The sequence below is a fragment of the Eriocheir sinensis genome, chromosome 60, assembly GCF_024679095.1.
Source record: "Eriocheir sinensis breed Jianghai 21 chromosome 60, ASM2467909v1, whole genome shotgun sequence".
NCBI lineage: Eukaryota > Metazoa > Arthropoda > Malacostraca > Decapoda > Varunidae > Eriocheir > Eriocheir sinensis.
Genome location: NC_066568.1, coordinates 26,145 through 98,233, shown reverse-complemented (window position 1 = coordinate 98,233; position 72,089 = coordinate 26,145). Strand labels below are relative to the sequence as shown.

The window sequence follows — 72,089 nt, the reverse complement described above, 5'->3', positions numbered from 1 at the left end:
TTCATCTTATTATATTAAAGGTTACTCCCTTGTTCGTTATAGCCTTCATCTTATTATATCAAAGGTTACTCCCTGTTTTGTTCTTCGCTCATTTTCCATTTTTTCTACTGCAAGTGTGCATATTTATTTATTTATATATTATTAATTTATTTATTTAATGTTGTTTGTAGTAGTTAACTGAGGAGGGTACCTACCCTGGCCTCCTCTTCCTCTGATTCTCCTACTTCACACATTTCTCTTAGTACTTCACACTTTTGTCCATATGCTTCATTTTTTTTCTTCTCATACTTCACTTTTTATCCATACCTCACACTTTTCCTAGTATTTCACATTTTATTCTACATCATACGCTACACTTCCTACCTGGGGGATCGCGGCACAGGTGTAGTGACCCTATGTAGTGACCCTCTAAATCTCTCCGTTTTCTCTACATTCATCTCTTTAGTCTGCCCTTTAACTCACCACGTTCTCTTTCTCTTCCGCCTTCTACTACACACACACCTATCTCATCCTCCATATTTCATCAAGTCGTGGGTCACTACATCATACACATATATCAAATCATCACGTATATTATAATAAACTCACCGACATGCATAATAACACCAAATCACCAACCGTGTACATAATAGTGTATATCAACCTATGTAAATATTATTTACCAGTTATAAAAACATTGATATGCCCATAAATAAATTTCCTCTCCAATGGAGTCATCACTGTTTATTAGTTGTGTCTTTTAACCTACAAGGCGGCTTTAACGGACCCAAACGGCGTTGTACCAGCTATAACGTATGCTGCCTCGAAAACACACAAACAGAAATGTTTGGTTTTCGCTGTAGCGGCCTAGGCTGCCGCTACACAGGCCAGTGTAGTGACCCATTAAACACACCATTTTCTTTCTCGTTTCCTCCACCTTCATTTCTTCAGTCTGCCCTGTAAATCACCTTGTCCTCTTTCTCTTCTTCCACTCTCATCAGGCTGCAAGTCACTACATGTAAATATATGTATACAATCACTCCTAATATTACAAACATTAACATACTGAAACTGCATCACCATAAAGCCATTGCTGTAAATATTAGCGCATACGAACCTTTGTAAATAACCAATCGCCGTTCGTAAAAACATGTATATTCCAGAAAATAAATTTGCTTGTGAATGGAGTCACCACTAGTTAATAGTTGTATCTATTAACCTACAAAGGCTTGCCCTAGCGGACTTACAACGGCGAAGCTCACAGCTTCGTTCGGCGGCCGAAAGCACACAAGCAGCAATGCTTGGCTTTCACGTAGCGGTCTAGGCTACCGCTACAATTGGTGACCTCCGGACCTGATTTACGAGGTACACCTCGGGTATTTGCTGCTGTCGCTGCTGGCCATGCTCCGTCCGTCCCGTCGCGGCCCACGCTACCGCCCCCGGAGGATCCACCGGCCCGCAGCAGGTCGCGCTCCGCCTCCGGCCCTCCCAACGTGACCCGAGGCTCTCCTGCCGCCGACCAGTTCCTGCCCTCGCCCGCGCCATCTCGCCTCGGCCCATCCCAAGGACTCAGCCAGCAGCCCAGGCCCCCACGTAGGTGTCGCCTTACTCGCACCTGTACCTCGCCACTCCTACCTCCGCCCAGCCCAGCCAGCCATTCCGACGCCGCCCCTACGGCTCCCTCACCCCGCCGTACCTCGCCCCACCCAGCCCAGCCACCCGCTCCTACGGGTAACTCACCTCCGCGCATCAGCCTCTACCTGCTCCACGGACATCGAGTACAGCGTCACCCCTACACCCAGCAGTGCTCAGTGACGTGCCATGTGTGCATGCATGTGCAGTGACGCCCCGACAACAACACTAGTGCCGTTTCCCATCACTCTGTTTCAAACAGCGAGCGAGTGCGTGAATGTGCCGTAACACCCATGGCATGTAACAAGCCATAAGTGAGTGAGTGTGTGTGTAGTGACGCCCCTCCCGGCAGTGCTCCCCGTCGGTAGTTAGTGCTTCCCCGACGTAGTTTACCGCTTAGTGCTGAGCTCATTTACACCTCCGGGATGCCTGACGCGACTCTCGGCCTCCAGCCGCCGCGGCCCCTGGCTACACTGCCAGCGCCTCTACACGCGGTCATGGCCTCCACAACCGACACCAACCCTGCCCTAACGTGCCCCTCCACGATGTCTGACGACGACGCTGCGCAGGGCGTGGCCAGCCTCCATGCCCCCACCGTCACCAGCGACAGTCTGATCCACCAGCTCACGGCTCTTATCACTAAGCTACGAACAGAGGTCAACACGCTCAGGGGGGACATCAGGAGCCAACGCAGCCCCTCCTCGTCACCACACAGCCACTCCTCGTCACCGCACAGCCACTCCTCGTCACCCCGCCGCCACTCCACCTCCAGTAGTAACCCCTCACATAGCTCCGGCGTCTGCTACTACCACAGGAGGTTCGGCAAGGATGCCAGGCAGTGCACATCTCCCTGCGGCTTCCAGGGTTCGTCGCAACAGCCCCGGCGTGGACTAACAGCTCACAGCGTCCGCCAACACACCTCGAAGCTGTTCCACATCTTCGACCCACTCTCCCGCACTAACTTCCTCATCGACACTGGAGCCGAAGTCAGCGTCCTCCCCGCCACACCAAGCCAGAGGTCCTTACCAACCATCGCTCGCCTCTACGCTGCTAACGGCACGGGGATCCCTGTTTTCAAGAAACAGACGCTCCAGCTCAACCTCAACCTTCGCAGGTCGTTCGAGTGGACCTTCTACGTGGCAACAGTTTCGCAACCAATCCTGGGCGCCGATTTCTTGACACCCTACAATCTCCTGATCGACCTCAAAAGTCGCAAGCTCCTGGATCCACTGACATCCATCTCAACCAGGACCAGAGCAGCAGCAGGCGAAAGCACCCACATCTCCACCATCAGCGCAGGCAACCGGTTCGCGTCTCTCCTCAAGTCCTTCCCGACGCTGACACAGCCACACACAGCGAACAAACCTGTGAAGCACCACGTCACGCACCACATCGAGACGACCGGACCACCAACATACGCCAAGGCTGGCCGCTTAGCTCCAGAACGCTACCAACAAGCCAAGGCCGAGTTCGAGTCGCTGATGCGCCAAGGTGTTATCCGCCCCAGCTCAAGCAACTGGTCGTCTGCCCTCCACGTCGTGCCCAAGAAGAACGGTGACATACGCCCATGCGGCGACTACAGAGCCCTCAACTCGCGCACCGTCATGGATCGCTATCCGGTGCCGAATATTCAGGAGTTCTCCTCACAGCTTGCTGGCTCCACCATCTTCTCCAGGATCGACCTCATCAAAGCCTTCCACCAGATCCCAGTCAACCCAGCAGACATCCCGAAGACAGCCATCGTTACACCTTTCGGCTTGTACGAGTACATACGGATGCCCTTTGGACTCAGGAACTCTGCCCAAACCTTCCAGAGGTTTATGGACGAAGTGCTGCGAGGACTGACTTTCTGCTTCGCCTACATCGACGACGTCCTCATCGCCAGTCCTGACGCCGACACACACCGCCAACACCTAGAGCAAGTTTTCGCCCGTCTCCAGGACTACGGCATCCAGATAAGCGTTGACAAGTCAGAGTTTGGTGTTACCTCCGTCGACTTCCTCGGCCACACCGTCTCTCCTTCAGGCATCACTCCCATCTCTTCCCGCTGCGACGCCATTCAACAGTTCCCGAAGCCGACAACTCAGCGCCAGCTCAAGCAGTTTCTCGGGATGATCAACTACTACAACCGCTTCATTCCACACTGCGCGCTCATCTTCCAACCACTCTACTCCATGATCAAGCCCTGCAAGAGAGGCCAGTCCGTCACACTCGCCTTGACTCCCGAAGCTGACGTCGCCTTTCTCAAAGCCAAGGAGGCGCTGAAGGCTGTTACCACACTCAGCTTCCCTACTCCAGACGCCACTACTTCAATCTCCACGGATGCCTCAGACACCGGCGTTGGTGGAGTCTTGCAGCAGCACGTAAACGGAGCCTGGAGACCCATTGCATTCTTCTCACAGAAACTCAACAACGCCGAGAAGAAGTACAGCGCCTTCGACAGAGAACTTCTCGCCATCTACAAGGCTGTCAAGCGCTTCAGATACTTCGTCGAAGGCCGGGAATTTCACATATACACCGACCACAAGCCTCTTGCCACAACCTTCATCAACAACAAGTCCACCTACTCTCCCAGGCAGCTGCGCCACATCGACTTCATCTCTCAGTTCACGACAGACATCCGGTACGTCAAAGGCGAAGACAACATCCCCGCCGACGCTCTCTCCCGTAACATCTCTGCAACATCCTCCTCCCTCATAGATTATGCCGCCACTGCTGCAGACCAAGTCGACGACGCCGAGCTGCAGCAATTGAGGGATAACCCCGCTTTGTCGATGAGGCGAGTCGAGTTCCCCGGGACCAACGTGCACCTCTACGCTGACTCATCTACCGGCACCATCCGGCCCTACCTGCCGAAGAATCACCGGTATCCTCTCTTCCGCCAGCTGCACGACCTCTCCCACCCCGGGATCCGAGCGTCACAACGCATGATGTCCTCGCGCTTCATATGGACGGGGATCAACAAGGACGTCAGAGACTGGACCCGCACGTGCGTCCAGTGCCAGGCTTCAAAGGTAACGCGCCATACCGTCTCGCCTCCACCAGCGTTCACGCCCCGTTCCTCCAGACTCGAACACGTCCACGTCGACCTCGTTGGCCCACTTCCACACTCCAACGGCTACAAGTACCTCCTCACCTGCGTTGACAGATTCACACGCTGGCCCGAAGCTGTCCCGGTCGAAGACATAACAACGGACACCATCGCCAGAGCCTTTGTCAACGCCTGGGTGTCGCGCTTCGGTACACCTCTCAGCCTCACATCCGACCGTGGAAGCCAGTTCGAGTCGAGCCTGTGGGACAAGGTCATGTCCATACTGGGAATCAAGCGGATCAGAACCACCAGCTACCATCCTCAGTCAAATGGCCTTGTCGAACGCTTCCACCGCCAACTCAAGGCCTCGCTGGCAGCAACAGTACAAGACCGCAGCGATTGGACTACGACTCTGCCCCTAGCCCTCCTCGGCATACGGACGTCCCTCAAGGAAGACTTAGGCCACTCCTCTGCAGAGCTTCTGTACGGCACAACCCTCCGCCTTCCAGGAGAGGTTCTCTCGCCAACTCCTGGCCCTCCCTGCGACATCCAGGACTACACCAGGAACCTCAAGGACGCCATGCAGAGACTCCAACCAGTGCCGCCACGTACATCGCCCTCGAAGACGTTCGTGAGCCAGGACCTCGACACCTGCACACACGTGTTCGTGCGAGTAGACGCCGCAAAGAAGCCCCTGCAGCAACCATACGATGGCCCCTTCACCGTCATCAAGAGGACGCGGAAGAACGTCACCATTGACCGCCACGGCAAGTCAGACGTCATCGCTATTGACCGGGTGAAGCCCGCGTACCTCCTGCGGCCGGATTCTACAGCAACCAACACCGTGTCAGTGTCCCATCGTCCTGCGCCTAAAGAGAATACCCAGAGCTGCAAGACAAAGCACATAACGTTCCTCCTCCCTCGTCACTAGGGGGGGAGTTATGTAGTGACCCATTAAACACACCATTTTCTTTCTCGTTTCCTCCACCTTCATTTCTTCAGTCTGCCCTGTAAATCACCTTGTCCTCTTTCTCTTCTTCCACTCTCATCAGGCTGCAAGTCACTACATGTAAATATATGTATACAATCACTCCTAATATTACAAACATTAACATACTGAAACTGCATCACCATAAAGCCATTGCTGTAAATATTAGCGCATACGAACCTTTGTAAATAACCAATCGCCGTTCGTAAAAACATGTATATTCCAGAAAATAAATTTGCTTGTGAATGGAGTCACCACTAGTTAATAGTTGTATCTATTAACCTCCAAAGGCTTGCCCTAGCGGACTTACAACGGCGAAGCTCACAGCTTCGTTCGGCGGCCGAAAGCACACAAGCAGCAATGCTTGGCTTTCACGTAGCGGTCTAGGCTACCGCTACACCAGATCACCACCCTGGGAGGCGGGACAGCCGCTGCCCGACGCCTGACACTCTCTCACTGTTGAGTAGCTCGCGGCGCGGGTGGGAAGAGACTGTCCATCCCTCTCCACTCCGCCCGGGGAAGGAACTCATGAATATTATTCTCGGTTGTGAGTCGTGTGTGTTACCCATTGCACTACAGAGCACCACTTGTTGGCCAGAATTTCCAACACCATATCGTTAAATTCCACGTTTTCCGGAAGAACCAATAATTATATGATTAAATCGTCACTATTATTTCTGCCACTTAAAACGAGCAAAGCTTAATAAAAAAAAGAGGCGTTTTCTCGTCAGAGTAAATTAAACAAAAGCACTGTAAGCACATGTCCCTATTTATCCCTATCCCGCTGCCGCCAGTTTTGGACCCTCCTTTTCTTAGTTTAATACTTTGTCCCACTTTATCATTACTCAAATTATTTCACCGTCTCGTATCCCTGGTAGCGTGACCCGGCTTTAAGTTGTTATTCTAGACTGGAGTTCGGGGATAAACAAGGGAAAAAGAAAATATACATTTATTTAAAATTAGATGAAAGTAATTGCCTTACGCAATATTCTATGCTCAGACGATCATAACACTCTGGCATATTCAGCAATGGATACAACATATGACAAACGACATGTCTTAAACATAATACTACAATATGTGCTCAATTGTTGCCAATAATAATAACACTCGTCATTCCACAAGCAGTGGTTTGTATCTCTCTGCTTACATCACAATAATTAAGTACTCTCCTCACACATCCTAATAACACACTCCTATAGTATAATCTACTACAATTCACGGAAGCACTAAATTAGACCACACCCAGTGGTTTCTACCTTTGCTTTACATCGCAATAAAATAATCACAATCCTGTCCCACTCACAATCCTACTACACATCTCCTACATTATAGCCTCCAGGACAATACAGTCGGTTTCCCTTAGATTCTCGAATTTCTACTCACGATTAAGATCACAACAGCCATTATCAACTGAGTGAGTAAGGGCAGCTTCTGCTCGAAGCGAGTGCAAGGCTCGGTCTGCCCATACCACCGATATCTAGGTCACATTTTTCTGTGCTTGAGGCGGAACTACATCCTTGAAACGCCTTAATTTTCTACATAACCAGTAGCTAACACTTCCTGTCAACAACCATTGGCTCGCTCATTATGTTATATTGTTTACTTCTCCTGCTATTCGTGATTCACTCTTTAAGACACTCCCACAGTGACTTCTCTGTTCAGTTATTCCCTTATAGCATGTCGTTACACCGCACGTGACATGTTAGAGTTTTCTGAATGGTCATCCACACTTTCTGACTCCGCCTACTGGGTATCTATTTTCTGTATCTGGGTCTGGGTATTTTCCGTAGCCCTTCTTGTTAGTGTCTGTCTTATCAGATGTCTACGACTTTTTATATCTGACTAATTGCTTTCCTTCCCTTTCCTATCATATTTACAATTCTTGTCTCCATATCTCCCTCCGGTATTTGCCTCTGATTGGGGTCACTATTACCTTTGCTGTTATGGTCTTCTGGGTCCCGACAGAGTGCCAACATTCACCTGCACTTGTACTAACTACCACACAAACTAACCCACTTTTAGGGGGCTGGTCATTCACAAAGCGAGTGTATACTTATCTAACAGTAACTAATACATGAACAATGATGCTGGCAACATATCTATTAATAACTAATGTATCAAAGTGCCAACCAACATCCATCATCACTCATACCTACCACACATTGATAACTTTTGGGGCAGGCCACTACTAAATTTAGTCATGGGGAATGAACTCTTAATAAAGGCTAAATAACTTGACAAACAAGTGAAAATTCACTTCACTGTCGTGCAGTGTCACTAATCTTTGCTTGACACCACTGGAATAAACTATCTGAATCTGCAGGTGTATTATATTGACACTGGAAACACTCACTAGGACTGAGGAAACACTGTCTCTGCTCGTTATTGTGTATGACAGAGACATCAGTCTTACCTGTCATGAAGTGCTTTCCACAGTGTTTAGGGTTTGAAGTCTGATTTCAGGAGATTCTCGCTAACCAGAGACTTCTTCTTTCAGCGATCAACTCCCTCCGCTCACCTTGCCGCGTTGGTATTTTAGGCAGGCGGTAAAACGATAAACTTGTGTGTTTATCTGCATTATTTCCGCACCCAATAACACACCAAAGATGTGGCATTTCTCTCCTCGGACGGGCCACCAGTACGTGATGTGAACACCACAAAATGAGGTTAGAAACTCGCGTCCCGTCAATCCAGTGGCCGTGAAACCTCCCGGCAAGGTCCCCCAAACACGAATCGGCTGATCCCGCCAATCCATAATGCACCGCGGCCGTGACGTCATGGATTGGCGTGACGTCACGCGAAACTTCTCTATTGGTGACCTCTGGAGTTGAGTTCGAGGTACAGCCCGCTGAGTGCTGAACCTGCTGCCGCCGCCGCCGACCACGCCGCCCGCGCCGCCGTCGCTACTGCTGGCCATGGTCTGCGCCCCACCTCGCGGTCCAAGCCACCACCCTGCCCGAAGGATCCGCCGGCTCACCGTAGGCCTCGCCCAGCCTCCGGCCCTCACTACGTGATCCGTGGCTACCTCGCCGCCGGCAGGATCCAGCACCTTGCCGCGCCCAGTCTCGTGACCTTCACACGTGACTCGAGGCTCCTCCGCCGCCAGCAGGCTCCTGCATCTCGCCGCGCCCTCCCCAGCGCCAGCCACCGGAAACTCGCTTGGAGGTTCCTGCCCTCGCCCCGCGCCACCTCGCCTCGGGCCGCCCCAAGGACTCCGATAAGCAGTCCCGCACCCACCCAGGTGTCCCCCTGATCACTGCAGTACTTCACCACTCCTAGTCCAACCCAGCCCAGCCCGGCCCCAGCCAGCCATTCCAATATCATCCCTACGGCTGTCACCTTCGCCGCTGTACCTCACCAGCCCAGCCCAGCCCAGCGAAGCCCAGTCCAGAATTCAAGCTAGAAATCGAGCAAATAGGGTACTGGGATTTATTTCAAGGAGCGTAAGCAACAGAAGCCCTGAAGTCTTCCTCAAACTATATTTAGCATTAGTTAGACCTCATCTTGACTATGCGGTTCAGTTCTGGTCACCTTACTATAGAATGGATATCAAAATGTTAGAATCGGTGCAGAGGAGGATGACTAAGATGATTCAGGGGTTGAGAAACTTGCCATACGAGGAAAGACTCAAACAGTTAAACTTGCATTCTCTAGAAAGGCGAAGGGTGCGTGGAGACATGATCGAGGTTTATAAATGGATGAAGGGCTTTAATAAGGGAGACATTCATAAGGTTTTGTTGGTAAGAGAACCGGGTAGGACACGAAGTAATGGGTTTAAACTGGATAAATTCAGATTCAACAGGGACACAGGCAAAAATTAGTTTACAAACAGGGTGGTGGATGAGTGGAATAGGCTTAGTAGTCACGTGGTGAGTGCCAATACAATTGTCACATTCAAAAATAGACTAGATAAATTCATGGACAGCGATATTATGTGGGGTTAGATACACGGGAACTTAGGGTCAAATGAGCTGCCTCTACAGAATGGACATCAACTTGCTAGAATCAGTTCAGAGGAGGATGACCAAGATGATTCAGGGGCCGAGGAACCTCCCATATCAAAATAGGCTGAAACATCTAAACTTACATTCGCTAGAGAGACGAAGAGTGCGGGGAGATCTGATAGAAGTATTCAAATGGGTCAAGGGTTACAACAAAGGCGATATAAGTAAAGTACTGAGAATTAGCCAGCAGGATAGAACTCGCAGTAATGGATTTAAATTAGAAAAGTATAGATTTAGGAGAGATATAGGCAAGCATTGGTTTAGTAATAGGGTGGTGGGGGAATGGAATAGATTCAGCAATCACATAGTTAGTGCAGGGACGATAGCTTGTTTTAAGAGTAGACTGGATAGCTACATGGACGAGGACGACAGGTGGCAGTGAGGTGTGGGTGCAGTAAGGTGACGGGGTACTGGATGCGTGCCTAGTACCGCCGGTATAACGAGGATCAAGCCTCTACCTGTAACCCCTGTAACTACACCTCACCCATCGTGAGTAGTGGGGGGGATTCTGGAGCTGCCCTGTGTAGGCCACCCGGCCTCTTGCAGTTTCCCTATGTTCTTATGTTCTTATGTTCTTAGAAAAGCCCAGCCACCAGTCAGTCACCAACCTCCTGCCGGTGTGGCTCCAGGCTTCCCTGCCGGCGCCTTCCTACTCCCGCGGCATCGACACTACCGCTGGTTTTCCTGAAGCGGCACTCCCGCCGCAGTGGCCCCCGACTATCGTCAGCGCCTCTTCTCGCCCCGCGGCCATCAAATGCAGTGTCGCCCCCTTCACCCAGCAGTGCTATGTGACGTGTCATGTGTGCGTGCGTTTGTGGGCAGTAGCACCCATACCTTACCACCTATACGAATGTGCATGCGTGTACAGTGACGCCCCGACACCAACGCGAGTGCATTACCGCCCCTACCCACCACCACAGGCACTAGTGTGCTTCTTGACGTGATGTGCATGAACCGTGACGCCGAAGACAGTGAGTGTGCTCGTGAAGTGACGCCCATGATATGACACAAGCCAGCACCGGTACAGGGACGACCACGATTTAACCGCCTACGCGAGTGAGTGTGTTAGTGACGCCCCCTCCCGTCAGTGCCTCCCCGACGTAGTTCAGTTCCCAGTGCTTTACTCCGTACACCTCTGGGATGCCTGACGTGACTCTCGGCCTCCAGCCGCCGCGGCCCCTGGCTTCCACAACCATCACTGACCTTGCCCTAATGTGCCCCTCCAAGGTGTCGGACGACGACGCTGCGCAGGGCATGGCCAGACTCCGTGCCCCCACCGTCACCAGCGACAGTCTGACTCACCAGCTCAAGGCTCTCATCACCAAGGTACAAACGGAGGTCAGTACGCTCGAGGAGGAAATAAAGAGCCAACGACGCCACTCGTCACCCCACCACCACTCCTCGTCACAACACCACCACCACTCCTCGTCATCACACCACCACTCCTCGTCATCACATCACTCCTCTTCACCCCGCCACCACTGCCATCGCACCTCCTCCAGTAGTAGCCCCACACACACCTCCGGCGTCTGCTACTACAACAGGAGGTTCGGCAAGGATGCCAGGAAGTGCACGTCACCCTGCAGCTTCCAGGATTCGTCGAAACAGCCCCGGCGGGCACTGACAGCGCACAGCGTCCGCCACCACAACTCAAAACTGTTCTACATCTTCGATCCACTCTCCCGCACCAACTTCCTCAGCGACACGAGTCGAAGTCAGCTTTCTCCCCGCCACACCAAGCCAGAGGTCACTGTCAACCATCGCTCGTCTCTACGCAGTCAACGGCACGGGGATCCCTGTCTTTAAGAAACAGATGCTCCAGCTAGCTGAACCTCAACCTGCGCCACCTTCTACGTGGCGATAGTTTCACAACCAATCCGGGCGCCGATTTCCTGACACATTACAATCTCCTGATTGACCTCAGAAGTCGCAAGCTCCTGGATGCACTAACATCCATCTCAATCAGAACCCGATCAGCAGCAGAAGAAAGCACCCACATCTCCATCATCAGTGCAGACAACAGATTCGTGTCTCTCCTCAAGTCCTTCCCTACGATGACGCAGCCACACACATCCAACAAGCCTGTGTAGCACCACGTGACGCACCACATCGAGACAACCGGCCAACCAATATACGCCAAGGCTCGCCGCTTAGCTCCAGAACGCTATACCATCAAGCCATGGCCGAGTTCGAGTCTCTTATGCGCCAAGGTGTCATTCGCCCCAGCTCGAGCAACTGGTCGTCTGTCCTCCACGTCGTTTCCAAAAAGAACGGCGACATACGACCATGCGGAGACTACAGAGCCCTCAACTCACGGACCGTTATGGATTGTTACCCTGTACCAAATATTCAAGAGTTCTCCTCACAGCTTGCTGGCTCCACCATCTTCTCCAAAATCGACCTCATTAAAGCCTTCCACCAGATTCCAGTCAACCCAGCGGACATCCCAAAGACAGCCATTATTACCCCTTTCGGCCTGTACGAGTACGTCCGGATGCCCTTTGGCCTCAAGAACTCCGCCCAAGCCTTCCAGAGGTTCATGGACGAAGTGCTACGAGGACTGCCCTTCTGCTTCGCCTACATCGACGACGTCCTCATTGCCAGTCCTGACATTGATACACACCGCCAACATCTAGAACAAGTTTTCACTCGTCTCCAGGACTACGACATTCAAATCAGCGTCGACAAGTCAGAGTTCGGTGCTACCTCCGTAGACTTCCTCGGCCACACCGTCTCTCCTTCAGGCATCACTATCATATCGAAGCCGACAACTCAGCGCCAGCTCAAGCAATTCTTGGGGATGATCAACTACTACAACCGCTTCATTCCACGCTGCACACTCATCTTTCAGCCACTCTACTCCATGTCAAGCCCTGCAAGAGAGGCCAATCCGTCACACTCGCCTGGACTCCCGAAGCAGACGATGTCTTCCTCAAAGCCAAGGAGGCACAGAAGGCTGTTACCACACTTCAGCTTCCATACTCCAGACGCCACTACTTCGATTTCAACGGATGCTTCAGACACCGACGTCGGTGGAGTCTTGCAGCAGCACGTAAACGGGGCCTGGAGACCCATTGCATTCTTCTCACAGAAACTCAACAACGCTGAGAAGGACAGTGCCTTCGACAGAGAACTTCTCGCCATCTACAAGGCTGTCAAGCGCTTCAGATACTTCGTCGAAGGCCGGGAATTTCACATTTACACCGATCACAAGCCTCTTGCCACAACCTTCATTAACTACAAGTCTACCTACACTCCCAGGCAGCTGCGCCACATCGACTTCATCCTGCAGTTCACAACAGACATCCGGTACGTCAGAGGCGAAGACAACATCCCGCCGACGCTCTTTCCCGTAACATCTCTGCAACATCCTCCTCCCTCATCGATAATGCTGCTATTGCTGCAGACCAAGTCGACGACGCCGAGCTGCAGCAATTGAAAAAACACCCCGCACTGTCGATGAGGCGAGTCGAGTTCCCCGGGACCAACGTGCACCTGTACGCTGACGCATCCACCGGCACCATCCGGCCTTACCTGCCGAAGAACCACCGGTATGCTCTCTTCCGCCAGCTGCACGACCTCTCTCACCCCGGGATACGAACGTCGCAACGGATGATGTCCTCGCGCTTTGTATGGACGGGTATCAACAAGGACGTCAGAGACTGGACCCGAACCTGCGTCCAGTGCCAGGCTTCCAAGGTGACGCGCCACACCATCTCACCTCCAGCAACGTTCACGGCCAGGTCCTCCATACTCGAACACGTCCCCGCCGACCTCGTTGGACCACTTCCACATTCCAACGGCTACAAGTACCTCCTCACCTGCGTTGACAGGTTCACACGCAAGAGCCTTCGTCATCACCTGGGTATCACGTTTCGGTACATCTCTCAGCCTCACATCCGAATGTGGCAGTCAGTTCGAGTCGAACCTGTGGGACAAGGTCATGTCCATACTGGGGATCAAGCGCATCAGGACTGCCAGCTACCTTCCTCAGTCCAATGGCCTTGTCGAACGCTTCCACCGCCAACTCAAGGTCTCGCTGATAGCAACAGTACAAGACAGCAGCGACTGAACCACGACTCTGCCCCTAGCCCTCTTCGGCATACGGACGTCCCTCAAGGAAAACTTCGGCCACTCCTCTACAGAGCTCCTGTCCGGCACCACTCTCCGCCCACCAGGAGACGTTCTCTCACCCACTCCTGGTCCTCCCTGCGACATCCAGGACTACGCCAGGAACCTCAAGGACGCCATGCAGAGACTCCAACCAGTGCCGTCACGTGCATTACCCTCAAAGACGTTCGTGAGTCAGGACCTCGACACCTGCACACACTTGTTCCACGACCTTGACTCTTCAGAATTTTCCACCATCTGGCTAAGACTTCATTGTCATTCTATTACTAAAAGCATCTGTGCTGTTTATCTCTCTCCTAACTCTACCAACTATGTAAAATTCTTTGACTACTTGAACTCTGAAGAGGAGCACATCTTGACTCATTCTCCCTTCGCTGAAATCTTCATCTTGGGAGATTTCAATGTTCACCACTAGCTTTGGCTTTCATCCTCTTTCACTGACCAGCCTGGTGAACAAGTATACAACTTTGCTCTCCTCAACGACCTAGAGCAGTTGGTTCAGCACCCTACACGTATTCCCGACCGCCTTGGAGACCGGCCCAACATACTAGATCTCTTCCTTACCTCTAACCCTTCTGCTTACTCTGTCAAACTGTTCTCTCCGTTGGGCTCCTCCGATCAGAACCTTAGTTATGTATCCTGTCCAATTGCTCCGGTATATCGTCTGAACCCACCGAAGAGGTGATGCTTTTGGCATTTTGCTTCGGCTCGGTGGGACGACCTGAGGATGTACTTTTCCGATTTCTCGTTGAATGATTACCGCTTCCAGAAGAGAGACCCCTCTGTGTGTGCCCAGCGCATTACAGAGGTGATTGTGTCTGGAATGGAGGCATACATTCCACATACTTTATCTACTCCTCATGATAAAAAGCCTTGGTTTAATCATGCTTGTTCTCGTGCTGTCAAAGATAGAGAGGCAGCTCACAAAAGGTACCAGTGTCTTCGCATTCCTGCTAACCATAATATTTATATTTCAGCCAGGAATCGTGCCAGATCTATTCTTCGACTTACCAAATTTTTTTTCATAAATAGAAAATGTCAAAACCTTGCTTTTTCTATTTTTTTCCGTGACTTCTGGCACCTAGCCAAAAATATCTCCTCCAATTTCATTTCTTCATCTTTCCCTCCTCTCCTTAACCCTGACCGTAGCACCGCCGTCTCCTCTATCTCTAAGGCTGAATTCTTCTCTCAAACTTTCTGGAACAACTCCACTCTGGACGATTCTGGGCATATTCCTCCTACTCATCCCCCTTCTCACTCCTTTATGCCTGTTATTAACCCGGCAGCTTCGACGGACCCCGTTTGGGGCTCCCGCGAGTCGGTCCGCTGAAACGGCGGACCCCGTTTAGGGCTCGGCTCAAAACCCATAATTCAAGCTAATTGCAGGCTGTGACGGCAAAGAGCAACCCACCATGCATGCCCTGGATCATTGTGGTCGGTGAATGATCTTGAAGTGTGCTTATTTGTCATAGGTGGTGCTGTAAGGTCATGGCAGACTGAACTAGCTATCCATAGAGTAATCACTTGTCAAATTCTCTAAAGTAGACAACAAGGCCTTCTTTAGAAGGCCATCCCAACAGGAAGTACACGACTCCAGACTGGAAGCTGCAGAACGCTTAACCTCAGACCTTGCTATCATTTCCGACTGGGGCAAAAGGAACCTTGTGTCCTTCAATGCCTCAAAAACTCAATTTCTCCACCTATCAACTTGACACAATCTTCCAAACACCTATCCCCTGTTCTTCGACAACACTCAGCTGTCACCTTCTTCAACACAAAATATCCTCGGTCTATCCTCAACTCAAAATCTCAACTGGAAACTTTATATCTCCCCTCTCGCTAAATCAGCTTCCTCTAGGTTGGGCGTTCCGCCAGTTCTTCTTCCCCGCACAGTGGCTATCCATATACAGGGGCCTTGTCCGCCCTCGTATAGAGTATGCATCTCAAGTGTGGGGGGGCTCCACTCACACAGCTCTTCTGGACAGAGTGGAGTCTAATCTCGTAGTCTCATCAGCTTTCCTCCTCTTACTGACAGTCTTCTACCTCTTAAATTCCGCCGCCATGTTGCTTCTCTTTCTATCTTCTATCGATATTTTCATGCTGACTGCTCTTCTAAATTTGCTAACTCCATGCCTCATCCCCTCCCGCGGCCCCGCTGCACACGAATTTCTACTCATGCTCATCCCTATTCTGTCCAAACCCCTTATGCAAGAGTTAACTAGTATCTCCATCCTTTCATCCTCTTCAATGATAAACTTTGGAACAGTCTTCCTTCGGCTGTATTTCCTCTTGCCTATGACTTGAGCTCTTTCAAGAAGAGTGTATCAAAACACCTTTCCACCCGAAATTTACCTCTCTTTTGGGTATTCTTTACGAGTACCCAAAAGTAGCGAGTAGCGGGCTTTTTTCTGTACTATTTTTGTTGCTCTTCAGCCGCATTTTCTGACGTGAAAAAAAAAAAAAATCACACACACACACACACACACACACACACACACACACACACACACACACACACACACACACACACACACACGCTATTTAAAATATAAGTCATTTATATTGAGGCAAAAATCAAAGTAGGCTCTCCATTACCAAAATTCCCATATATTAATCCAGACATTTTCAAACGAACGTCACAACAAGAATTATTGTAATATATATATATATATATATATATATATATATATATATATATATATATATATATATATATATATATATATATATATATATATATATATATATATATATATATATATATATATATATATATATATATATATATATATATATATATATATATATATATATATATATATATATATATATATTTTTTTTATTTATTTTTATTTTTTATTTTTTTACGTTGTTGCCTATTGCTGTAGGCATCTTCCCAGTGGGGCCTGATGGTCGGCCCAAGGCTTCTTCCAGGTGGGGCCTGATGGTCGGCCCAGCCCGTTCTGGCGCAGGCGAGTGTTTATAGTGGCGCCATCTTGCATTGGCTCATACTGCCCCCCGGAACTCGTACTTGATTCGCTTGGACGGCTTCCTCTACAGTCCGGGTTGATGGGTGGTCTTCAGGACAGCATGTGGGTAGATTTAAGCAACTCGGCAGTGACCGAAAAATCCAGTGGTAGCCTGAGGATTCGAACCGCGTCGTCCATCACGCGGCGAATGTGGGTCCAGTACGCTATCACTTCTGCCACTGCCTAATATATATATATATATATATATATATATATATATATATATATATATATATATATATATATATATATATATATATATATATATATATATATATATATATATATATATATATATATATATATATATATATATATATATATATATATATATATATATATATATATATATATATATATATATATATATATATATATATATATATATATATATATATATCGTGTATTTTTTATTACTATATCTGTCAAGACTCCATGGATGTCTCACATTTACCGTATTATGTTGGGGAGGCGGTGGCTGAACAGATAGCGAGACGGCCCCGCGTTCAGGAGGACGTGATTTCAATCCCCGACCGGTGCCACCAAGTTGGGATTTTTCAGCCACCGCCGAGTGGCTTAAAAATACCCACATGCTGACCAGAAGACCACCTATCAACCCTGACTCTAGATTCTAGGATTAAAGATGAGCTCCGGGAGGGCAGCATGAGCCAATGCAAGATGGCGCCACTATAAACACTCTCCTGCGTCAGAACGGGCTGGGCCGACCATCAGGCCCCACCGGGAAGTAGTCTTGGACCGACCATCAGGATCCACCGGGAAGAAGCCTACCGGAGCAATAGGCCAGGACGTAATGTAATGTAATGCTATTACCGAGCACAACATGTTTTTGATCGTTGCTATTTTTTTGTGTGTGTCTTTAACTTGTTCAATTTGAGGGCTAATTATCCGCGTAGCTGAGCGATGTTATGCACGGAACTTTCCATATCACTCAAGAATCACGTGACAATGCAGTTTTCTAAAGATTGCATTTCTCTCTGCCTGCAGTGGCCAGTAAGAGGCTGGCAGCCGCGACACCCACACGTTTGTCACTCGTCTCGTTCTCCGCCTGTATACCGCTCTTGTTGTGCTTCGCAGGTAAATATATTTTGGAATACAAAACAAGAACCTTTTCATAAACTAAACCAAAGGTAATATTATTATTATTATTATTATTATTATTATTATTATTATTATTATTATTATTATTATTATTATTAATATTAATAATAATAATAATAATAATAATAATAATAATAATAATAATAATAATAATAATGATAATAATAATAATAATAATAATAAAAATAATAATAGTAATAATAATCCTCAGCCTTCTCCTACTCTTCTTCCTCGTCCTCGCCCTTGTCTTTCTCTTCATGGTGGTAGTACGTAATAGTAGTTTTAGTAGAAGTAGTAATAGTAGCAGTAATAGTGGTAGTGTTACTAGTAGTAGTAGTAGTAGTAGTAGTAGTAATAGTAGCAGTAATAGTGGAAGTGTTACTAGTAGTAGTAGTAGTAGTAGTAGTAGTAGTAGTAGTAGTAGTAGTAGTAGTAGTAGTAGTAATAGTAGTAGTAGTAGTAATAGTAGTAGTAGTAGTAGTAGTAGTAGTAGTAGTAGTAGTAGTAGTAGTAGTAGTAGTAGTAGTAGTAGTAGTAGTAGTAGTAGTAGTAGTAGTAGTAGTAGTAGTAGTAGTAGTAGTAGTAGTAGTAGTAGTAGTAGTAGTAGTAGTAGTAGTAGTAGTAGTAGTAGTAGTAGTAGTAGTAGTAGTAGTAGTAGTAGTAGTAGTAGTAGTAATTATTATTATTATTATTATTATTATTATTATTATTATTATTAGTAGTAGTAGTAGTAGTAGTAGTAGTAGTAGTAGTAATAGTAGTAGTAGTAGACTGGGTGAGATGGGGATCACCAACCCTGAGAAGCTGGCTGATAAGGAGAACCAAAACTCCATCAGCCTTACCAGGTCACTCATCAACAGGATCATCGGTCAGGAGGCAGAGGGCGAGATAGACCAAACAGAAATAAGAGATATTAAAAGAAAAATCTCAGAAGAAAGGCAACAGGCCCAAAAAGACGAGCTGGACCGTCTTACACACCACTTGTCCACAGAAATGGGTAGAAAAATACACACAGCACAGGAGGCAGGCGCCTCTAACTGGTAACGTCATTACCAATCAGAGCAAAGGGCTTCAGCCTTAACAAACAAGAATTTGTCGACGCCATTGCTCTGAGATATGGCTGGCCGATTGAGGGACTGCCTGATCTCTGTGCATGTGGATCACCAAATGATGTCACCCACACCATGACATGTAAAAAAGGAGGCTTCGTCTGTATTCGACACGATGAAGTGAGGGATCTGACAGCCAGCATGCTCGGGGAGGTATGCCAAGACGTCACTACCGAGCCGGCACTGCTTCCCCTGGACGGCGAACACCTTCGGTACAGGACAGCCAATACCTCACAGGAGGCACGGGTTGATGTAAGTGCCCGCGGATTCTGGGTGCGCGGACAGCGGGCGTTCATGGACATCCGCATATTTGACCGATGGCTGCCTGTCACCGTGAGCTGCCCCTGCAAGCCGCCCACCACAGGAACGAGCAGGAGAAGACAAGGGCATACGGTGAAAGAATCCAATATGTGGATCAGGGCAGCTTCATCCCCCTCGTCTTCACCACATCCGGCGGGATGGGTCCCAGGGCCCAGTGCTTCTACGCACGCCTCGCGGAACTAATCTCAGAAAACAAGCATCAGCCAAGGAGTCGCGTTGTCGCCTGGATGAGGTGTCGCCTCTCGTTCTCCCTGCTCAGGTCGGCCATCCTATGTTTCAGGGGCACCAGACACTGGCCCAAAAGCCACCAACATCTCCAATATGGACTATGAAGCCACAGTGGTGGAGAGTGACATTAGGGTGGGTCGGGAGTGACTTGAGTAGGGAAGGAAAGGGGGATCTAGACGTAATAGATGGTAGGTGATTTAGTGTCAGGTAGTATTAGCGATATGGTTGAATGCCACAGTCATTAGCGAACAGAGTTGGGGCTAATGACCTCCAAACTATGAAGCCCTTCATGATTATGTGTCGGGAAAATAAACATGGGTGGAGGTATCATTTATGTAGTAGTAGTAGTAGTAGCAGTAATAGTAGTAGTAGTATCTTCTCTTCCTCACCGAAACACAGGTTTCTGAGGCTACTGACAGCAACCTCTAGTCTGTTCCCTCCAACTATCTCTATCCTAAATTTCAATCTAAAGCTGGAAGTTGCGCCTACGTGCGCAACGACATCACTTGCTTTCGTGCCCACGACCTTGACTTTTCTGAATTTTCCACCATCTGGCTAAGACTTCATTGCTCTTCTGAACTTGCTAAGTGCATGCCTCCCCCCCTCCCGCGGCCCCGCTGCACTCGACTTTCTACTCATGCTCATCCCTATACTGTCCAAACCCCTTATGCAAGAGTTAACCAGCATCTTCACTCTTTCATCCCTCACGCTGGTAAACTCTGGAACAATCTTCCTTCATCTGTATTTCCTCCTGCCTACGACTTGAACTCTTTCAAGAGGAGGGTATCAGGACACCTCTCCTCCCGTATTTGATCTTCCTTTCGGCCACCTCTTTTGTATCTTTTTTAGGAGCAGCGAGTAGCGGGCTTTTTTTTTATTATTGTTTTCTTTTTTTGTGTGCCCTTGAGCTGCCTCCTTTGTTGTAAAAAAAAAAAAAATTACTAAATATATCTGTGCTGTTTATCTCTCACCTAACTCTACTAACTATGTAAAATTCTTCGACAATTTGAATTCTAAAGTGGAGCACATCTTGACTCACTCTCCCTTCGCTGAAATCTCCATCTTGTGATTTTTCAATGTTCACCACCAGCTTTGGCTTTCATCCTCTTTCACTGACCAGCCTGGTGAAAACGCCTATAACGTTATTCTCCTCAACGACCTAGAGCAGTTGGTTCAGCACTCAACACGTATTCCCGACCGTGTTGGAGACAGGCCCAACATTCTAGACCTCTTCCATACCTCTAATCCTTCTGCTTACTCTGTCAAACTGTTCTCACCGTTGGGCTCCTCCGATCATAACCTTATTTCTGTTTCCTGTCCTATCGCTCCTGTACATCCTCTGGACCCACCGAAGAGGCGATGCTTCTGGCATTTTGCTTCGGGACGACCTGAGAATGTACTTTTCCGATTTCCCACGGAATGATAACTGCTTCCCGGAGAGAGACCCCTCTGTTTGTGCTCAGCGCATCTCAGAGGTGATTGTCTCTGGAATGGAGGCATACATTCCACGTTCTTTCTCTACTCCTTATGCTAAAAAGCCTTGGTTTAATCATACTTGTTCTCGTGCTATTAAAGATAGAGAGGCAGCTCACAAAAGGTTCCAGAGCCTTCGAACTCCCGCTAACTTTGACCTTTACATTTCAGCCCGGAATCGTGCCAAATCTATTCTCCGACTTACCAAAACTTCATTTAGCAATAGAAAATATCAACACCTTGCTTATTCTAATTCTTCCCGTGACTTCTGGCATCTAGCCAAAAATATCTCCTCCTATTTCACTTCTTCCTCTTTCCCTCCTCTCCTTAACCCTGACGGCAACAGTGCCGTCTCATCTGTCTCTAAGGCTGAACTCTTCGCTCAAACTTTCTGTAAGAACTCCACCCTGGACGATTCTGGGCCTATTCCTCCTACTCATCCCCCCTCTGACTCCTTTATGCCTGTTATTAAAATTCTTCTAAATGATGTTTGCTATGCACTCTCTGGCCTCAACTCCCAGAAGGCTTATAGACCTGATGGAGTGCCTCCCATTGTCCTTAAAAACTGTGCTTCCGTGCTGACACCCTGCCTGGTTAAACTCTTTCGTCTCTGCCTATCTACATCTACCTTTCCTTCCTGCTGGAAGTATGCCTTTGTACAGCCTGTGCCTAAGAAGGGTGACCGTTCCAATCCGTCAAACTACCGCCCTATAGCTTTACTTCTATGTCTATCTAAACCTTTTGAATCAAACCTTAACCGGAAGATTCAAAAGCACCTTTCCACTTCTAACCTTCTATCTGATCGCCAGTATGGGTTCCGCAATGGGCGTTCTACTGGCGATGTTCTTGCTCTCTTAACTGACTCTTAGTCATCCTCTCTTAGCCGTTTCGATGAAACTTTCTCTGTTGCGCTAGACATATCGAAAGCCTTCGATAGAGTCTGGCACAAGTATTTGCTTTCTAAACTGCCCTGTTTCGGATTCTATCTCTCTCTCTCTGTTCCTTTATCTCCAGTTTAATTTCCGGCCATTCTATCTTTGCGGTGGTAGACGGTCACTGTTCTTCCCCTAAACCTATCAACAGTGGTGTTCCACAGGGCTCTGTCCTATCACCCACTCTCTTCCTGTTATTCATCTGTGATCTTCTTTCCATAACAAACTGTCCTGTCCACTCATACGCCGACGACTCCACTCTGCATTATTTAACTTCTTTCAATAGAACACCATCACAACAGGAAGTACACGACTCCAAACTGGAGTCTGCCGAACGCCTAACCTCAGATCTTGCTATCATTTCCGATTGGGGCAGAAGGAACCTTGTGTCCTTCAATGTCTCAAAACCTCAATTTCTCCACCTAGCAACCTCTACAAAATCTTCCAAACACCTATCCCCTATTCTTCGACAACACTCAGTTATCACCATCTTCAACACTAAACATCCTCGGTCTATCCTTAACTCAAAATCTCAACTGGAAACTTCACATCTCCTCTTTCGCTAAATCAGCTTCCTCGAGGTTGGGCGTTCTGTATCGTCTCCGACAGTTCTTCTCCCCTGCTATTCATATACAGGGGTCTTGTCCGCCCTCGTATGGAGTATGCATCTCACGTGTTGGGGGGCTCCACTCACACAGCTCTTCTGGGCAGAGTGGAGTGTAAGGCTCTTCGTCTCATCAGCTCTCCTCCTCCTACTGATAGTCTTCTACCTCTTAAATTCCGTCGCGATGTTGCCTCTCTTTCTATCTTCTATCGATATTTCCACGCTGACTGCTCTTCTGAACTTGCTAACTGCATGCCTCCCCCTTCTCCCGCGGCCCCGCTGCACACAACTTTCTACTAATGCTCATCCCTATACTGTTCAAACCCCTTATGCAAGAGTTAACCAGCATCTTCACTCTTTCATCCCTCACGCTGGTAAACTCTGGAACAATCTTCTTTCCTCTGTATTTCCTCCTGCCTACGACTTGAACTCTTTCAAGAGAAGGGTATCAGGACACCTCTCCTCCCGAAATTGACCTCTCTTTCGGCCACCTCGTTTTTTTCTTTTTTAGGAGCAGCGAGTAGCGGGCAATTTTTTTTTATTATTGTTTCCTTTTATTGTGCCCTTGAGCTGTCTCCTTTGTTGTAAAAAAAAAAAATAGTAGTAGTAGTAGTAGTAGTAGTAGTAGTAGTAGTAGTAGTAGTAGTAGCAGTAGTAGTAATGGTAGTAATAGTAGTAGTAATTGTTGTAGTAATAGTAGTAGTAGTAGTAGTAGTAATAGTAGTAATATTAGTCGTTAAGTAATGGTGGTAGTAGTAATAACAGTTGTATTATTATTATTATTATTATTATTATTATTATTATTATTATTATTATTATTATTATTATTATTATTATTATTATTATTATTATTATTATTATTAGTAGTAGTAGTAGTAGTAGTAGGGGGAGTGGTAGTAGTAGTGGTAGTAGTAGTAATAGTAGTAGTAGTATAACACAGGGTGACCCAGTGGTCGTGGCTATGTGCGCCCTGGGCCTGTCACTCTTCCAAAATGAAATCGCGTACGCAGAAACACAAGTGCAACAGGTGGCTTGTGCGGATGGCCTCTCGGGTGCTGGTAAAGTCTCGGATTTGAAAGGGTAGTGGGACACTTTGAACGCCGCCGGCCCTGAGATAGGATGTATCCATGGCGCCACCAAGTCTGTCCTTTTTGTCGAACCTGAACATTGTGACCGTGCAGCGAAAAATTTAGAGGAAGTGGAGTCATTGTGACAAAGGACGGACAACGACACTTGGGTGCAGTGATCGGGACAGAGGTGTATAAGGGGGAGTACGTGGGAGACAAGGTAGCTGAATGGGTGAAGGAAATGGAGCCTTTGTCTGCCATTGGGGAGGCGGTGGCTGAACGGATAGCGAGACGGCCCTGCGTTCAGGAGGACGCGAGTTCAATCCCCTACCGGTGCCACCAAGTTAGGATTTTTCAGCCGCCGCCGAGTGGTATAAAACTACCCACATGCTGTCCAGAAGACCACCTATCAACCCGGACTCTAGATTCTAGGATTAAAGATGAGCTCTGGGAGGGCAGAATGAGCCAATGCAAGATGGCGCCACAATAAACACTCGCCTGCGCAAGAACGGGCTGGGCCGACCATCAGGCCCCATCGGGAAGAAGCCTTGGACAGACCATCAGGCTCCACCGGGAAGAAGCCTACCGGCGCAATAGGCCAAGACGTAAAAAAAATAAATAAATAAATAAATTGACAAGACTCAGCAACACGCTGCCTATGCATCGTACACCCACGGCATCCAACATCGGTGGACGTTCCTGATGCGCACCATCCCCGGCATCAGTCGACTCCTCCGACCACTGGAAAATGCCGTCAAGAATGTATTCATGCCGGCGCTGGTGAAATCTCATGCTTTGTGGAAGGAGGAGAGGGATATGCTAGCACTTCCTCCAAGACTGGGCGGAATGGAGATCACCAACCCTGAGAAGCTGGCTGATAAGGAGAACCAAAACTCCATCAGCCTTACCAGGTCATTCATCAACAGGATCATCGCTCAGGAGGCAGAGGGCGAGATAGACCAAACAGAAATAAGAGAAATTAAAAGAAAAATCTCAGAAGGAAGGCAACAGGCCCAAAAAGACGAGCTGGACCGTCTTACACACCACCTGTCCACAGAAATGGGTAGAAAAATACACACAGCACAGGAGGCAAGCGCCTCTAACTGGTTAATGTCATTACCAATCAGAGCAAAAGGCTTCAGCCTCAAAAAAACAAGAATTTGTCGACGCCGTTGCTCTGAGATATGGCTGGCCGATTGAGGGACTGCCTGATCTCTGTGCATATGGACCATCAAATGATGTCACCTACACCATGACATGTAAAAAGCGAGGCTTCGTCTGTATTCGACACGATGAAGTGAGGGATCTGACAGCCAGCATGCTCGGGGAGGTATGCCAAGACGTCACTACCGAGCCGGCACTGCTCCCCTTGGACGGCGAACACCTTCGGTACAGGACGGCCAATACCTCACAGGAGGCACGGGTTGATCTAAGTGCCCGCGGATTCTTGGTGCGCGGACAGCGGGCATTCATGGACATCCGCATATTCGACCCGATGGCTGCCTCCCACCGTGAGCTGCCTCTGGAAGCCGCCAACCACAGGAGAAGACAAGGGCATGCGGGGAAAGAATCCAACAATGTGGATCAGGGCAGCTTCACCCCCCTCGTCTTCACCACATCCGGAGGGATGGGACCCAGGGCCCGATGCTTCTACGCACGACTCGCGGAACTAATCTCAGAAAAGAAGCATCAACGTTGTCGCCTGGATGAGGTGTCGCCTCTCGTTCTCTCTGCTCAGGTCGGCCGTCCTATGTCTCAGGGGCACCACACACTCTGGCCCAAAAGTCAGCAACATCTCCAATATGGGCTATGAAGCCACAGTGGTGGAGAGTGACATTAAGGTGGGTCGGGAGTGACCTGAGTATAAGAATAAGAATAAGAACTTTATTTCCATTGTTACAATGGTTAATCTTTTACATGAGACTTACGCTTACGAGAACATTAAAATGAAGTTAATACACAAAAGAAAACACCTATATTAAAATTGAGTTAAACAACATTCGTGAGTTATAAGGTAAAAAGTATTAAACATAAAAAGTTAAAACGTTATCATCATAAGAGGTTAAAGTATACTTTAAAGTGTTATGATCAGAGTATGAGTAAGATGTAGTCAGACAATATCACATAAAATGGTGAGGCAGTCGGAGTGAAAGTGTAAAAAAAGTCGATTGATCTAAAACAGTGGAACATGTCATGTAATATTCACAATTCTAATTGTTTGTTGAGAAGATGTATCTTCAGACGTGTTTTAAAAGTGTTAAGGCAGGAAGTATTTTTTACGTTGTTAGGAAAGCTGTTCCATAGTGTGGATCCGGCAACTTGGAGGGACTTGGTGCCCAAGTTAGTGCTGCACATGGGGACGTAGAGCTGTTCAGATTGCCTCGTGCTGACATTGTGGTTGTGCCTCTCGCCCACTGTTGGCAGTGGGAACTTTTTTATTAATGAGTTTGTAGATAATTACTCCGATTTCAAAAGTATGTTTCTGTTTTATTTTGAGCCAGCCAAGTTCTTTGATAAATGGAGTAGCGTGTTCACTCCTGGGAGCTCCTCCAAGTGCTACCTTTGCTGCAAAATTTTGTAGTTTTTGCACGCGATGTATTTGAGAAGCATTAGTAGCTCCCCAGATACTGATCCCATAATTAATTATACTCATGACTAATGATTGAATGACAGAAATTCTTGTTGTTTGATTAAAGTGTTCCCTTATTCTATTAACGTGCATAATTGTTGCGTATACTTTTTTGCTCATCTCGGAGATATGTGCATCAAACAATAAGTGGCTGTCAAAGTAAACGCCCAGGTTCTTAAGAGATGAACTGGGAGTGATAACGTTCCCGTCCACCTGCATGTGAGTGTCGGGAGGAATCTGTGAGAGGAGCCGCCTTGTTCCAATGAACATGCACTGCGTCTTTTGTGCATTTAACAGTAGACCAATCTTATTAAAGTATTGTTTTGCAAGTTTAACAGTTTCTTCTCCTTTACGTATCATGTTGTTAAGATCATCTATGTAACCACTGTGAATAAACTGGGTGTCGTCAGCATACTGGATTATTTGGCAGTTCGAGAAATAGCGCCAAAGGTCGTTTACATACATAATAAATAAAATTGGACCAAGTACTGATCCTTGAGGCACACCGTAGGACATGCTGGAGCTGTCAGACATACTGTTATTTATCCGCACCGATTGTGTTCTATCATTTAAGTAATTCTGGAACCAGAAGGAATCTATGTTCATGTTGAGGCACTTGTTTAGCAATATTTCGTGACTGACACTGTCGAAAGCTTTAGATAAATCGCAAAGGGAGATTAAAGAAATTTTCTTGTTGTCCATATTTGCGTAAAGTTCGTTAGTTAGTTTTAATAAAGCAATATTAGTGGACAGATTGGGTCTGAAACCATGTTGTGTTTTACTGAGCAGATTATTTGTTTCTACGTATAAGGTAAGCTGAGATGCAACTATTTTTTCAGTTACTTTAGAAAGAATGGGTAGGAGAACTATGGGACGGTAGTTACTAGGTTCGTTTTCATTGCCAGACTTAAAAATAGGTATAACAATGGAGTGCTTCCACGGTGTGGGGAAAACTCCAGTCACAATTGAGGCGTTTATGATGCAAGTAATATGTGCAATGATGACGGGAAGGGCGTCTTTTAAAAATTTGAAAGGGATACCGTCTGATCCGTAAGAGCCACTATTATTCATGTGTTTGATAGCTAGTTCCGAGTAGGGAAGGAAAGGGGGATCTGGACGTAATAGATGATAGGTGATTTAGTGATAGGTAATATTAGTGATATGGTTAGATGCCACAGTCATTAGCGAACAGAATTGGGGCTAATGACCTCCAAGCTATGGAGCCCTCCATGATTATGTGTCGGGAAAAAAAACACGGATGGAGGTATCATTCATGTAGTAGAAAAAAAGTAATAGTAGTAGTAGTAGTAGTAGTAGTAATAGTAGTGCGTAGGTAAGTAGTGGTGGTAGTAGTAGTCGTTGTACTAGCAGCAGTAGTAGTAGTAGTAGTAGTAGTAGTAGTAGCCGCCTTGTTCCAATGAACATGCACTGCGTCTTTTGTGCATTTAACAGTAGACCAATCTTATTAAAGTATTGTTTTGCAAGTTTAACAGTTTCTTCTCCTTTACGTATCATGTTGTTAAGATCATCTATGGCAAGATGGCGCCACTATAAACACTCGCCTGCGCCAGAACGGGCTGGGCCGACCATCAGGCCCCACTTGGAAGAAGCCTTGGGCCGACCATCAGGCCCCACCGGGAAGATGCCTACCGGCGCAATAGGCAACAACGTAAAAAAAAAAAAAAAAAAAAAAAAAAAAGGAAATAATACAGATCATGGACCAGGGCTCCTTCACCTCGTTAATATTCACGACGTTGGGGGGGATGGGGCCAATGGCGAAGAGCCTCTACATGTTTTCTATCCCCTCTCTGGTTTCGACCCTCAGAAGGCTTATGGGCATGACGGAGTGCCTCCTATTGTCCTCAAAAACTGTGCTTCCGTGCCGACATCCTGCCTCATCAAACTCCTACGCCTCTGTCAGTCAAGATCTACCTTTCCTTCCTACTAGAAGCACGCCTACATACAGCCTGTGCCTAAGAAGGGTGACCGTTCCAATCACTCAAACTACCGCCCTATACTTTCTTGCCTATCTAAAGCTTTTGAATCAATCATTAACCGGAAGATTCAAAAGCACTGTTCCACTTCTTACCTTCTATGTGATCGTCCGTATGGGTTCCGCAAGTGGCGTTCTACTGACGATCTTCTTGCTCTCTTAACTGACTCTTGGTCATCCTCTTTTTGCCGTTACGGTGAAACTTTCTCAGTTGCGCTGAACATATCGAAAACTTTCCATTGCGTGTGCCACATATCTTTGCTTTTTAAACTGCCCTCTTTCGGATTCTATCCCTCTCTCTGTTCCTTTATCTGCAGTTTCCTTTCCGGCCGTTCTATATCTGCGGTGGTAAACGGTCACTGTTCTCCCATAAACCAATCAACAGTGGTTATCCACAGGGCTCTGTCCTATCACCCACTCTCTTCCTGTTATTCATCAATGATCTTCTTGCCATAACAAACTGTCCTATCCACTCATACGCTGACGACTCCACTTTGCATTATTCAACTTCCTTCAACAAAAGACCCTCTCAACATGAATTACAAGACTCCAGACTGGAGGCTGCAGAACGCTTAACCTCAGATCTTAATATGATTCCCGATTGGGGTAAAATGAGCCTCGTGTCCTTCAATCCCTCAAAAACTTAATTTATCCATCTATCAACTCGACACAATCTTCCAAACACCTATCCCTTATTCTTCGACAACACTCAGCTGTCACCTTCTTCAACACTAAATATCCTCGGTCTATCCTAAGTTCAAAATCTCAACTGGAAACTTCACATCTCCTCTCTCACTAAATCAGCTTCATCGACGTTGGGCGTTCTGTATCGTCTCCACCAGTTCTTCTCCCCCGCAAAGATGCTTTCCATTTATAAGGCCCTTGTCGCCCTCGAATGAAGTATGCATCTCACGTGTGGAGGGGGTCCACTCACACAGCTCTTCTGGACAGAGTGGAGTCTAAGGCTCTTCGTCTCATCAGCTATCCTCCTCTTACTGATAGTCTTCTACCTCGTAAATTCCACCACCATGTTGCTTCTCTTTCTATTTTCTATCGATATTTTCATGCTGACTTCTCTTCTGAACTTGCTAACTGCATACCTTCCCCCCTCCCGCGGCCTCGCTGCACACAACTTTCTACTTATGCTCATCCCTATACTGTCCAAACCCCTTATGCAAGAGATAACCAGCATCTCCATTCTTTCATCCCCTTCACTGGTAAACTCTGGAACAGCCTTCCTTCGTCTGTATTTCTTCCTGCCTAGTTGACCTCTCTTTTGGCCACTCTTTAATTTTGTCTACTATGGGAGCGGCCCGTAGCGGGCTTTTTTTTTTTTTGCACTCTTTTTGTTGCCCTTGAGCCGTCTCCTTTGTTGTAAAAAAAAAGACTCGTCGTAACACTGGTGGATAAGAAAACAGCAGCCGAGAAACAGTGTGGTCGCCTGGATGAGATGCAGGCTGTCCTTTTCCCTTCTGAGGTCAGCCTTGATCTGCCTGAGGGGAATCAGGTCACCTGCACACAAAACCACCCACATTGCCGACCTGGACTTTGAGGCGACGGTGGTTGATAACCGTATCAACCTCAGGCTCTGTCAACCTAGGAACAATATGTTTATTAATGTTTGTAATTTTAAATAAAGATGGTTGTCGGCCACAGCATTGGCGGGTTGGGGCCAACGAATTGCTTTGTGAAAGGATATGAGCCGTATCCATGCTGACACTAACAAATTTCTCCACATCGCACTGATAATGTCTCCATCCCAACTCTCTCTCTCTCTCTCTCTCTCTCTCTCTCTCTCTCTCTCTCTCTCTCTCTCTCTCTCTCTCTCTCTCTCTCTCTCTCTCTCTCTCACCCTTTGAAAACAATGTGTCAGCCTATTATATTGATTATAATCCTATCTATATATCTGTCAATGTCGCTAAACTAATAGGAATATTAATATTAGTGTCATTCCACAGTAGATATCACTACTACTTTCAATCATAATCAATAATCAGTCATTATTACTACATGTACTACCAATATTCCTGTTGTCATTAATATCAATATCTATAATTTTATAAATGCTTGACCCTTCAAGCCAAAGAAGATGCTGCGTTTGTACAAAAGAAGATCACAGATGTATAAATTGTGCATGTGTTAAGGAGAAAAGACGCTGTACGAACTGTAAGAAGAGCGACAGGTGCCAAAATCCCCTGGGCAGGGATCAGAGCAGGGAGGATAACGATGAAGCGCGACACCGCGGGGACAATGAGGGCCGCCGGGGGAGGAGTGAGCAGGGGTATGGTTTGTCGGAGTGAGCTGCTGCACAACCGCCACCTCTATCTCCCCTCAACCGGTACCACCCTTCCATTGGCACCTCCAATGTTGCCACTACCAACACCACTACCACCACCCCCTCATCACTCTTCCTCTTCGACTGGACAGGGCGCGGAGGTCGGGGGAAGCTTTGCTTGGAAGGGGCTAGCGGAGGGGGAAGCAACGAGGTGGGTGGATGACACATACCTTGAAGTTGTTGGGTGGTCTGCAAGAAATCTTTTTGAACCACCCAGATGTGGAGCCACGACATTTATCATCAAAGAAATTGTCACCCTGTTAAATAACTACATCCAGAACACACCACTGGCGCCCCTATCCCTGAAAATTGTATTCACTCTCCCCCATCTCTTCCTCCAAAGAGCACACCCAAAGACCAAACAAGCCGAAAATATCGAGGCATTAAGAAGGCGAGTTGCCTTGTGGCAAACTAACGAGTTAGATGCCCTCCTTGGAGAAGCCAGAGCCATACAGGAGAGGCTCCCGGACCCCAACAAAACAACACCTCCACAGAAGACAGGGCCCGGAAGTTTGCAGACAAAATGCGACAAGGCAACGTTGCGTCTGCAACACGAGCCTTGTCAGAAAATTCCACACGGGGTGTGCTTCCACTCACCAGGGACACGATCAATCAACTCAAGGAAAAACATCCTCCACCGAGTGACCTGAAGGGACTGAGACTGGCAGGATGTCACTAACCACCGAATCCAGTTATATACGAAAGGATAACAGGAGAGATGGTGTGGAAGAAGGCCCTCCAGACTCGTGGCAGCGCGGGGCCCTCAGGACTTGATGCACGGGGATGGCGAAGCTTGCTGAGCAGCGCCAACTTTGGCAATGCAGCTGGTGACTTGCGCAACACCATTGCAGCACTGGCAAGAAAACTCGCCTCCTCCAGCTGCCACTATGTGGACGCCCTGACGGCATGCCGCCTCATTCCCCTGGACAAGAGGCCGGGATGCAGGCCTATAGGAGTCGGAGAAGTCCTGCGGCGCATCGTAGGCAAATGCATCATGGCTGTCGTCAAAGAAGATGTGAGAATGGCAGCAGGGAACCTCCAAGTTTGTGCGGGGCAGCAGGCAGGAGGAGAAGCAGCATGCCATGCCATGCGGGAGATATTTGACCACGTGGAGTGCGAAGCAGTGCTTTTTGTTGACGCCAAAAATGCCTTCAACACAATAAATAGAAAGACTATGATACACAACATTAAAACCAAGTGCCCTAGCTTAGCTATGTATGTCGAAAATACCTATACATACCCGACCGACTTATACATAAATAGCCACAGTGGAAAAGTGAAAGTGTTAAAATCATCCGAGGGAACAACACAAGGTGACCCAATAGCCATGGTTATGTACGCCCTGGGCCTATCAGTCCTCCAAAATGAAATCGCGTTCGCAGAAACACGGGTGAAACAGGTGGCTTATGCGGATGACCTCTCAGGTGCTGGTAAAATCTCAGACTTAAAAGGGTGGTGGGACACTGTGATAGATAGGATACATCCCTAACGCCACCAAGTCTGTCCTTATTGTCAAACCTGAACATTATGACCATGCCGCAGAAACTTTTAGAGGAAGTGGCGTCATTGTGACAAAAGACGGACAACGACACTTAGGTACAGTGATCGGGACAGAGGTATATAAGAAGGAGTACGTGGGAGACAAAGTAGCTGAATGGGTGAAGGAAATAGAAGCTTTGTGTGCCATTGCCAAGACTGAGCCACACGCTGCCTATTCAGCGTACACCCACGGCATCCAACATCGGTGGACGTTCCTGATGTGCACCATCCCCGGCATCAGTCCACTCCTCCGACCACTGGAAAATGCCGTCAAGAATGTATTCTTGCCGGCGCTGGTGAAATATCATGCTTTGGGGGAGGAGGATAGGGATATGCTAGCACTTCCCCCAAGACTGGGTGGGATGGGGATCACCAACCCTGAGAAGCTGGCTGATAAGGAGAACCAAAACTCCATCAGCCTTACCAGGTCACTCATCAACAGGATCATCGGTCAGGAGGCAGAGGGCGAGATAGACCAAACAGAAATAAGAGATATTAAAAGAAAAATCTCAGAAGAAAGGCAACAGGCCCAAAAAGACGAGCTGGACCGTCTTACACACCACCTGTCCACAGAAATGGGTAGAAAAATACACACAGCACAGGAGGCAGGCGCTTCTAACTGGCTAACGTCAATACCATTCCGAGCAAAAGGCTTCAGCCTCAACAAACAAGAATTTGTCGACGCCGCTGCTCTGAGATATGGCTGGCCGATTGAGGGACTGCCTGATCTCTGTGCATGTGGATCACCAAATGATGTCACCCACACCATGACATGTAAAAAGGGAGGCTTCGTCTGTATTCGACACGATGAAGTGAGGGATCTGACAGCCAGCATGCTCGGGGATTATATGTCGAGAAAATAACCATGGGTGGAGGTATCATTTATGTAGTAGTAATAGTAGTAGTAGAATTATTATTATTATTATTATTATTATTATTATTATTATTATTATTATTATTATTAGTAGTAGTAGTAGTAGTAGTAGTAGTAGTAGTAGTAGTAGGATTATTATTATTATTATTATTATTATTATTATTATTATTATTATTATTATTATTATTATTGTTTTTATTATTATTATTACCAGTAGCAGTAGTAGTAGTAGTAGTAGTAGTAGTAGTAGTAGTAATAGTAATAGTAGCTGTAATAGTAGTAGTAGTAGTAGTAGTAGTAGTAGTTGTAATGTCAGTATATATTTGTAGTAGTAGCAGTAGTGGTAATAGTTTAAGTTGTAATAAATGTTATGGAATGGTTGGGTCGGTTGTAGTAGAAGCATCCGCAGTAGATGTTGCTACTGCAGCTTCTAAACTAGACTAATGTTATCATTACTATGATTAAGGTTTCTTGTACTTCTACTATTACCAATAATTGCTCAATTAGACGCAGTGCATGCCTACATTTTGCTACAATGTCACACAAACTAATGACATACGAGCATATACAGTTAATGCTGCTGGCGGCCACTGGCACTTGTGATAAGGCATGAGGGTATGAAGGGTTGCATTGTGTATAAAAGACTTCTGCAAGTCACGCAGTTAAGGTCTCATTCGCCTGGCCAGTACTTTTCCTACACCCACTCGAGTACCACGGCTTTGTTCCCCCAGAAATCGTAAAGTAACCTTGGCTTGCAAATATTTTGACCGACCTTCCTCCCACAGGTGCAGTCAAAACTATCATCACGTATTGATCAGCGGCACCATCTCGTGTTGATAAGCGGACAGATAGAGGTAAGTATCCCAAGGGCCAAATGACTTGCAGAATTAGTGGACCGTGTTACAACCAGACAATGTACTACATAAGAGTATTAATAACTTTTCTACAACAACTACTGCTATTATTTTTAGTATAAATATTATTAGTATTGGTAGTAGTAGTAGTAGTAGTAGTAGAAAAAATCGTAGCAGTAGTAGTAGTAGTAGTAGTAGTAGTAGTAGTAGGAATGGTTGTAGTAGTAATAGTAAGTAATACATAGTAATTGTAGTAGTAGCAGTGGTAGTAATGATTTCAGTAGTAGTAATGGTTGTGGGAATGGTAGAGTTGGTGGTAGTTGAAGTAACTATATAGACGCCTCCGCCTTGCAGAGGTTAGCGTCACTGACTACGAGTCATCAGCCCACCCAGTTCATCATCCTTCCCTACGAGATAGCCGATAAATGGATGCCTGGTGAAACCTGGCTAAGGTACATACAATCGTGGGACACAAGTGATGACACACTGTCCACTGAGTTTCGTTCACCGGCCCCGACTTTAAAATCTATACACCGCATGGAAAGAGGCTAATGTTCAGATATGTCACTACATATACAATGTATATGAATTTGTCAGTTGTGCACACTGATAACAAGATTTTAATTCGCGGACGAAAATGTGTCTTTAAATTTCGTTCAAATTTCGTCATTGGCAGCTAAAGTTGTTTACAACGCTATTATGCATTTGAATAAATGTTGTATCCATTCCTGCAGCGTCCTCGCTAAGAAAATACAAAGAAAACATTGATAACGTGCACAAACATTCTGATATGGTCTAAAAATATATAATGATACAACCATTTAACTCTCGCTTGACAATGTTATGCAATGACGTCATCGACCATGTCAGCCGGCGCATTTAGGAAACTAGTAGGCTATTATGCATTGAATTGAATCACAAGGCTATTATTTAGCATTTTAGAATACTAAGGAATTCGTTTTCATTTATGAAACTAGGCTATTACTTTACATTTACGAATACTAAGTTATTATTATGCATATAAGAAAACTAGGCTATTTTTGGGCAGTAACTTTTTTTTTTCTTAAGAGAAATTAATCTCTCTCTCTCTCTCTCTCTCTCTCTCTCTCTCTCTCTCTCTCTCTCTCTCTCTCTCCAGCATGCTCACTGACGACCAAAGCCAAGCAAGTATAAAGCGTATGGAATGCAGAAAATCTTATTACAGTGCATGCACTAGTAGAAACATGAGCATTCATAACAATTTTTTTTTAATGAAACATAATCGTCGTGCAGTTGATGCTCACAGTTTCGTTAAAAAAATCCTTAAATAATATATCTCCTACACCCACACACTATTTGATCCTTACACACACACACACACACACACACACACACAAATCATATAATTATAACACTCGAATGTAGCTCTGCTGGATAGTTGCCGTCATTCGCTACCGGCGTCTGAAACATTTTGGAAACTGTATCATCACTTGTGTCCCACGACTGTACAACGTGATAACCCGGTTGTTACACTGGTCCCGTATCGGGTTAAGGTGTGTCGACTCAGATTTGATGGTCGGTTAGTAACGAACACCCAGTGCTTCAAGTAAGTAGTAGCCTGTGCTACCCTCCCTTGCTGTCGCTGATATTGCTTTATTGTTTCTTCCAATTCAGCAGTTCTTACCCTGGGGGTCGTGATCTCCTGGGAACGAAGTTAATTGTTTTGAGGAATATTGGATTTTATTCTTATGTTTTTTTTTGTTTTTTTTACAACAAAGGAGACAGCTCAAGGACACACAAAAAAGAAAACAACAATAAAAAAAAGCCCGCTACTCGCTGCTCCCCCCAAAAAAATCAAAAGAGATGGCCGTGTCCTGATACCCTCCTCTTGAAAGAGTTCAAGTCGTAGGCAGGAGGAAATACAGATGAAGGAAAATTGTTCAAAAGTTTACCAGCGTGAGGGATGAAAAAGTGAAGATGCTGGTTAACTCTTGCATAAGGGGTTTGGACAGTATAGGGATGAGCATGAGTAGAAAGTCGTGTGCAGCGGGGCCGCGGGAGGGGGGGAGGCATGCAGTTAGCAAGTTCAGAAGAGCAGTCAGCGTGGAAATATCGATAGAAGATAGAAAGAGAGGCAACATTGCGGCGGAATTTAAGAGGTAGAAGACTATCAGTATGAGGAGGAGAGCTGATGAGACGAAGAGCCTTTGCCTCCACTCTGTCCAGAAGAGCTGTGTGAGTGGAGCCCCCCCACACATGAGATGCATACTCCATACGAGGGCGGACAAGGTCCCTGTATATGGATAGCAACTGCGCGGGGTAGAAGAACTGGCGGAGACGATACAGAACGCCCAACCTCGAGGAAGCTGATTAAGCGAGAGAGGAGATATGAAGTTTCCAGTTGAGATTTTGAGTTAAGAATAGCCCGAGGATGTTTAGTGTTGAGGATGGTGACAGCTGAGTGTTGTCGGAGAATAGGGGATAGGTGTTTGGAAGATTGTTTCGAGTTGATAGGTGGAGAAATTGAGGTTTTGAGTCATTGAAGGACACAAGGTTCCTTCTGCCCCAATCGGAAATGATAGCAAGGTCTGAGGTTAAGCGTTCTGCAGCCTCCAGTCTGGAGTCGTGTACTTCCTGTTGTGATGGTCTTCTAGTGAAAGAAGTTAAATAATGCAGAGTGGAGTCGTCGGCGTATGAGTGGACAGGACAGTTTGTAATGGAAAGAAGATCATTGATGAATAACAGGAAGAGAGTGGGTGATAGGACAGAGCCCTGTGAAACGCCACTGTTGATAGGTTTAGGGAAGAACAGTGACCGTCTACCACCGCAGAGATAGAACGGCCGGAAAGGAAAATGGAGATAAAGGAACAGAGAGAGGGATAGAATCCGAAAGAGGGCAGTTTAGAAAGCAAAGACTGGTGCCAGACTCTATCGAAGGCTTTCGATATGTCTAGCGCAACAGAGAAAGTTTCACCGAAACGGCTCAGAGAGGATGATCGAGAGTCAGTTAAGAGAACAAGAAGATCGCCAGTAGAACGCCCCTTGCGGAATCCATACTGGCGATCACATAGAAGGTTAGAAGTGGAAAGATGCTTTTGAATCTTCCGGTTAAGGATTGATTCAAAAGCTTTAGATAGACATGCGCCCAGACTTGTTTTGGGATGACGGACTCCACCTGAACGAGGTTGGTTCGGCTCGGCTTGGAAGGCTCTTGAACGAGGCAGTTGGAAGCTTTTCGAAAAGCTATTAAAAAAAACTGCAGGCGAGGGCGGGGCAAAGGCAACACTTGATCAACCAAACCGTAGCGTCAGTGTGGCTTACAAGAAACTGCGTAACCAACGACGCCTCCGATAAGCAAACTAACACAACACGTCGCGGCCAAACCAGGAGTCACATTTCCATTTTGTACACAAACGCACGAAGCAATAATAAACCCAAAAAGGACGAAATTAGGGCGTATATTGCAACATAGAAACCAAACGTGGTAGCCATCACAGAGACAAAAATCGAAAGCACAAGAAAGGAGGAGTAATTTGGTACGTAAAAAAGTACGCTCCCTGCCATAAAAACAGACAAACAGGACGCAGATAATTACGATTCCGTCTGTGTGGAAATAACCGCGAATAATAAGAAACTAACACTTGTGACCGTCTACAGACCCCCAAAACAACAGGCTACCGACGACATTCCCCTGTACCAAGAGCTTCACTCCCTAACACAAAGCAAAGAAGCAATAATAATTGGGGACTTTAATTTCCCTAACATTGACTGGGGACAATTGACTGGAGATCAAGAGGGTAACAGGCTTATAGAAATGGTGGAGGATCTGTTCTTCATTCGAGTTGTAACTCAACCGACAAGAGAAAACATCTGCTGGATCTGGTACTAGTAAGTGACCCCGACCTCATTCGCGACTGTGAAGTTGGTGAAAAAAACTAATGGTTGCGATCACCACTTAATCCGTTTTAATGTCAACATAAGTCATAAACTCGTAGACAATCCGTCAGTGATACAAAACTATAAAAAAGCAAATTTCAACCTAGCCCGTGAGCTGCTTCCCCTGCGACCTAGGACCAACTTAACCTCACCGACAATACAATCGACAACGTGTGGAACGACTTCAAATATAAGCTTTTGGGAGTAGAGAAGGCTACAGTGCCTACGAAACCCAGGCGAATAAATAGTGCCGTAGATCCACCGTGGATGACCAGATAAATAAAAGGGCAGTAAACTTATAAAAAAGGAATTATAACCTAATGAAAGAGAATGACACGGCCGAAGAACGTACACAGTACCACACCAGCCTCAGAGCTTGTCGTACCCTTATTCGGAGTAGTAAACGCAACTATGATAAACATCAAGACCAACTCCAAAAAAAATCTTCACATACATCAGATCGAAAAAGGAAGTATAATCCAATATTGGTCCCCTGACAGACGAGACTGGATCTGTAACTCGGACAGTAAACAGATGGCCAGAATCCTCAACAGTAACTTCGCATCCGTATTCACAGTCGAGGACATCGAAACCATTCCTTAGGGCGCTGACCTGCCGAGAGGGATCACGCCCTTGGAAATTGACTCAATATGCGACCAAGAAGTGAAAAAGTATTTGGACAAACTCGACACGAACAAGTCAACAGGACCTGACAGTTTGTCCCCGCGGTTATTAAAAGAGCTTAAACAACAAATTATTCAGCCACTCACTAACATATTCAACCAGTCTGTTCAATTGAACAAGGTCCCGGAAGACTGGGAGATGGCTAACGTAACACCGATTTTCAAAAAAGGAGAAAAAAGCGTTGCATTAAACTACAGGCCCATAGGTTTGACATCAGTGGCAGGAAAAATACTCGAAAAGATTATTAGAGACAAACTTGTTAAGTTTCTAGAAGACAATAATGTAATCTCCGACACCCAGCATGGCTTCAGAAACAAGTGCTCCTGCCTAACGAATTTATTAGACTTCTTCCAAGGTATATAGAAGAACTGGGATGCCCACATCCCCAGTGATGTTATATACCTAGACTTTCAGAAAGCCTTCAACAGGGTATCGCACGAGCGACTCCTTAAGAAACTGCACTCGGCGGTCATTGGAGCCAATCTGATCGCGTGGATAAGAGATTGACTCACCGTCAGAAAACAACAAGTACTACTCAACGGATAGCCTTCCGATTGGCTTCCAGTCACTAGTGGAGTGCCTCAAAAGTCAGTGCTGGGACTCATTCTCTTTATTATATATATATATATATATATATATATATATATATATATATATATATATATATATATATATATATATATATATATATATATATATATATATATATATATATCAATGACCTCGAATCAGGACTGAAATCCACAATATCGAAATTTGCTGATGACACATAGGTGGGAGGAAAGGCCCTTACAAAGACCGACTGCGAAATCATTCAGAAAGACCTCAATCACATTATCGAATGGTCGGAAAAATGGCAAATGTCCTTTAATGTTGACAAATGCAAAGTTATGCGCATTGGGTCCAGAAATAATAACCACACATACATCACGAATGGGAAACCTCTGCAGGCAATGCAGGAGGAAAAGGATCTTGGAGTCATTATCAAAAGTGACCTGAAACACGCGAATCACTTAAAAAGCATATAACAAAGCCCACACTGTGCTCGGGTTCATAACAAGGAACTTCGAGCGTTAAACGCCAGACGTGATACTATCCTTTCTTAATTCCATGGTAAGACCGCACCTCGAGCATGCAGTACAGTTCTGGTCTCCTAATTACAGAAAGGACATTGATTTACTGGAAAGGATTCAACGACGCGCCACGAAAATGATTCCAACCTTACGGGCCCAACCGTACGAGGAACGACTCAAGCTACTCAATCTCTTTAAACTGGAGAAAAGACGCCTACGAGGGGATATGATTCAAGTCTTCAAGTACCTGAAAAAATTCAATAACGTCGATTACTTCAAATTCTTTGAACTGCAAATCAACTCAAGAACTAGAAATAACGGTTTACCCATTCAGTCGAGTCGATGTAACACAGACATTGGAAGGAGTTTCTTTTCAATTTAGTCATCTGCCACTGGAACAACCTTCCCTCAGAAGTAGTTAATGCGAATACCATCAACTCCTTCATATATAGAATCGACCGTCGGGAGCGTCGAGAGTAAACTGAATATCGAGGTGCTTTCATCTGCTCATTAAGCCCCAAGTGGCTGCCGAGCAGATTAACTCACCAAAGCGGGCGACTTCGTAATGAGCCAATCGGGTTTCTGTCGCCTGCATTTCCATGTTTCCATGTTTCCTTATTTTCCTCCTCGTCCACTACCTCCTCCTTCTCCTCCTCCTCTTTTTCCTCTTCCTTCTCTTTCTACTTCTCTTCGTTCCCCTTCTCCTTCTCGAAGTGTACCGAAAATAATTGTACAGTATCATAGAGGGCTCAGCCGTATGAAGAACGACTGAGGCGACTCAACCTCTTTACGCTTGAGAAGAGACACTTACGAGGAGATATGATTCAGGCCTTCAAGTACCTGAATATGTTCAGTAACGTCGACCACTTCTTTTTTTAACTACAAACCAAACCTCCCTCTTTTTGCTGTCCTTCACATTCCACCTTTGATTAGATAGTTAGTGTAGCTTGTCACAAACAACCTCGTAAGGACCAGCAGGTCTGTTGTTGTTTGTTCTTTCTTTGTGTTTCTTTGTGTAGAAGTAGTAAATTGGGAAACAATAAACTCCTTTTACAATCGCATAGACCGTTAGTTCCCTACAACAGAAGTGAACTGGGTGTACCTACCGAGGTGTTTTGAACTGCTCTGAAGTCACCGAGTGAGTCAAGTAGATTATGCAACTAGAGTGGGCACTACCCTGACTCAGCCTCACTCTAAAAGGAAACCACTCACTCACACTATTCCCCACTCTAACCCAAGCTCTGCTGTTTTCATATAAACTGTTTAACCCTTCTAGCAATCTTCCCCAAAGCTAACACAATTGTTAAACCTCTTACAGTCCATTTCTTTCAGTTCTGTTTGACGCTTTTTCTAAATTCATAGAAGCCCAAAATACATCTTATCCCTCCGCCAAGTAGTTTTCACACACCTAATCTTAATCTAATCTAATCTTAGTGTCCTTCAATACCTTACAATCTCACATTCTCCACCTGTCAACTTGAAACAATTTTCCAAACATCTACTACACTTTCCTGTCTCTTTCTTCTATTTAAATATTCTTGGCCCAACCTCAACTCAAGAACCTTAACTTCAAGAACATATTTGTTAACTTATGATTTATATTTTCCTAAAAAAAAATCATGAATGCAGTTTTTTCTTAGAAGATTATTTTTACCATGACAATATATTTTTCTCGTATGGATTATGCATCCCGTGTGAGGGGTGGGGGGTCATTCACATAGCCCTATTGCACAATAGTTAAAAGCTCTTTGTCTGATCATTTCTACTCTTTCTAACGTTTTCTACTTCTCAAATTTCGCAGTGCTGAATTTCGTTATTCCATCGTTGTTTTCATGCAGACTGCTGTTCTGAACTTGGTAACTGTATGCCTCCACCCCTCTTGCTGCCCCGCTGTATACACGATTTTCAACTCTAGCTCACTTCTATGCAATCCGAATCCCTTATGAAAGAGTTAAACATCATCTTCATCTATACATCTCTCACGCTGGTAATCTCTGGAACAGTCTTCTTTCCTTGTATTTCCTCTTGCCTACAACTTGAACTTTTTCGAAAGGGGATTCTCAAGACACTTCTCCTACGGAATTGATTTTTCTTTCGGTCGCTCTTTTTTAATTGCTTTTATGACGAGATCGACGCAGCTTCAAACAAATATGATCGAACATGACTAAGTTTCTTGTATTTATTGTAGTAGCTTAATACTCATCTCTTGAAAAAGTCTGGGATATGATACATTACATACAGAAAAAGGATGGATGTTATAGACTTTGCCAGTAAGAGAAGAAAAGGACGAATATATTACTAAATTATTGCATAGCGATGATCGATGAGTTATTTGCAACTGATAATAGGTTTGTTGTTGCAACACTCAAGCCCAAGCTATGTCAGGTCATGAGAAATCTAGAGCTTAAACAATATTGTAATCTTTCTGGAGTGACTGGAATATCTGCCATGAGATCAGGAGTGTGCTGTATCAGCCTCAAATCGGTTAAATGTGTTCAGCTTCCTTGAAGACCCTTTAGAACTGTAGGGTACTTTCAAACGTAGGAGTGCATTGGAGAGGGCTCGATAACTACGAGTGGGTTTACCTCTGGGAGACGATAGAAGATATCGAGAAGAGTCACGCTGCTAAGCTTGCTAAGAGTCGATAGTAAAAATATAAAGCTCTGTCACGTAGGACTAGACCTCTCCTGAGGAGAGACAAGGATATATATGTCAAGAGTCTCGTTCAGGATGCCGAGGGCTATTTAAATGGAAATGCCCTCCGACATGCTTACCGAGCCCTGTAGTAGCTCCGCTATAAGCCTCCCTCTCAGTCATCCGAACAGTAGACGGTTGTCTCGCGCCAGACATGGATGGGCATAGTAATCTATGGGCTGAGTTGTACATAGCGGACGATTCGCGAGAGCCACTTTCAGCTGCTGGGGTGCTGATGGTTGATGCTGCTCTACCCATCGAAGCAGGCACATCATCTCGTGATGATGTCAGAGAGACTGAGGCCAGGTGTAGATGTGAAGAGGCACTTGGTGTCTGTACCATAAATGCGAAACTTTTAAAGGCTGAATACAAGGCAGCTTGTATGCGGTCTAGACTGCGGTATTGGAATCTGATACCATTTCTCCTGACTCGAAGAGGGGGCTGGTCATCCCTATCGGGAACAGGAAATGGGACCGACAAGACTGCAGCAACTACTGTGGTTTTACGCTGCTCGGCGTGCCAGGCAAGGTACTTGCCCATCTATTGCCCATGCGAATTCGCAGCTGGAGAGACCTGAACAGCCCTGGTTTACGCCTGGTAAGTCGACAACTGATCGTATCTTATTATACCCTCTATTGGTGCACCGACGTGAGTTTTAACTTGGGATGGTTGCAGCATATATAAATCTTTAACAGTCGTTTAATTCAGTGCCTTGCGAGGCACTCTAGGATCACCCGCGATACCGCGAGAATCTTACAGGGATTGTTGGTCTACCGACTAGTCTGTACTGATGATGAGAGTGCTGTGAAGTGTAAGGGACGCGTGTACAACTACTTTACCGCGAAAGCGAAAGTGATCCAGGGCTTTATCCTTGTCCCAGCACTTTTATACACTTGTATGGGCTGGGTACTTGGCAGAGTTGTGGATCAGAGTTATTGGGGAGCATCTATTAGCAGTCCCAGGATCACTTACCTTTTTTTGCCGATGATGAAGTAATTCTTGCGGAGTTGTTGGAAATTTTCGTGATGGCTCTTGAGGCACTGCACGAGGAGTCGATTCCCTTGATACTCCAGGTTTCCCTGGCCAAGAGCAAGGTGCAGGTATTTCGAAATTTATTAGATGAACTAGCTCAGTATAATCTGTTAACGCGTGTGGCACAGACATTTGGGAAAACTGTACATATTTTGGTAGCATAGTGCAAAACAGTGGTGAGTCTCCTTACGAAGTTTTACACCGGATTGCTCTGGTCTACAGTGTTAAGGACTCGCTCATCACGAGTAAATATCATTTTCGATATCTGAACTGAGGGAAAAAGATTCAGATCTTCAATTCACTTGTGTCCTTTGTCTTTTTTTTTTTTTACGTCGCGGCCTATTGCGCCGGTAGGCTTCTTCCCGGTGGGGCCTGATGGTCGGCCCAAGGCTTCTTCCCGGTGGGGCCTGATGGTCGGCCCAGCCCGTTCTGGCGCAGGCGAGTGTTTTATAGTGGCGCCATCTTGCATTGGCTCATGCTGCCCTCCCGGAGCTCATCTTTAATCTTAGAACTTAGAGTCCGGGTTGATAGGTGGTCTTCTGGACAGCATGTGGGGAGTTTTAAGCCACTCGGCGGCGGCTGAAAAATCCCAGCTTGGTGGCACCGGACGGGGATTGAACTCGCGTCCTCCTGAACGCGGCGCCGTCACTCTGTTGACTCAGCCACCGCCTCCCCTAATATAATTAACATGGCTATGCGACATGGACACTGAAAAGCGACTTGAAGAGGCGGATACTCTTGGTAAGAAGTGACTACTCATAATTGTGGAATATCGCTGGAATAAATTTGTATCACATTCAGCGAATTGGAACTGCAGGATCCTTCATCTCACCGCCGGGCAACCGGGTATGTGACACGCGACCTAAAAGCCAACCTTGTTCACCCGGTTGTTTATTTTTGTGTTTTTTTGTTTTACGTCGCGGCCTATTGCGCCGGTAGGCTTCTTCCCGGTGGGGCCTGATGGTCGGCCCAAGGCTTCTCCCCGGTGGGGCCTGATGGTCGGCCCAGCCCGTTCTGGCGCAGGCGAGTGTTTATAGTGGCGCCATCTTGCATTGGCTCATGCTGCCCTCCCGGAGCTCATCTTCAATCCTAGAATCTAGAGTCCGGGTTAATAGGTGGTCTTCTGGACAGCATGTGGGTAGTTTTAACCCGGTAGCAGCGACGGGCCAAATTTGTGACTTTACCGTGTAGCAGCGACGGGCCAAATTTGTGCCATGAGATAAACCCCCCAAAATAGATGATACATAATCTGATCACAAATGCTTTGATATATATTATGAAATGGTTTGTGTGAGGGGTGATTTTTTTCTCATTTTTCTCGCTTGGAGGGACCATTAAGAAACATGACCCCCCTGCAACCGGGTTAATCCACTCGGCGGCGGCTGAAAAATCCCAGCTTGGTGGCACCGGGCGGGGATTGAACTCGCGTCCTCCTGAACGCGGCGCCGTCACTCTGTCGATTCAGCCACCGCCTCCCCCAAAAAGACAACCTCGCATAGAGGAGGTCAAGAGGATACCCACGTTGTTCGTGACTCGAGCAAGTCGATATCCCGTCGTCATGCCCTGAGGATGGGTGGGTGGGGGGGGGGTATGAAGATTTGCCAGTGGGGACTGCCTTCGTCAGGTGGATGAGGCGACATGCCCCCGAAAAATGCCCCTATTGACTGACTGAGAAAATGATGAGCATATAAAGAATATTATATAAAGCAAGGTTGTAGAAGGGATAGATTTATGTTGCTAGCAGGCTCAATAGTGTAGCTACCATAATTATATTGATATCAGATATCAAGGAAAACTACATTTCAGGCAACTTTAATGGTAGGGAATGGTTAGCAAGAGGATGGGAACTGATAAAATGAGATTCTTTGACACTAATCTGTTTATTTATAAATTATTTAATAACCAATGTGTGACAACGTCATGGGATTACTGAGCACATGTAGGTAGTAAATTTATACAAATAGACTCTAACTTGGCTCCTAAGTGACAGTCTTTATCCTTTCAGAAATGGCTGAGGATTCGTCATTCATCTGGCTTCGGCCGGCCACGGATTTTGAGGCTGTTCTGAACTCTGCCAACAAAAAAGGCTATTTCGTAACTGTGTATGGGTTAACGTTACGCTCCGCTGTGCCCCTCACCGAAGACCACATCAAACGTGCACTGCTGCACACCTTCAGGTTCGTAAGTAGCTCAAGTGTACGATAATAACAAGTTAAACTTCCTATTTCTTTCAGTGTGGATATCCTGATGTTACATGTTGTCGTCTTCTCTTCTTCCTAAACTCCTGCTCAGTATCATCTTCGTCCTCATTTTAGAGTCTCACCCTTTGAACCACATTATAACGTATAAGCTATCTACTTCTCAGTATGGAACGACAGGCAGTTCCACTTAACATTAAGATTCAACATATTTCAAATAATATGCTAGGAACAAAATTGTATTTTTATAGTTTATTTTCTTGTATTTTTTTTTTTTTTTACATATTTATAAAAAAGTGGGTTCACTTTTTTTATAGCTTAAAAATAAAATACTTGAAATTCTCTATCTTACATTTCAGACTGGGGAAGAGTTAAGGAATAGGCTGAATAACAAATGTTGAAAAAATTGTGCAGTTTGGTAAATAAATAAATTTGGGATTCATTTTTAAAACGCCCAAAAGTAGAATCTTGAAAAATTAGCGTTGAAAAAAATCATTACATATTACTCCATATCTCACAAAGTATTTGACTTATCTTTACGGAATCTGGAAGGTGTCATCTTTGTCATGTGGTCATGTAACCCTGAGAAAATGGTAGTTGTAGCTGAACTCTCATAGAAGTAGGAGATTAATATGTTTCTGGCGTTTAGCGGTAATAGCTTACTTCACCCTCGGGATCATCGGAACATAAGTTTCATGTGTGTTTTTTGGTTTACCAGAGGTAGGCCGCTTCTCCACACTCTACCGAAGTTCCTAGCAAGTATTTAGAAGCTTCCTGTAGCTTATTGAGCTGCAGAAGCTTTCTTTGCTCGCTCCAATGGTCTGTGGGGTGCCTTGGCTTGTCTTTCTAGTCTATAATAGTTTTCAATGGTAAAAAAATTATCTAAAACATAGCTCTGGAGGTCATAGTAAACACTCCTTGTCATGAGCTTGGTGTTGATGGTGGTTGCTCTCCTGGAATACTCATCATGTTTGCAAAGAATTAGCAACAAGTTTGACATTATTTTCAGAAACTTTGCCATCTCTGACTGTCTTTGGAGAGTCACAGTGGCATACTTTGCACTTTACATGCAACCAAGTGCCTTGGATATGACTGTCAACTTAAGTCTGGATAATCAAGCTGGGCATGCTTCACTGAGAGCCTCAAACATTTCAATAATGTAATTTTTAATTGTGTAATTTTCTGTAATGACAACTAATGTTTTTTTTCACTGCAGCCCTGATGTAACAGCTCAATATGTCTTGCCAGGGGGCTGGCTGATTGAGTGGGTGACTGGCTTGCTGGATCATGTGGCACTCGGCTGTCCTATTTTCCTTCTTCTTCCTCTAACTGGCCCCTCTTCCCTGTGCTAACCTCTCAAGTATCTGCTTGAGTGCCTCAGGCTCATCGATGTGTATACCTACAGTGTGTGTCATATGGGGCTGATTAAAAGTGTATCCAACCAGTCACGAGTGTGAGCGGGACACCTTAACCTTCACGCCCCGTGCGGGGATGGGGCGTCAGATTGGCTGCACAAGGTAGCTTCTGGCGTGGTGTCGTTTAGCCCATCGGTGGCGTGGTTGATATGCTGCCTTGACCTCTTTTCAGAAGGCACAGGTTCGATTCCTGGCACAGTGGTGTTGTTGAGATATTTTTTATGTTGTTTAAAGACAGTTACTCGATATATATATATATATATATATATATATATATATATATATATATATATATATATATATATATATATATATATATATATATATATATATATATATATATATATATATATATATATATATATATATATATATATATATATATATATATATATATATATATATTAGTATCGATTAAGTATTCAGTTAGTCTATGTATCCAACTATCTAACTTTCGTTGTTACTTCACAGGAAAGTTCCAACCCTGAGGATGTGCTTCCGAAAACGGAGTAATATTCTGTGGGCTTGTGACATGAACCGCGAGGAGCTCAATTTCCAGGTACTGTAACATGAACCTGTAAACATCAAAGCAATGCTTACCCCCATTCTGATATTAAATGAATACTAAGATAATGCTTCTCACTTCTTATTATTTAATTTAATTATTCCATAAAATATTTTTGCCTAACTGATTGCAGTGCTCGTCCTGGGAACAAGAAGTGCACAAAATAAGTCACACATAGCGACAGAGTTGCATGGAGGATCACAGGAGCAGTGTACAGGACCAGTTACGCATCTGTGCAGACGTTCTGCCGTATTTTCCAGTATATGGGTAGGGCGTTATGGAGTTAATCCAGCTCTTACGGTTTTCATTAGCATGGCGTATAGGAAGGGTCGTCGCTGGCCACGTACCGTAGCTTCTCAAGTACCAGATCCTCATAAAGGGCTGACAAAGGCTGGGAGCGGGCGACGTAGTCTACGGTCTGCAGTTTAACGCCACTGCTGACGGAAAGACCGGCCTGCGTGCCTAGCATTTCGTCCACCGGAGTTGAGTTGGGTGGCTGACTGGCGAGCGGGAAAGAGCACAACTTCTTGCACGCACGCCACACAGCCGTCAAGACGGATGCCGAGATATTCTCCTTCAGTCGCTGGAGGCGCTGATTCTCGTTGGCATCCAGTGTCTAGCTGTTCAGGATCGGCACCAAGGGCCTATAGTCCAAGACGAAGTCAACGTGTCGGAGGTCGTTCAGGTAAAACTTGCTCTTTGACATGGCTCATGCCCCTGCCAGCTCGTTAAGCCCAATGGTGGCGTAACGATTCACGGTATCAGTAAGAAAACGCGAGTCGCGCTGGACCAGCCGGAACTTTCCTCCGCCTTGGTCCTGCAGGAGGGCGTAACAAACACTGCACTGGCGTGAGGCATCCATCTGCATGACTGTGGGGAGTACTGGGTGTAACTTAGCGAGAGAAGGTGGACTTGACAGAGCCTCATTCACCTTATGAAAGGCCCGATTGTGGTCAAGAGTCCATGTGAATGTCCTCTTCTGGCTGATCAGGGAGGGAACGGTAAAGCGGCGGCCATCTGGCTCATCAAGCCCATAAACGACCTAAGATCAGTGGGGTTGCAAGTGTGGCAAAGTTGCCTCTCCGGATCGGCAGCGATATCATCCCCTCGTCGTTGTGGTGGAGGTGCGTGAGATAGCCTTTTTCGGAGAGCAGCAGGTTGTCTACTACCTTCATTCAGTTGGTCAAGCCTCTCAGTGTCGTGTCTCTTCGTAAATAGAAGGCGTGGTCCGTGGCCACAAAACCCATGGGACCACGGCAATAGGGAAAGCGTCCGAAATGCTTCATACAGGTGGTGAGTGACTGGTCTTTCTCTGCCAGCAGAATTTGCCAGTTCCTCCAAAGGGTGTCGACCATAATGAAAACCATGCACTCGGTTCCATACTCTTTATGGATGTAAAGGGTGTGGGTGAAAGGTGAGCTAGATGGGACACATGGCTTTTGAGTTTTGACAGGTCGGCGGCGATGCGTACCCCACCGTTAAGCTTGGCCTCAGCCATTAGGTGACACCAAGGGAATGAGTCGTCGCCAGCGGGGGCGATGATGCATTGAGCCATCATATAACCCAGTTCTTTCATGACGGCTTCCCTGAAGGCGAGAGAATAAGCTGAGGAGTGTGTATCGCAAATGACTCTGCGTCATCATGCAGGTGGATTTTCATCGGGGGACCCGCCACCGCCTTCAATGGTGTCGGTTTTAGGTCCTCCTTCGTCACCAGTAGATCCGGGTACACCTTCAGGAAGTGCTGCTTTGCCTCCAACGAGGACGTGTAGTTGTGAAGAACAAGCAGTTCCGACCTGGTTGGGCTTGGTGGAGGTGAAGTGGCCTCGGTGCGGCTCACTGTGGAGTCACCAAGGCGCTCCGCCCCTCGACTCACACACTCTGGTGCCGGCGTGCCAGATACTAGTATCTGCTTTGATAGGTCGTGGGCACGAGAACAAGTGATGTCGTTGCTCACGTAGACGCAACATCCAGCTTTGGATTCAAATTTAAGATAGAGATAGTAGGAGGGAACAAAATAGAGATTGCTGTCTGTAGCTTCAGAAACCTGTGTTTCGGTGAGGAAGAGAAGGTGAGGTTTAAAGGAGGAGAGATGGTGTTCCACAGAATGAAAATTAGAAAGAAGACCGCGAATGTTGCAGAAATTGAGAAGAAAAAGGCTCGAGGAGTTATCAAGGCACCTCTCAGATCGGCAGCCGGAAGGGGAGTCGTCCCTGGGGGAATTTGTGCTCCCCCCCCCCAACACCCCCCCCCTCAGCGGGGACTCCGAGGCTTAGTTGTTGAACGCCATTTTGAATTTTGAATTTTGGGAAAAGGTGTGTGTGTTGTATGAATGTAGTGTGGTATGGATAGAAGAGGATCTGTCTTTAAAGAACATGCTGAACTACTCTCTCGTGTAGATGAGATAATAGGGAAACGGTTAGTGAGGTAATGGGAAGGGTCTTTGGAGGGCTTCAGCACCCTCCTCACTTCCCATATATACCTCATCGGGAGTGGCTTGCGCCCGTTCGGTAGGTGTCCTCCTACCTACTCCAAGGAGTGGATGCGTGGGGTTGTGTTGGTTGCTGAACCTTTCGTAGTGCCTGAAGTGACGACAAACGTTGCACTGAGACCCTTTTGCAGGGCATTTAATGATGTGTGACCTGTGCTCTTCAGGACCACACCCGTAGCAGGTCGCTACGGCGGAATAGCTTATGCGGGCCAGCCTTTGGCATACAGCCCGCGCGAGGGTTCAAGCCCCTCAGAGCTTACCGTTACTGGTTATGCCCGTGCTCCTGTATGCAGTGTTGGGTCGGAGTGTGGTAGTGTGTGAGTCAGCAACCGTCGTATGGGCCACTTTTTTCCCCTCTTGTACTGTGCGAGTCCTCAAAGAGCAGGAGGCGGGCGGGGCCCGTATGGTCGCAGACTTGGTGGCATCACAAGACCAACGCACCGTCACTGCTTCCTGAAGCGTGCAGCAAGCGTCAATGGAAATGAGTCGCTGCAACAACTGTCCGTTCCGTTCCGGCATGGGCGTCATCCAGGTCTTCTTGCAGCGTGCATTCTGTTATGTACGCACGTCAATCTATTCCGACAGACTCTTTAGACGTGCAAGGAAGTCGTCGAAGCCCTAACTCTCGGTATGTTACAGTTGGAGAAGGTGCGTCGACGGAAGGCTTCCTAGCTCCGATCCCTAACGTGCTTCTGCAGAAGGTCGAGCACCTCTTCCACAGGACGTGATGAATCGGGGAGGAACCTGAAGCGTGTACTCTAGAATCCGCTGTGTTTCTGACGACAAGCACGCCATTAACAGGACAATTCTCGCCAGGTCGACCATGGTGGCGTAATCCTCCCATCGACGCCTCAACTTACGGATGCATAGGAACGTCCCGTCAAGTGGGGGGTTGTGGGGGGTTGACAAAGGCCTTGACATATGCCCCCAATGCTGAATCAGTGGCGCCATGCTGTGGCGTATGCCTCTTCTCTGGCTTGGTGGTATTATGAGGAGGGAAGGAGGAGCGTTTCAGCAAGACACTTGCAAGCAATGCCTCCAAAAGTTGTGTCTTCCTCCCGACACGGGAGAAGGCGGGGTTGCGATTCCTCCTCTTCTGGACGAACCCGCTCTTCCTCGCGGTGTTGTGCTGCCTCTTCCTTAGTACGTACCCTCTCTTCCTCGCGGCTCCGGGTCTCCTTGCCGTCCATCCACTGCAAGAGCTTAGGTAGTGGCCATCGCTGGCGGGACAAAGACCAAGGAAGGAGGGAGTGGTAGTTTACGGGAAGACGAAGATTCGGTGACGGTTTCGTAAGGTGGCGGGCAAGGGACTGTGGCAACTGGCCGCGGCCACCTAGCCGCCGACCAATTCGCCGCGGCCAACTGACCGCCGCAGACACATCTGTGATTGTGTTAATAAGACACGAATCTCTTGATGACTGACTGAGGTCGGATTTATAAGATACGACTCTCTTAATTTTTAATCATTATGATATTTGGCAACCCTTAAAGGACCCATTAACCTCCTCCGTTAACCCGCATTTTCATTTTTATTAAAAACAATCGGGCGGTGACCTCGATAAGTCTGTGACAGCTCTATGATAGTTGTGATGAAAACGACTGTGTGTTGGGAGAAGTAGGAGAGAAAAAAAAACAGGCCCTGGCATTAAATTTTGTTCCCATGGAATATGTAACTGAAGCCACCAGATGAACTTCAAGTGCTTCATGATTGGCTTGAGGACACCTGTGTTGGCAGAAGAAACAGAAGGGGTAATGACAGACGTGCTCCACTTTTCCACAGGAAATGTGGAACTTTTATGAACTCTCCTTTAATGACGAAGACAGGACAAAAATCACGCAGGAGCTGCTCATGGAAGACTGCAAAATGAACGTGGAATGCAACATCCTATTGTTTGGAAATTTACTGATGGTTTGAAAAAGTCCAACGTGGAAGAGACCTATATTTCGAGCAGCTGATCACAGGGCAAGATCCACCTGTCAAGTTGAAGAAATATAGACAAGTAGATGAAAGAATCAAAGCAATTGTCAGTGAATTTGAGGGTCGAAATTATGTTGAATATCTTAGGGACTTGCCAATAACTTTTCGTAGATTTTTGCAGTTTCATCTTATATTTTTCTCGTTTACTTAATTAATAAAGTAATTTTGAAATTTTAGCATTTTTGCATAAGTATCTTATATTTCTATATTCCAATAAAGCACTCCATAAAGAAATTTTAACCCTCTTGTTTTATCAAACACAATTGTATCCATCAACATCAAAAAGTTCCATATGGCGGCGAGTTGGACCGTGGCGACTAGTCTTATTGCTAAATTTGGCGGCCAGCGGGCCGCGGCCAGTTTCCCGCGGTCAGTTAGTCTGCGGCCAGGTGGCCGCGGCCAGTTGTCACAGACCCGGCGAGCAAGGCTGCGGTGGGGGTGGCGGGCAAGGTGACAGTTACGCCACCACGGAATCTGTTCTCGATAACCGCGGCTGCCCATATAGGTTTCACTTATTCTGCGTTATTTGACGATATACAGTGGCGGCGTTTCACTACCTATGGACCGCATGAAAATTGTAAATAGCTCCACAAAGGTAAGCGGAGCTAACGAGGCAGCGGCTTGGGGTTATCTTGTCATCTTAACAGGAAACGATAACTAATGCTTAGTGACAACCTCCAAAACCCTGAGGCTTGCAGGAGGCACCACACAACGCAACACTGTTACTGGTAAGGCCTGGAGAGGCTTCAGTGGGGTCAACACCGGAACGCGGGCAGGGACAGGGCAGTGACGCCAACCGGCTACGTATATTTATTGTCACTTTTTCTCCCAAAGATCCTACTCACTGCGCCATGTTGTTCAGCATGTCTGTGTTTGCAGTGATGGGATAAACAACCACTGAATAAATTTAAGTCCGTATATTCTTTGGGGACAACCATAATGCGAGCGAGTACGTCAAAACTAGATATAAGACGGGTGTGAACTGGCCTGAGAGGCCACAAGAGGCAACGAAGACAAACTGCTGACACTACAGTGTTAACGTTGCCCGCTGCAGGATTAACGTTGCCCACTGCAGGATTAACGTTGCCCACTGCAGGATTAACGTTACCTATATTCCCAGATCGTTATTTCCTATAGGAAGAAAATCTGGCTTGCCACTAATATTCCTAAAAGTTTGATTTATTTACAGCAAAGTAAGACAGCTAAGGCAATAAAACTAAAAAGCCATCTAGACGCTGCTCCGATAAAAGGAAACAGAATAAAAGGTCAAAAGAGAGGTCATTTTCGGGAAAAAGATGCTCTTCTCTTGAAAGAAGCCATATGGTAGGCAGGAGGAAATAGAGACAAGGAAGGTTGTTCCAGAGTTTACCAGCGGAAGGAGTAAAATAAAGAAGATGCTGGTTAACTCTTGCAAAAGGAATTTGGACAGAATACGATAGAACAAGAGTAGATAGTCGTGTGCGGCTGGGTCGCGGCTGGGGGTTAGCATGCAGTTATATTCTACGGAATCTAACCTGAGCCTTTAGGCACGGCTCCCCTGACCCGCGCTACTGCCACATAACCCCCATCACTCTCCTCGGAGGAGCTCGCTACCATCACCCCTCTCTCTCCCTCTTATTTACGATATGTATAATATATTTTGCTTGGCTGTGCAGGACGCGAGAGTGAGACCTACGTGAGTCTTCCGTGGTGGCGGAAGGGTGAACGGTGCGGCACCATCTCATAAGCCACGTTGCCAAGTAAATTGAAAGGTTTATAGAGTAGTAGTTTTTCCCTAAAATCCCAAGCAATTCATAACACCATGCAGTCGTATTATATATATATATATATATATATATATATATATATATATATATATATATATATATATATATATATATATATATATATATATATATACCATAAATGTATAACGTACAGACTAACAGTGAGACAGATCGCCATGTGTGGGTCATCGCTAGATGTGTAAACAATGGGGGTTTCCCCGGGCCAAGCCACAGGGCTTAAGTTAGAGTCGATCGACTATAGCAAGTCCAAAAGAGCGGTCAAAACGGAAATATCGATATGAGGTAGAAAGTGATGCAACACAACTCAACCTAGCAGAGCTGCGTGTTAGCTACCCCCCCACACACCCACACCCACCCACACATATGAGATGCATATTCCATTCAAGGGCGGACACAGTCCCTGTATATGGACATCATCTGTGAGGGGGAATATAACTAGCAGATACGATACAGGATGCCCGACCTCGAGTAAGCTGATTTAGCAAGAGAGGAGTTTCCAGTTATTTTTTTGAGTTAAGGACAGACCGAAAATGTTTATTGTAGAAGGGGACAGCTGTATGTTGTCGAGGAATAGGGGATAGGTGTTTTGAAGACTGTGTCGAGTTGACAGATGAAGAAATTTGAGTTTTTGAGGCATTAAAAGACATCAAGTTCCTCTTGCCCCATTCAGAAATGATAGTAAGGTCTGAGGTTAAACGTTCTGCAGCGTTCATCCGAGAGTCTTGTAGTCTCTGTAGGGACGGTCTTCGGTCAAAAAGTGTTTAGAAATTCAGAGTGGAGTCGTCGGCGTACGAGTGGATAGTACAGTTTGTTTTAAGATGTTCATTATTGAACAACATAAAGACAGTGTGAGATAAGCTTATCATTATTATTATTATTATTATTATTATTATTATTATTATTATGATAAGCTATCAAAGCTTCCCTTCAGGGTATAGAAACTGTAGATACAACAAGTTGAATCACACAAAATACCAAATAAATGGATCTGACAAAGCATTTTGTAAGGGATGCCGATTATTCTTAAAAACTTTAAATAAAATTCTACGGGCACCAACTTGACGCCGATGATCAAGATGAAGAACAAGTGCCGGATAAATAAATTGAATTGAATTGACACGGGAAGAACAATGGCACACAGAGAGATATATCGTGCAGAAAAGGAACTGGAGGTAAACGTACAGTGATAAGGATAGAAACCGTATGAGGGTAGTTTGGAAAACAAAGATTTGTGCCAGACTCAGTCTCTTCATCGTAGTTCTTTAAATATCAATAATGTTTTTCATTTCCGTCTAAATGGCGCGTCACAGACTTGTGTACTTCATATTTTATTAACCCTCGCCGTCTCTTTCTTAACTAAAAACATCACATTTCAACCCAATATTTTCCTTTTCCCCAGGTGATGGACACAAAAGACGTGACCCAGGCCATAGAATCGCTGCTACATCACAAATTCCCCACCACTGATGGCCCACTGTGGTGCGCCCGCGTCCTGCCTTGTGACGCCACTGTCCCTAGTGTACGACCAGAACTGGATGCCGACTTTCCTCATACCCGTCTGATGCTGCTTGCTAACCACCACGGTATCGCTGACGGTACCACAAACATGTTCATTACGGACGCATTTCTTCACATCTTGGACAACGTGGTCACTGGCACTGCAATCGACGACACAGTTCAGCTTGGGAGGCTGGTCGCCGGAGAGGAGACAGATGCCATACTTAATGCCAGGAAAGCTGATCTTGAAAAGGACGAGAATCACCTAAAGCTGCTGATGGATAAAATTAAGAAGTTGAAGACTGAAGAGAAACTTATTCCTCGAGTTTATCCGATGCCCATGGACCCCAACTTCAGGTGTCAGATTGTTTTGGCGGACCTGGACAGGGAAACAACCCAGAGATTCATAAAGAAATGCAAGAAAGAGCAAGTCACCGTGAACAGTGGTCTGGTGGCTGTGTTTAACGTGGGTCTCGTTGACTTTCTACGAGAGGGAGGCCTTGAGCAGGACGAGTACCATATTAACGAGATGCACACCGTCAGTATGCGACGTTACTGGTCAGGCGACACGGCAGGGACCTTGGGCGTGCACATGATGGCTCTCCAGAACATCGTTTCTACGCCAGCAAAGTGGCGGGACAACTTCTGGGAATACGCTAGAATCGTACATAAGAAAATTGGTCAAATGCTCCAAGAGAAAGAAGCGGTGATGTACGTCATAAAGATAACACTGGAATTACAAGGAAGGGACAAAGATGAACTTTTTGATGAGCGACCATACCCTGAGATTGACTATGGCGCGGCTAACATGGGCAACGCAGACAGGCTAGTACAGACGGAGGGGCGGCAAGTGCGGCTGACGCACCTCATTAGGGTCACCTCCTGCTTTAACGACCCGATGTACCACCTGTTCCATACCCTCCATGGCTGCCTAATGTACAGCCTCACTTATGCAAATGATATCCTCACGCGGGAGACAGCACAAAAGTTGGTGGATAAAACCTTCGAAAACTTGAGAGCCCTGGCATGGGAGTGAATCAGCATCGCTTCCATGCACTGGTGCCAAGGTCACAGATATTGTCTTCAGATATAAATCGTTCACAATTCAACGAGGGAGAAAACACCTAACTAATACCCAAGGACATGGAGTCCGAGTCGAGGTTTAGAGTTCAACTCTATAAAAATTCAACTATTCCTCCTCAAAATCAACAACTTTCATAATATGCGTACCCGTAAATCTCTATTACTCGTTAAATTGGCATCATTCGTTAAGTAATGGTTTCTGCGCCGCTCATTGGCCGATTGTTAAACTGGCTCTAACCTGCATCAAATTCCGTTTGTAATTAACATAGCCTGCTGTGTCTCGGCCTCTGCGGGCATGATGGAATGATGGAATGTAAATGAAAAATATTCATATAACTGTTCTTCCTTATGGCCATTTGTTACAAACAAATAATGAAAATATGCCTCGAATTTAAAAATAGCATGATGAGAGGAATTACTTCCCTAAGCCAAATGTTTACATAATGACTACGTAGCATTACTACACATTACGACTAACAAAATACCAATAAATCTTACAACAGACGAGTTTTAAGGATATTGTGTGGACTACAGACTGGCACTTTGTATAGGTAGTAAAAGAAGGAAAAGAATCCAGCCTTTACAGTTCTTTCAGATATCAAATTTCTCGTTTCAGTCACTGGATGTTGCCCCTTCCGTTTAGTTCCGACGTTTTTTATTACATTTTTGCCTTTTGCCCTGGAAGGCTAACTTGGCCTGGAATGATGATCGGCCCCAACCCGTTATGGCGCAGGCAAGTCTTTATAGGAGCGCCATCTTGCTAAGGTCTGTTTGATGTGTCGTTCACGTTTATCTTCAACAGTTTGAAACCCACACATTGTATGATAAAGACGTCTTTAAACTAATATGTATATCTATCACCAGATACCTTATAACTCAAAAGGGATTTTTACAGGAATATTGAGTCACTTCTCTGCATGTAGGAACAACTTAACAACAGGCCAATGAGCGCGATAAGGCCATCACCCAAGCAATGATCCCAAGTCCGCGATTTCCTCCCTAAAAAAAATCCACGCCAAGTTACGTGACATCGACTATAATCTGATAGTCAATCTGCTTGTCAGTCTCTCTCTCTCTCTCTCTCTCTCTCTCTCTCTCTCTCTCTCTCTCTCTCTCTCTCTCTCTCTCTCTCTCTCTCTCTCTCTCTCTCTCTCTCTCTCTCTCTCTCTCTGTTTAAACACTTTAAACACTGTATTATGTTTGTCACATACGTATATAAAGTTACGAGCAAGATTTTTTTATTTGACAAACAGCCTTTTTTAAGCGACGCTTTTTGGGCAGAAGAAAGTGGAAAACGAAAACGAGAAAATAAACTTGTAGCAAACAAACAAGTAGCCAGAAACGGCTGCATAATATAATATAATAAATAGGTGGCAATTACAATGCAAGAGAGAAGAAAAAAAGAAACCTCTATTGGAGGGCAATTAAGTTATGAGGAAAGTAGAATACAATTAGAAAATTATTATATGAGTGATAATGATGATAATAACGACATCAACAATAATAGTATTACTAATAAGTATTATAATGATAATAATAATAATAATAATAACAATAATAAAATAATAATAATAATAATAATAATAATAATAATAGTAATAATAATAACAATAATAACATTAACCCAGTTTCAGCGACGGGCCAAATTTGTGGCTTTACCGTGTAGCAGCGACGGGCCAAATTTGTGGCTTTACCGTGTAGCAGCGACGGGCCAAATTTGTGGCTTTACCGTGTAGCAGCGACGGGCCAAATTTGTGCCATGATATAACCCCCCAAAAAAATGATGCATAAACTGATCACAAATGCTTTGATATATGTATAATGAAATGATTTGTGTGAGTGATGATTTTTCTAATTTTTCTCCCTTTGAGGAACCATTACGAAACATGATCCCCGCAGCTACCGGATTAATAGTATATAATTATAATAACAACAATAGTAATACTAACAGTGATAATAATCATGATAAAGTTGAATATATTGGAAAATCACATTAGATATAATAATGATAATGATGACAGCAAAATTTTAAAAGGGCAATACTGCTAAATAATAATAATAATAATAATAATAATAATAATAATAATAATAATAATAATAATAATAATAATAATAATAATAATAATAATAATAATAATAATAATAATAATAATAATAATAATAATAATAATAATAACAATAATAATAATAATAATAATAATAATAATAATAATAATAATAATAATAATAACAATAACAATAACAAAAAAAATAATCATAATCATAATCATAATAATCATTATAATAATAATAATAATAATAATAATAATAATAATAATAATAATAATAATAATAATAATAATAATAATAATGATAATAATAATAATAACGATAAAAATTAATAATAATAATAATAATAATAATAATAATAATAATAATAATAATAATAATAATAATAATAATAATATTTTTTTTTACAACAATGGAGCCAGGTCAAAGGCACAAAATAAAATAAAACAATAATAAAAAAAGCCCGCTACTCGCTGCTCCCAGAAAAGAATTAAAAGAGGTGGCCGAAAGAAAGATCAATTTCGGGAGGAGAGGTGTCCTGATACCCTCCTCTTGAAAGAGTTCAAGTCGTAGGCAGGAGGAGATACAGATGAAGGAAGACTGTTTCAGAGTTTACCAGCGTGAGGGATGAAAGAGTGAAGATGCTGGTTAACTCTTGCATAAGGGGTTTGGACAGTGTAGGGATGAGCATGAGTAGAAAGTCGTGTGCAGCGGGGCCGCGGGAGGGGGGGAGGCATGCAGTTAGCAAGTTCAGAAGAGCAGTCAGCGTGGAAATATCGATAGAAGATAGAGAGAGAGGCAACATCGCGGCGGAATTTAAGAGGTAGAAGGCTATCAGTAGGAGGAGGAGAGCTGATGAGACGAAGAGCCTTAGACTCCACTCTGTCCAGAAGGGCTGTGAGTGGAGCCCCCCCATACGTGAGATGCATACTCCATACGAGGGCAGACAAGGCCCCTGTATATGGATAGCAACTGCGCGGGGGAGAAGAACTGGCGGAGACGATACAGAACGCCCAACCTCGAGGAAGCTGATTTAGCGAGAGAGGAGATATGAAGTTTCCTGTTGAGATTTTGAGTTAAGGATAGACCGAGGATGTTTAGTATTGAAGATGGTGACAGCTGAGTGTTGTAGAAGAATAGGGGATAGGTGTTTGGAAGATTGTGTCGAGTTGATAGGTGGAGAAATTGAGTTTTTGAGGCATTGAAGGGCACAAGGTTCCTTCTGCTCCAATCGGAAATGATAGCAAGGTCTGAGGTTAAGCGTTCTGCAGCCTCCAGTCTGGAGTCGTGTACTTCCTGTTGTCATGGTCTTCTGTTGAAAGAAGTTGAATAATGCAGAGTGGAGTCGTCAGCGTATGAGTGGACAGGACAGTTTTTTATGGAAAGAAGATCACTGATGAATAACAGGAAGAGAGTGGGTGATAGGACAGAGCCCTGTGGAACGCCACTGTTGATAGGTTTAGGGGAAGAGCAGTGACCGTCTACCACCGCAGAGATAGAACGGCCGGAAAGGAAACTGGAGATAAAGGAACAGAGAGAGGGATAGAATCCGAAAGAGGGCAGTTTAGAAAGCAAAGACTGGTGCCAGACTCTATCGAAGGCTTTCGATATGTCCAGCGCAACAGAGAAAGTTTCACCGAAACGGCTAAGAGAGGATGACCAAGAGTCAGTTAAGAGAGCAAGAAGATCGCCAGTAGAACGCCTCTTACGGAATCCTTACTGGCGATCAGATAGAAGGTTAGAAGTGTAAAGGTGCTTTTGAATCTTCCGGTTAAGGATTGACTCAAAAGCTTTAGATAGACAGGAAAGTAAAGCTATAGGGCGGTAGTTTGAGGGATTGGAACGGTCACCCTTCTTAGGCACAGGCTGTACAAAGGCATACTTCCATCAGGAAGGAAATCTAGATGTTGATAGGCAGAGACGAAAGAGTTAGACCAGGCAGGGTGTCAGCACAGAAGCACAGTTTTTAAGGACAATAGGAGGCACTCCATCAGGTCCATAAGCCTTCTGAGTACAATAATAAAATAGTAGCGATAATAATAATAAATATCAAAATACTAATACAAATACTTCTAATAATAATAAGAAAAAGAATGACAATAAATAACAATAATGAAAATAATAGGAATAATTACAATAATTATAGTAATAATTGTAAGTATACTACTACTACTACTACTACTACTACTACTACTACTACTAATAATAATAATAATAATAATAATAATAATAATAATAATAATAATAGTAGTAGTAGTAATAGTAGTAGTAGTAGCATGAATAATAAGAATAATAATACCAGTAACCATATAATGATATCAACATCAGTAATAAAAAATGTGATAAGTATAAATGTATAGAGTTGTATACACCAAATAGCCTGGTGCGAGGATAACAAATGTTGTTTTTTTATTTGTCATTCAACAGTCGATGGCTCGCTGAATCCTTGATTTGTGTTGGAACATCATTCCACGTTTTTGGTCGTAAATACAGTAGCAAGTGTCTGAACAGGGATAATTTGTTGTTACGAGTTTGATAACTATGTAGAGATTGGGTATTGTAGTTATTTGATTTTATTTGTTTGTACGTATGGGATGCAATATTTAATTTTGATAGATCAGTAAGGTTCTGAATATTTAGTGCTTTAAATAAAGGGGGAGTGTGCTCGCAATAGTCATTATTGGTCATTATTCTGATGGCTTTCTTGTGCAGCAAATTAAGGTTGTACAGATGACATTGATAAATATTGGACCAAATGTGATTACAATAGTTTAAATGTGGATAAATGTGGGCATAGTAAACATTTGAGGACATCAGTTGGGGCTTTTTTTTTTTTTCTTTTTTTTTTAACAAGGAGTGGAATAGTTTTTGATAGTTTTAAACATAGACTGGATATACGGTGTTTGAAGTTTAAATTGTTATCAAACAATATACCAAGGAATTTTATTTTGTCTACCTGAAAGATATCATCGTCTGAAATAGTTAAATTTGGTAATGGGTGGTAATTGGTGATAATGTTAGTAAAAAGCATATAATAAGTCTTGGCAGTGTTTACCGTTAGTCGGTTCGCTAAACACCAGTTCAAAATTTAAATGTTCAACGTTAGCTCTGTTGATTATTTCTGTTGGTTGATCTCTAATCATGTAAAAAAGTTGAGTCGTCCGCAAATAGTATAGTGTTTAGGGAGTCAGATATGTTACTGATGTCATTAATATACTGTAGGAACACTGTGGGACCCATTATACTACCCTGCTGTACTCCTATGTTTACTGGCCTGGTAGAGGAAGATATGCTGTTAGAAGTTGTGAACTGTGTCCGATTGCTTATGGGGGTGGTTGTTGTAAAATCTCAAATCCCATGTTAAATTCCCCATGTTCTAAGCGTATCCCCTCCCTTATTTACGGGCTGACTTATTTTATTCAACAAGCATTGTAATCAGGAAGGATGGGAGATTAACGTTTGCTATCGGTAATCTTTCTACAATACTAAAATAAATATTTTTAATGTTCGATGAAATAATAAAAAAATATGCCAAATATTTTTCAAAAATCAAAATCAACTTCAGTTGAACAATAGTTCCGAGAGCAAACCCTATTTATGACGCACACGTTCAAAGCTGCAGTAGGAGATGTGTGTATAACAAGAAGTGCAACGGAGGAAACATTTTTTGACTGCAAAATCATGGTTTTGAGATATCAAGCGATGAAGTTGAAATATTTTTTTGTATTTTACCTATTCCAACAAGGGACTTGAAATCCACAAGATACATACATCAGGATATGAAGAAAAAGCAGGCATGGTGCCCTTAACATACTTTCATTGGATGTATAAAAAGATTGCTTTATTTACCCATTGATACGTCTTTTTTACGGTGTCACAAATGTAAGTATTTGACCATATTTCAAAGTAAACACCAATGTTCTACTGTGTAAAATCATAAAAATATAATTCAAAAGACATTTGAGGCGGATACATAGAGTGTTTTGTTGGATTTATGAAAAAAATATATAATCGATTTTTCATGGATATATACGAAATATATTAGTGACTGCTAAAATTTCACATTTTCTTAACTAGTGGTGTGTGAGAACCTAAGAGTATCATGACAGACCATGAAACAAAAAATCCTAAAACTAAAACGGTGAAAACATGGATTGCAAGCCAGTGGCGCCGCGCGGAAGCTCATTGCAGGACGTTGCGTTGCATGTTGCACACCACTGTATTATTTTTTTACAATATTCATTCATATACCAAAAGAAAGAGTAATTTTCGCAGAATTTTATAAGACAAAAATATTAAAAAAATGGTTGTTTCAGGCCGACCATTTACAACTCCCCCATAAGTAAGAGCTGAATCAATCAATCGTGGATGCATCCCCAGATTCCATAGTAGTACATTTTATCCAAGAGAATTTTAGGTTGAATTGTGTCAAAAGTTTCCATATAAATAGATATGATGGACTTTTTTTCATGAAGTGCTGTATAAAGGTCAGATGTATAAATATTAATTGTGTTGAAGATCCTCAAACCTGGTCTGAAGCCAGATTGTTTGTCATTTAAGATTTTAATTTTGTTTAGAAATAACATTAAATGTGTTTTCATTAATGTTTAAAAGAAATGAAAATATTGATAGAATAGAAATCGGACGGTAATTGGATAAGTCTGTTTTATTACCCCTTTTATTAATTATGATTATTTACCAAGTTTAAGACTGTCGGGAAAGATGCCTGTCCTAATTGATTGGCTAAATAAGATTGTAAGAGGTTTTGCAAGTATTTCTTTGTTTTCTTTTATTATATTTCCAGAAATCTCATCAATGTAACCTTTCTTTTATTTTTAAGAGATGTTATTGCTTCTATCATATCGAAGTTCGTTATTATGGGCATTACCATTGAGCCTGGGTAGCTTCCACGGAACTTAGAGATGTGAGAGGTTTGTGGAGGGGGCAGTTTGCTGGCAAGCTCAGGGGCGATCTTTGAAAAGTAGTCATTAAAAGCGTCAGAAATATTTTGTGGGGAATCCTTAATTTGGTTGTTGTAAATTACTGAGTTGGTTGTGTCATAGGTGTTAGTATTGGTGTTTGTTAGTTCATTCATTGTTTCCCATATCTTCTTGGTATTTAGTCTAAAATCTGAAAATCTTTGAAGGTAATATTTTCTTTTAGTGATTTTAATGAGATTATTCAGGTAGTGTTTAGAGTTTTTGTAGACTTGAAAGTTAAACACACCTAGCTTATTCGATTTATAGAAGGCATATTTATGTTATATATATTTAAACATTCCTTGGGTAATCCATGGTTTTTGTAGCCTCTTAATTGATACAAACTTAAATACCTTGGGAAAACAGGAGTAATAAATGTTATATATTACTTCAAGAAATAAATTGCAGTTTATATTTGTGTCATGGTGAGTTAATAAGGAATTCCAGTCGATTTTTGAGAACTCTGTTTTAAATTTTGCCCGATTTTCGACGTTTCTTATCATAAAAGTTATTTTATGTTTCTTTTCAAGTCTCAAGTATTGGGAGGATTAGGAATACCGATAGGAACAGAACAGGAAACAAAAAATACAGGAGGAGAAGGGAGCTGTAAAGTCAGTCCACATGTGATCTAAGAGGGATGGAGAAGCTGTGAAATTATAATCAGGAAATGAGGAACGGGATATGTGAGGGAAATGACTGAGGGATTTCATTGTTTAGGGTAGGCGGTGGCTGAACAGATAGCAAGACGGCCCCGCGTTCAGGAGGACGCGAGTTCAATCCCCGACCGGTGCCACCAAGCTGGGATTTTCAGCCGCCGCCGAGTGGCTTAAAACTACCCACATACTGTCCAGAAGACCACCTATCAACCCGGACTCTAGATTCTAGGATTAAAGATGAGCTCCGGGAGGGCAGCATGAGCCAATGCAAGATGGCGCCTCTATAAACACTCGCCTGCGCCAGAACGGGCTGGGCCGACCATCAGGACCCACTGGGAAGAAGCCTTGGACCGACCATCAGGATTCACCGGGAAGAAGCCTACCGGCGCAATAGGCCAAGACGTAAAAAAAAAAAAAAAAAAAAAAAAAGTGCATTAGAAATGGTTCGTTGTTGGGTGAGTATCGTGCTCTAGTAGGTTAACGTTGAAGTCTCCGGAGATGATTGTTTGGTTATCAGTAAAAATACTTTGTGAGAGAAAGTTATCCATCAATGAATTGAACTTGTTAACTTTTTGGTGTTTATCGTGGGGACGGTATGGAGATGCTACAACGTAATGAGAGCTACCAATTGTGATTCTGACGGTACACAGTTTTATGTTGTCATCACACAGACAGCAATCATTTAGTAGGACATAAGGGATGTTGTTATTCACATAGATTGCGACTCCATCATAGCCTTCAGGTCTATGCGTATGGTAGGATTTAAATCCTCAATTTCATTTAAAGGAGCAGTGTTTGGTTAAAGCCAAGTTTCGCTAATGCATAATATGTCGGGAAGCTTTGGGAGGGATTTGAAAAAGGAGATCAGATGATCATAATTTTTGTTTAAGGAGCGACCATTCAATTGAATGATGTTCAGAAAATCTGTACAGTTTTCGGGAATAGCAAACTTGCATGAGGTGATAATCATGGTACTTACAAATGTCTTCAATGTTCAAAGAATCATACATAGAGTTCAGAATTTCAAGATCTACATTATTCCTATCCTGCCTGCCATCATCACTATATATAAAGAAAGTGTCATAAAGATTAATATCAGGGAGATTCATAACACGCGCGTGGGTGTCGGGTCGGAGGTTAGGAGAATAGATGAGAGGGAGGAGAAAGAGTGGAAGGATTGAGGAAGAAAACGAGAACAGAGGAGTGGGGGAGTGGGAAGTTGGGCGGGATCATCTACAAATGGAAAGGGTGCGTGGGTGTGTAATTAGCGAGAAAGGGGTGAGGGTGTGAGCTAGAGGGGTCGAGGGTGAGGATGTATGGAAGTAGAGAGGGGTGTTGGTAGATGAGTAGTGTTGCGGTGAAGAGGGGGGTGAGGTAAGGGGGTGGAGGGGAGGGATAGTGTGCTAGGTGCAGGGTTGGATAGTGGGGCAGTAAGATGGAAAGCGGTGGGGGATGAGTTGGAGGGGTGGCGATGTGATTCTAAAGGGGTGGGGGGAATGGTGGAAGTATGGGATGGAGGAGTTAGTGGGTGGGATAAAAATGAAGTATGATAAAACTAGGGGACAACGGTGTTGCTCGACTGCAACAGGTATGCATATAGGTATATTGAGATCCAGCAGCAGTTTGTCACTGCAGGAAAACATGAACTACATAACCTTAGCACAGTTGCAGAATTATCATGTTTGCTAGTAAAGCAAACGAACAGAGCACAACAATGACATTTAGGAATACTTAAATAATAGTCAGGTGATTTTACATCAACTGGGTTATTTGTAATCTATACCACATTCACGCCTCTCTCTCTCTCTCTCTCTCTATATATATATATATATATATATATATATATATATATATATATATATATATATATATATATATATATATATATATATATATATATATATATATATATATATATATATATATATATATATATATATATATATTATAAACATTTACATCTATCGTCCCTGTGGACACCGTGTTTGTGCCCTGTGTATTGACGGGCTTCCGCTTGTTCGTGGTCGGATAATCAAACGAATTCTTGAAAATTGGAATGAGTTGAAGACATATTTCAAGGAAAACATACTAGAAGGGTCACAGGAAGTGAGGTACAAAGCACGCAGTATCTATGAAATGCTTTAAAATGACATTGTGTCCCTTTACTTCATTTTCCTTTCTCCCGTCGTTTTGGAATTTGAGAAAGTCAATGCCCTTTTCCAGAGTGCTAATTCTGATCCTGAGCAGATTTCCAGGGCATTTGTTGTTCATTATAGAGCTCTGAAGTCAAGAATTTTCAACAGTCGTGGAGAGAAACTTAACATTTCAATTACTGACTTTGGTGCATATTTTGAGTGGGAAGTTGCAAGGTGCTGTAAGGAACATCATTAAGACACCATGGAAGTTTGCTGGTGATGAACATACTTTGAAAGAACGATGTCAGATATTTCTCACGGATCTGCTTAAAGAAGCTGGAAAGCAATATCCAGCAAACAAATATGTCTTTCAGGGCATGAAGGTACTTAACCCCAAATTGGTTTTATCCAAAATGTAAAGGCACCCATTTTCACAGCTGGCTTTGGCTCATTTATTATCTGAAAATATAAGTTTTATTAAGGAATAATACAGGAAGATATGCTATCACATGTGGAGTGAAGTAAGCATTATTGAAAATGGAATTCAAGACGATCCTCAGACATTTTGGGCTGGAATAAAGAAATATGAAAATGAAACTGAGAAGGGTCCTTACAAGGATCTCCTACTATATGCTTTGACATGCCTGTCATGCCCTGGATTAAATGCAGCTGTAGAACGGATTTTCAGCATTCTGGCAAGTGTCAAAACCAATTACAGAAATTAAATGTCAAACATAGTGTTGGATTGCATTGTGAGAATTAGGTCACATCTAATAATGAAAGATATTTGTTGTACAAATTTTGAAATTACCAATGGGATGCTTGAAAATTTTACATCAGATATGTATGATGGCTAAGTTGCAAATCTGTAATCATGGAATGCTACAGGCAACGTTATTATCACAATTTTCGATTTACGGATATATTTTATAGAAAGAATTTGCATGCCTTCAACTTGATAAAAATAAGTTTTGTTATCAAGGTGACAGCTTTATTAAGGAGAGGAAGGAAACAGGAAGAACTGAAATTGGAAGAGATGTTTTTGGCTAGGTGCCAGAAGTCACGGGAAGAATAAGAAGAAGCAAGGGTTTGACATATTCTGTTTATGAAAAAGCTTTTAGTAAGTTGATGATTAGATTTGGCACGATTCCGGGCAGAAATATAAAGATCATGGTTAGCAGAAGTGCGAAGGCTCTGGTACCTTTTCTGAGCTGCCTTTCTGTCTTTAATAGCACAAGAAAAAGCATGCTTAGACCAAGGCTTTTTAGCATGAGGAGTAGAGAAAGAACGTGGAATGTATGCCTCCATTCCAGAGACAATCATCTCTGTGATGCACTGGGCACACACAGAGGGGTCTCTCTCCTGAAACAAGTAATCATTCCACGGGAAATCGAAAAAGTACATCCTCAGGTCGTCCCACCGAGTTGAAGGAAAATGGCAGAAACATCGCCTCTTCGGTGGGTCCAGAGGATATACAAGAGCGATAGGACAGGATACAGAAATAAGGTTGTGATCGGAGGAGCCTAACGGAGAGAACAGTTTGACAGAGTAAGCAGAAGGGTTAGAGGAAAGAAAGAGGTCTAGTATGTTGGGCCTGTCTCTATGACGGTCGGGAATACGTGTAGGGTGCTGAACCAACTGCTCTAGATCGTTGAGGAGAGAAAAGTTGTAGGCTTATTCACCAGGCTGGTCTGTGAAAGAGGATGAAAGCTAAACCTGGTGGTGAACGTTGAAATCTCCCAAGGTGGAGATATCAGCGAAAGGTGAGGGAGTCAAGATGTGCTCCACGTTAGAGTTCAAGTAGTCAATGAATTTTACAAAGTTAGTAGAGTTAGGTGAGAGATAAGCAGCACAGATGTATTTAGTAATAGAATGCCAATGAAGTCTTAGCCAGATGGTGGAAAATTCAGAAGAGTCAAGGTCGTGGGCACGGGAGCAAGTGATGTTGTTGCGCACGTAGGCGCAACATCCAGCTTTGGATTGAAATTTAGGATAGAGATAGCATAGCTGGGCATTATCGCGATAAGTTATCGCGATACTTTATCGCTGATAACAAAATCAGGTTATTGGCCATCCGCTACTTATTTAAATATATATATATATATATATATATATATATATATATATATATATATATATATATATATATATATATATATATATATATATATATATATATATATATATATATATATATCGGTATCTTCGTTACTTTTGTAGCCAAACTAGCGATAATCGCTACGTTTTTCCGCCTCTCAGAAAAAAAACACGTTGTCTCCTCCCTACTGCGCATGCGTGGCCCGGGCGCCCGGTGTTGTATAAAAAATCTTCGGGGTATGAAATCATCTTCGGTGAAGAGATTTCATACTTAGATCATCAACATTAAAATACTAGGTTATTTTTTATGTTAGACTCAAAAATCAATATATCAAAGAGAAAAATCATTTACCTTTGCCCCCAAAATTATTATTCACTGCCTCAAATTTGATATTCCATATTCGTTTGTGAGCATGCCATGGTATTGAAGGCACCCGGTGTTGTGTTATTTGGTGTCCCATCGTCAAAAGCTGGCGCTTTTCTTTACAAACACTGGTCTCTCGTGAACTACGCATGTTCAGACCAGTAAGCGTAGCCCTGTACAGTCTCACAAAGCTTTTTAACACATTAAGAGTATTTGCTGAAAGGCTGAATCAGACATACAGTATCACCATACTCGCTATTTCTAGAACGACACTCTGTACATATAAATACAACTCGTACAGTGTCTTTCTAGAAACAGCGGGGATGGTGTTAGTGGTACTGTATGTCTGATTCAGCCTTCCAGCAACTCTTAATTACGATTAAAAAGCTTTTTGAGACTGTACAGGTCTACGCTTGCTGATCTGAGCATGCGCAGTTCACGAGAGACCAGTGTTTGTAAACAAAAGTGTTGACGGTGGGTACGCCAAATAACACAACACCGGTTCAGGCGCTTCTAGTATTACCGTCCATATATACGTTTCAGCGTGTTGTTCTCAGGTTTTGTAAGTTTTCTAAAACATAGATAATGAAAATTTGAACTCATCTATGTTTTTTATTTGAAATATCAATATAGTATAGTTTTCGCCTATCGGACTTATCGCTAGCTAGTTTCGGAATTGTGGATTAAGAAAGTCGGGGCAGGAGACCCATATCGTCGTCGGCAGGACCTGCGCGAGCCGCGCGCGCGGGCGGTGCTAATAGAGTTTGTAAATGTGCCCGTGTCAAAATTTCAAAATAAAAAAAATAAAAATTATATTTATTTTTTTTCGCCAATCCTTCCTCCACGATTAAATAAAAATGAAGTGTCTGCGTTGCCGCAGCACGCATAGATGATGGAAGAGGTGCTATTTTTTTTTTTTGTGGCGGCCGCGTCGGATGGCGGAAAACTCCCGCCGACCGACGCCGCCCGAGGAAGGAATTCGTCACCCGACGCACACGGGTTAATATCGGGTATCGGTTATCGGTTATCGCCTATATTTGTTGTAATGGTACCCTCGTCTACTCGAGCCTCGAAGCGCGCCATCACACATCACCACTTCACCACTTCACCAATAACCAACTCACGCACGAATCCTCGAAGCTCCAGCCGCACCAAACGCATTCACTCGAGGACTCGTGACTCCACACCGAGGCTTCACCCATCATTCAATTGAATATCACGAAGCCTCACACTTCGCGGACTCGTCTCGCCCGCCGTGGTTATAAATAGACCTCCACAAACTAACCCCGGCCGTCTCATCCGAGGTAGCTCACTTCCGAGGACGCAAGCACTCTTCAACTTATCGTGAGCTAACCAGGATTCACCACGGGGTCTGACACACACACTTACACACACATACCCATTCTCACTTGCATATATATTTGTATTCCTTATGTGTAATTCTTAACTCTAAACTAAAACACCTCAGTGAACTAATATTTCGTTCCACATTTGTAATTCTTGTTTGGTTCCTCAAAGATAATTTTCATACTTAGTTCCTTATGTGTAATTGTAACTATAACTAATCACCTCAGTGAACCAAACCACTTATTCTTGTCATTGCTTATTTTGTCATATGTTCTAATTAATTGTCTTATTAGGTTAAGTTTTAATAATAAGTAAAATTGTACCATTTGCTTTCACTTAACCTTACAATTATGTTATGTCACAGTTAGCTATCTTTTCAACACAAATCAACCCCTAGACGTCAGTTAACTGTATTCATAACATTGTGTTTTCAGTTAATGAATATCGGTTATCACCGATAGGGTTTTCCATTATCAGTTTTTTTTTTTTTTTTTTTTTTTTTTTACAACAAAGGAGGCAGCTCAAGGGAACAAAAAAAAAACCAATAATAAAAAAGAAAGCCCGCTAATCGCTGCTCCCATTAAAGAATCAGAAGAGGTGGCCAAAAGCAAGGTCAAATTCGGGAGGAGAGGTGTCCTGATACCCTCCACTTGAAAGAGTTCAAGTCGCAGGCAGGAAGAAATACAGATGATGGAAGATTGTTCCAGAGTTTACCAGCGTGAGGGATGAAAGAGTGAAGATGCTGGTTAACTCTTGCATAAGGGGTTTGGGCAGTATAGGGATGAGCATGAGTAGAAAGTCGTGTGCAGCGGGGCCGCGGGAGGGGGGGAGGCATGCAGTTAGCAAATTCAAAAGAGCAGTCAGCGTGGAAATATCGATAGAAGATAGAAAGAGAGGCTACATCGCGCCGGAATTTAAGAGGTAGAAGACTATCAGTAGGAGGAGGAGAGCTGATGAGACGAAGAGCCTTAGCCTCCACTCTGTCCAGAAGAGCTGTGAGGGTGGAGCCCCCCCCACACGTGAGATGCATACTCCATACGTGGGCGGACAAGGCCCCTGTATATGGATAGCAATTGCGCGGGGGAGAAGAACTGGCGGAGACGATACAGAACGCCCGACCTCGAGGAAGCTGATTTAGCGAGAGAGGAGATATGAAGATTCCAGTTGAGATTTTGAGTTAAGGATAAACCGAGGATGTTTAGTGTTGAAGAAGGTGACAGCTGAGTGTTGTCGGAGAATAGGGGATAGGTGTTTGGAAGATTGTCTCGAGTTGATAGGTGGAGAAATTGAGTTTTTGAGGCATTGAAGGACACAAGGTTCCTTCTGCCCCAATCGGAAATGATAGCAAGGTCTGAGGTTAAGCGTTCTGCAGCCTCCAGTCTGGAGTTGTGTACTTCCTGTTTCGATGGTCTTCTATTGAAAGACGTTGAATAATGCAGAGTGGAGTCGTCGGCGTACGAGTGGACAGGACAGTTTGTTATGGAAAGAAGATCATTGATGAATAACAGGAAGAGAGTGGGTGATAGGACAGAGCCCTTTGGAACGCCACTGTTGATAGGTTTAGGGGAAGAGCAGTGACCATCTACCACCGCAGAGGCCGGAAAGGAAACTGGAGATAAAGGAACAGAGAGAGGGATAGAATCCGAAAGAGGGCAGTTTAGAAAGCAAAGACTGGTGCCAGACCCTATCGAAGGCTTTCGATATGTCTAGCGCAACAGAGAAAGTTTCACCGAAACTGCTAAGAGAGGATGACCAAGAGTCAGTTAAGAGAGCAAGAAGATCGCCAGTAGAACGCCCCTTGCGGAATCCATACTGGCGATCAGATAGAAGATTAGAAGTGGAAAGGTGTTTTTGAATCTTCCGGTTAAGGACTGATTCAAAAGCTTTAGACAGACATGAGAGTAAAGCTATTGGGAGGTAGTTTGAGGGATTAGAGCGGTCACCCTTCTTAGGCACAGGCTGTACAAAGGCATACTTCCAGCAGGAAGGAAAGATAGAAGTTGATAGGCACAGACGAAAGAGTTTGACCAGGGCCCGTATCCTCGACAACTATTAATACTAAACTTGGTATTAACTTTCGACTTTGGTATTAACTTCACTCTCAAAGTGTATCCTCAACAACTATTAGCCTAATACCTACTATTAACTTTGGTATTAACTTGAGAGTGCTGGCGAGG

General features: G+C 44.5%; 1 protein-coding gene and 1 long non-coding RNA gene across 2 annotated transcripts in view; both read left to right on the top strand.

The window, feature by feature from the left end:
• The window catches only part of LOC126985656 (uncharacterized), a 486-nt gene extending 467 nt beyond the window's left edge, over window positions 1-19 (top strand). Inside the window, exon 3 of the long non-coding RNA XR_007738838.1 lies at window positions 1-19. This exon is cut by the window's left edge and continues 200 nt beyond it. This is a non-coding gene — a long non-coding RNA (uncharacterized LOC126985656).
• Window positions 20-17,812: 17,793 nt separating this feature from the next.
• On the top strand, window positions 17,813-57,681 carry LOC126985655 (uncharacterized). The gene is made up of 4 exons (XM_050840805.1): window positions 17,813-17,892; window positions 45,278-45,449; window positions 47,357-47,444; window positions 55,105-57,681. Exons 2-4 carry the CDS (start codon window positions 45,280-45,282, stop codon window positions 56,236-56,238), a joined length of 1,392 nt encoding a protein of 463 aa, XP_050696762.1. The 5' UTR covers window positions 17,813-17,892; window positions 45,278-45,279; the 3' UTR covers window positions 56,239-57,681.
• The last annotated feature ends 14,408 nt before the right edge of the window (window positions 57,682-72,089 follow it).

Bases quoted from the DNA above. Each gene is read 5' to 3' on its own strand.
- LOC126985655 (XM_050840805.1), top strand. From the start codon at position 45,280: ATGGCTGAGGATTCGTCATTCATCTGGCTTCGGCCGGCCACGGATTTT. The intron at 45,450-47,356 runs GTTCGTAAGTAG...GTTACTTCACAG, and splicing joins GCACTGCTGCACACCTTCAG to GAAAGTTCCAACCCTGAGGA. The intron at 47,445-55,104 runs GTACTGTAACAT...CCTTTTCCCCAG, and splicing joins GCGAGGAGCTCAATTTCCAG to GTGATGGACACAAAAGACGT.